A 71,839-nucleotide genomic window follows, 5' to 3' on the forward strand; every position below is an offset into this window, starting at 1 on the left:
TCATTTAGGCATGAAATGTCTTTTCCGGAGTATTGACTCTAGCGGTTTATTCCCCTGAGATCATCTCCCAACCTAGGAAGCCTTGTGGGGCTAAAGGCTTTTTTAAAAACAGTTTCTTTGCACAGTTTGTTAAATCTATTTGGGGGGCATTTTCATAAATTGCGTTTCCAAATTTGGATAGGTTTTAAACATTCTTTATTTGGGGTCAGATCTTGGGGGCCGGGGAACGAGGGTTTGAATGAGGAAACACAGTTATAGGACACAACCCGACTGAAATTTGCCTTAAAATATTTGATTCCCTGACATCAAATGCATTTCTTGTTTTTAAATCCCATTCACTTGTACTACTGTACTAGCATTGAGAGAGGAACTAAGGGTTTGCATTAAAAGCTGCTCCATATAAGGGCTGGGAAAAAAGAACAAAAACCGTAAGTATAGTGTTCAGAATCCTTTAATAATACCAAAATGAAAATATTAAGTCAAGATTTTTTTCATACAGATAAACGCATTTAATTTCTTTAAATGACCTTAACTTACGTGTGTTTGAGTGAAATGTTAACTCAACATTTTAAATAGCTTTTACATATATACCGACTTCCACAAAGTGCATCAGAAATTTAAAAAAAAAAAACTTCCTGAATTTCAGGAATTCACCAAAAAGGACAAAAGAGAGACAAAAATAAACCCCCTATGAGAATCAACGCTTACAAGAAAAATAAGAACACAATCTTTTTTGAACCCTATTTATACAGATGTTTATGGACTACAGAGGAACTGTCTCAGACTTCCACTTTAATGTCTCACCTTAAGCCTCTTTTAGGATGGTTTTTTTTTTTAAATAAAAAAAGCGTCACTGTAACTAGATTTCGTCAGGCAGGACCTTCTGTAGCTAGAGACTAGTAATCCACACCAAGGGCGGTTTTAGGTCCCGTTGGTTTCCACTGCTCAGTCTGTGCGGGCTTGGGTCTCGCTATTGCTCTGCATCAGGAAGCTGGGTCAGTGTCAGTGTCCTGCGGGGCTGAGGGGTTGGGCTGTGTCTCTGGGGCTTGGCCCTGGACCCTGCGCTTTAGTCCAGTCGCTCCTGCAGTCTGAGCGCAGTGTGGGGGGGCGGCTCCTTTGCCTCTCCCCGGCCTGGGCTTTGCAGGGGAAGAGGGCGGCTGTTCCGACCGGGCTCCCTACGAGTCGTTTGGCCCCGCGGTGGATTCCTTGCCGCCGCCTCCCCGGGCAGCGGTCACCCCCTCGTGCAGGATGAGGTCGGGGGACTCAGAGCGGGGGGTCTCCAGGTTGCTGGCGTCCGTGTCGCTGTCGCTGCCCTTTTTGCCCCCGCCGCCCCCGTTGTGCGTTTTAATGTGTTTGCTCAGGTGGTCGCTGCGCATGAAGCGCTTGTTGCACACGGGGCAGGCGAAGCGCTTCTCGCCCGTGTGAGTCCGCAGGTGCCGCTGCAGCTCGTCCGAGCGCGTGAAGCGCTTCCCGCAGAAGAGCCAGTTGCAGACGAAGGGCCGCTCGCCCGTGTGCCAGCGCAGATGCGCCTTCAGGTGCGAGGTCTTGCCGTAGACCTTGCCGCAGCCCGGGATGTGGCAGCTGTGCAGCCCCTTGCGCCGCAGGCTGGCCCCGGCCGGCCCCAGCCTCTCCGCCTCCTGGCAGTTGGGGCAGTCGCAGGTGGCCCGGCCCGAGTACCTGCGGGCGGAGCGGGCTGAGCCTCCCCCGGCTGCGGCGGCCGCGGCGCCCGTGATCATGGCGCTGGCTGCGGCCACCGCCGCGCTGGAGTCCGTGTAGGAGGGCAGCACGGGCTTGAAGCCCTCCTGGGTCAGCAGGTGCTGGCTGGTGGAGAGCAGATGCGAGGCGGCCGTGGAGCCCAGGCCCGTGGAGCTGAAGGCGGAGTGGGTGAGCGAGCTGAAGTCGGGGTTGTAGGTGCCCAGCTGGGAGTGCAGCGAGGCCTGGGGGGCGCCCGAGTGCAGCGAGCTCTGGAGCCCCCCGGCGGGGTTCTGCACCTCCAGCCAGGAGCCCGGGTTGGTGTGCACGTCCCACCACGAAGAGGCCGCCCCGTTGGCCACCTCCCCCGCGGCCAGGGTGGAGTGGAAGCCCGACTTGTACCACGATTCGTAGGGGTGCGCCATGCCCACCCGCGGGTACAGGCTCTCGGCCGCAGAGCTGTGCACTTTGGAGATGAAGGCCGACTGGCCGCCGGGCTCCTGCGGGGACACGCCCGCCGCCGCCGAGTTGGAGAAGAGGCCGCTGTAGTCGCTGCTGAAGGCCGAGGAGGTGGGCGAGGTGGAGGCCAGGCAGAAGGCACTGTTGGCTGTGCCCGTGCCGCTGGCCAGTCCGCTGGAGCCCCGGCTAGTGGCCACCGTGAAGCCCGAGAGACTGGAGCCCAGGTTACAGCTGGAGGTGGAGCGTTTCCAGGGGTGAAAGCCTCCCTTGGCGAAGGCGCTGGACTCGGGTAAAGTGGTCAGAGGGCTGGTGTTCCCGATCTTATTGCAGGTCGCAGCCAGCATGGCCAGGGGAGTTGTTCCAAATCTTGGCTCTTCCTAAGGGAGACACAAAGCAAGCCCGTGAGCCTCGGAGAGCCCAGGAGAGGCGCACACGCAAACACAGCAACGTGGCTAAATACTCTCTGCCCGAAAAGTAACACTGCAAAAGTAGCCTTTCGTTTTGGATGAAAACGCCACCCTGCCCAACTTGATACAATTTCTATCTTGTTTTCAGGGACCTATAGTGCTTGAATAAACGCTACAAACCGATTTAATTTAATGATACACTTCTCCATAGTCATAATGGGGACGACCGACAGTGATGTTCTAAAATGGCACAGACGTCATTTCTTAAGAGTTCTGTAGCGGCTTGAGACTTTATGGCAATGCTTTCCTCTTTCAACGTGCGACTGTAAAGGCAAAAATCCCCAGGGAAACGAAAAAACTATGTGCTCTAAAGGCACAAGGGTTAGAGCTTACAAAATGAGCCGGCAGAAACATAAACAATTATATTGCTACATGGCTTTGGTGCAAGCATCACGCACCAGGCTGGTTCGAGAAAATCCATTCCAATTAGGCATAACCCTCCGAGTTTATTAAAAAAAAAAAGTAATTTCTTGCACAACAAAATAAACTTGATACTAAAGTCGTCTTGCATGTGAACGGTACGATTGAAAATCAGCCCCCCACGCCCCCGATACATTAATCGAGTTTGTCCTTCAGTTGCAGCACATCGTCATTTATATAACGAGAACCTGCAGTACAACAGCAACAGTCTTTCAGGGTAACAAACCTGCCCCCGAGAAACCACAACGAAAAACGTGCCGTTTGTATAGAGATGTTTCTCTGACTTACCCCAAGTATAGACGTAGCCATAGCACGTCCCTTGGCTGGGTGATGGGATCGAATGGGGGGCTCTGCCTTGCGCTCAGCCCGGAGAGATTGCTCAGTTTCCTCCTAGCTCCCCGCTTTACTCCAGTTGCACTAAGTACACTCCTGGCTCTGGAGGGCTAAACTCAGCCTAAGTGTGGGGAGCGCCTGCTTTGAAGTACCGCTGGTTGGGTCTCTCACCCAATGAGGGCGCAGAAAGAGCAGGCAGGAGCTGCCCTACAGCCAATCAGACACTTGGAGGTGCAAGAACCAGGGCTCGGGGCGCGTGCCAGTCAAAGGCACAGGGATAAACTCCGTGCTTTGGACTAAAGAAATTATACTGTAATTAACTTAAAAAAACCTGGGTTTAAATATCCTTAAGGTTGTGACATAAACCAACAAAAGCCAGGAAATTCCAAGTTAGGGCTGACACTTCCTCCGTAACTAACGGGTTGTGGGAAAAGGGGGGAAAGCCACAAAGGGTAGGGGTTGGATGTCAGCATTCACTTTGAATTTTGTCAGCTTAACCATAGATTCAAATTATTCGACTGTATTATATGTTCTCCATAATTACTTAGCCAATCCAACATACTAGCTGGATCCAGGAAATATGTATTTCTGTTTCTTGTAAAAAGAGGGTTTATTTGCTCAACAGGCCCTTCCTTTCACTGTCATTCTAGAATCTGGCCCATCAGGTAAATTGGGCAGGTGAGGCACAGACAATGCACATCATACATGCCCAAAAGTGATTATACAAATTTCTATCCGAGAACAGTAACCACATTCCAATCTGTATTTTACTCCTCTATATTTTTGTCAAAGTACTAAGTGATTCGTCATGTTGACGCAACATATATTTGCTAGTTTCTTTGGGGAAAGAACATGAGGCTTTTTAGTTACATATCCCCCCCAAAAAACGAATATTAAACTGACACGTATCTTTTTTTATATTCAGATAACTGCCAAAACAAGCCCGATGAGCGATTTATTTTATTTTTTTGCTGGAGAGGAAGGGTTTTTATAATAACAATCCCTGGTTAAAGACTTTGAATGTCAAGTTTGCAACCTGGAGCACATTTTTTCAAGCTTTATAGAAAGGCATGAAAACTGAGCTGCTAATGGCAGCAACCGTGCTTTCTCCTAGCAGTGCTAGGGCGCCCCTGGAATAAGCCTCCCCAGCACTCGCCTGTGGCCTCTGCACTGTGCACACTCCACACGCCCAGTGAGCGACAGACTTTACCTGCTCTCTGCATATGCGAAAATGTAAGTCCAAACCTTGGCTCCTAAATGTATTGCAGGCTAGTCCCTTTGATTGTAATTATTAGAAGCTTCTTAAGTAATTGCATTGAACTCACCCGCACTGTGTAGCGAAAGATCAGTAGACGGACAACTTTTTAAATATTGCGATTGTATCTGTAGCGCTGAGATTATTACGGTGTCCTCTTTCTCTGTCTTCCCGGGTGCAGCTAGTTACAGTTCTGAACCAGAAATCTGAGTGCATTCAGGCAACCCTAGCTACTTGTTCTGGATTGCAGTAATATTCTCCTTTTCCTCAAATCCGCTTCAGTAATCCAGCATAAACCCCAGCACTAGATGCAAAAATACACATTGTTAAAGGACGAGGTGGAGAAAACGCTGGATTAAGGTTCTTTTTCGCTTGTCTTTATTTCATTTCTAAATGTTCCAACGAGACAAGATAGCACGTTGTTGTACATTGTAAGCATGATCCAGTCTGCAATAACTGTACCACAACGGGCAGGGATGTCAGTGCAGATTTTCTTTCATTGAAACATGTACGGCTATTTTCAAAGGGTGTTTGCCTTTTTGACGCTGTGAATATTTAAAATAGTGGAAGTCAGGGGAAATACTGCTCTGCCCCTAATACTTTGCACGTTGACTTACGCTGAACACAGAGAGCCAGCGAGTGAATTGCAATCCCTGTCTCCAAGAGGTCTGCCTGGAGCAGATCATAAACGGCAGTTTTACCCAGGGGGGCTGTAGCGCTCCTCGGATGGAGGCGATTGAAAAGCGATGGGGGGGCTGGGAGGGAGCCCTGGAGCACAGGAAAGACTGGGAGTCCGACAGGGGCACCCGGGAGCCATCGGCCAACAGGTGACTCTTTCCTACGGGAGGAGCCAGCGCTCCTGTTTGTTTCGAGGATCTGCCGTTGATTTACTAATAGTGGGGATTGTTCAGTGGCAGCGAGGCGTTTCTGACCAACCCCGGGGCAGCACAGGGAGGAGAACTGGCGAGGCTTCCCCCCCTCCTTAAGGAAAGCTGACAAAGTAATGAATAAAATAATCTGCAAAGGGATTATGTTCAAAACCCAGCCATTTAACCCAGAGGGTAAAGGCACCTGAATACCACTGGCCTTTTCACATTTTGTGTGTCCAAATCCAGTCACATTGTTTCCCTGTTTTTTATACACGCATGGGTTGGATGTTACATACAATTTTAATCAATTTGATAACAACAAAATTAACTGAAATCTACTAAAAAGGCACACTTAAGAAAATAGACGAATTGCAGTGAAATAGGAAACGCTCCTAAAATCTTTAGGGGGTCAAGAATTTTCTGACAGATTTTTTTATACGCCAAAAATCTAGTTTTTAAACAAAGATCAATGTGTTATGCTAAAGTGTTGAGCTGACTGTTAAAACATTTGGGGGGATAATGACAATGTAACAAAGGCCTGGTTTGGAGTGAATCACCACCCTTTTAAAAGTTAGAGCAATTTTCAGGAGAATAGCTTTCAGCAAACGCTTTACATTATTCAAAACGGCCAAATAATGCTCTATTATAGCGCCTGAATGCTGCCAGTCAGCCCATAAGTGCAATTTGTGCAAAGGCTCGGTGCCTTATCTCCACTTCTTTATAAAGAGGTGAATATAAAACAATTTCTTCCAAACCCAGACAGAGAGCACGAAAATTGCTTCCCTTTCTGCAATCAGGGCAATTTAACTGGAGTGCAATTAGCACTATTAAATGTCGATTCTGCATAAACAAATCTGACTAAGAAGCGAAAGTGGGGTGAGAACCTCATATAAACTGAAACTGATTTTTTTAAATTATGTATCCGGGTCCTTTACAATTGATCCGTGACGTTTTTATCTCGGAATATATTTACATCATAAATACACTATGGCTAAATCAACATAAATCTTTTTTAAGTCTCAGTGTGAGTACTAATAAAGAAGAATGGTCTAATTAAATGAAACAGTTCACTTCCTTTGAACAAATATTGTTTCCCACCTTCCCTTTAACATAGATCTTTTGATCTCTGCGACTACTAAAGTTGCTGTCTTCAGGAGGTAAAGCTGGGAAACAATTCGTTCATTAAAGCTGATTGGAAGGCTCATGGGTTCACATTCAAGAGCGTCAGATGAAATGGTTCTTCTGTTCAAACAGGGCTCTGGGAAAGAGCTGCCAAATATTTTCCAAATACATCGATTTAACAGCAGTTAAATGTGAGGTTGCTGGACAATTTCCCGGGAATCCTAGGACGGACACGGAATTTACACACTGATGTTAGGGGGGCGGGGAGGGAGGAAGGTGTAAACCTTTCCAAGTTCAGGAGAAGCAATCAGATTCTCCGCCAAACAAGAAACGTGTGGGGGGAAACCCGCAAAAATGCCCATCGCTTATACAAATAATTGCATCCTGACATTTTTAGCATCAGGGCTTCCATAGGAACATCTCTTTCAATTATGCTTTCCATTTACATGATACAGACTCCATTATTGATTATGAGAGCAGCGCCGAGGGGGACCAGGTGATAAAATAATAACTTTAGTTAAGAAAAGGCTTCCCCACTATTTCTATGCAAGAGTAGATATTAAAAAGGGGGGGGGGGTTATATAGAGAGAGCCCATGGTGCCTGTTGAGTCCCTGAATTATTTCTGCTGTAGAGTTTTTCATTCGTGGGCAAAGATGAAGTGCAGCTTTTGATTAGAAGAACATCTTTTGTAGTTCATAAAAAGGGAATGAGCACAGGGATCAAATAGATCATGGAAATTAAGTGAAAATTATGGAACTCTCCGACAGTTTGTACTTGAGCTTTCATTTTATATTTGTTACATAACTCACTCCCACTCCCACCCTTACCCAGATAAATAAAGACCCCAAGATGGAGCAATTGATGGACGAAGCTTTAATCTTTCCTCTATCTTTAAGGTGCCACTATTTAGAGGTAACGGGAGACAAACATACTCTGCAGTTGTGAAATCTGCAGGATACATTGAAAAAAATCCTTGTCTCTTAAGTGCTCTCCAAACATTTGCCTATAAAACTAATTTTCTTCCTCGAAATTTATTTGACCCATATATTTTACCCCCCCCCCCGTTCTGTTTATCTCAAACGAAGACACGTTAACAATTAAAGGGAAGACTGCAGTGTCAAAGGAAGGAAGGTGACTGTAGACTGTATGATGATTTTAATTACTACAATTATTGGAAGATTATTCAACAAGCTTCATAGATTTGTTTACTGCATCGATAGGAAAAGCCTCAGAAACATTTTATGAGGATTTTATCTTCTTGGTTCACATTCCTTACAATACTGTTATGGTATATAGATTAGACGTGACAAGATCAAACCGCAGCAGGTTTGAAACTCAGCCAATGCTAGCGTTCTTAGCGCTATCTGTATTGAAATTAATGGGTTTCTAAGTAAAGGGAATTGAATTAGCAAACGATTGGACCCATATTTACAGAGCATATAGCTACCTTTTGCATATAAGTCGGTTAAAGAAGAAGCTCTGATTACTTAAAATGCTACCAAATTTCCGAAGTTGAGAAAGATTGGCCATGTTTATTAGTTTTGCTTTCTAAATATACAAGCCTAAATACCAGCGGTATCATTACTTTCAGATTTCTTAACTTCCACTTCTTCCTTTAGTAGGGCTCATTAGATGTGAGGGCAAGCATTTGCACAGGTAGGTAGGTAAACGCGACATTAGACACGTTTGCTCAAATAGTGCATGTGAAAAGGGAAGATTTTTTTTTAATCTCTGATCTTTTCATGTACAGTTCTTCTGATATTGGACTAGTTTTTTATTAACATCTATGGCAAGGTATGACTCAGTATGCTGGGTTGTGACTAAGGAAACTAGCTGTAGCTATAGGTATATGGGAATGTAATAAGCAAGATGACTGGCATTACCAAGTGCTCTTCAGTCCACAAAGACCAATACATCCTACAGCAGGTTTTGCCCATTAATGAATTGCTGATTTCGATCAGGAAAAATACACTGACTCTCTCCCATCTCGATATTCCCCTTTTCTCCTTTTCCCCTTGTCCTGGTATTAGGACTACGAAAGACGGAGAGCCATTCATTGTGCTCCTATGTGTGCTATAATTATTGGATCTCAAGCTTAAGGTGAATTTCAGCTGAGATCATGAACCATTTCACGTTCAAATGCAAGCTTGCAGTACTTTCCTAGTGGCAATTAGGAGCCTATTACAAGCCATTAGATTGATCAATGTACCTTAAACAATGTGAATGATTTATATGGCGAAGAAAAAACCTTCTTACATCCATTGTACTGTTCCAGAGACCAACCTGGCCCCGTGAGTCCATCCATCATAGCTTTAAACAAGAAAAGCTATTTATTTAGAAAACTTACATGCAAAGAAACAGGCTCGGTTCGTTCGTCTTGAGAGGTATTCGAGCTTTGTCTGTTTTTCTCTTTATTGGTAAAGAGACGTAGGCTAGAAGAATTGGTGGGTGGGAGGAAGAGATTTGCTGGGTTCCAAACGGATTAATTCACCTTGTACCTGAAAGAAGGAAACAAAGAGATTCCTGACTGCTTCCTAAGCAATCCCCTCATCTGCTGTGTAGAGGCAATGCAACGAGAAAAGCACTGGGTTACATGTTTGTTTAACGAAGTGTTTGGGTAGCTTTGTAGCCTTTTAATTACAGCGGGGACACAGACCCATTAGCCATTGAAGTTCTAAAACGGTAAAGGAGCTGAGACCTAACCAGATGAAGGAAGGGCTATGCCACAGCGTTCCCTACAATGGCTAAATATTCCAACTAACCTAAAACGAAGAAATGACTAAATATCTGCGGCGATCAAAGCCAGCCCAGCCCCCTCCCCCCATAGGCCTGGGTCTGTTTGCAGTTGAACACAAGACACATTGAACTTCTCACGACAAGGAAATTCATTCCAGTTTCTGACAGCCTGCAAACCAGGGGGCTGAGGGAAAGGACTGACCCACTTCACACTTGCTAACACACTTTTGGTTAGGCTTTGCCTGCATTCAGGTCGAAACGACCAGAAGCTGGTTTACGGAACTAGTTTCTGAACTCAGTGCAAGGGGACATGTTTATATTTTAATCACACCGTGATTGGATGAGTTGTTTTCACAGTTCTCTGAATGAAGTGCTTTGAATTTAAAACACTGGGAAGAAGGAAAAAACCCACACAAACTAACTAAGCTCTTCTTTTAAATATCCCAAGTTATCCCCGCTGGGGACAACGTAACTGGTGGAAATATTTGTTAGAGTGTGCACAAGAATTGCAATTGCAATGTATGTACCCTTCGGCTGGACATTTAATCCAACATCTCACAGGAGTGACGATGTTAACTAGCACGAGATTCTAAGCATTAATTTGTCATGTGCCAGTTACCGTCTGGTCTGTTTTCTACATTCTAATCGCTAGCAATCCCTTCAGAGCTTGTCAAAAGTAACCCTTTATCACATCATTGGATGAGAAAGAGGAGGAGGTAAGCACAGTGCAACAGCATCGGTACAAAGAGACAGGGTGTCAAATCCCATCAAGAGATATGAGCCTTTTTTTTTTAAATCAGGGACTGCATACCATTAATTTAGAATCTGTTTTTCCAATTTGTTCATATGAGATTCAAGCCTATTTATTTACCAATCTAGTTATCAACTGGCTTCTCTTCTTGATTTAAGAAAAGATTAGTAAAATGCATCATCTACCATGTAAACCGAGCAGTAGAGGCAATAGGACGACGCGAACTGTCCTTCTCTATAGGAGATCCTATAATGAGAGAGGGAGTGTTTCTACTGAGTCTGACAAATACCAAACTCGGTTCTTCCCTTTCTTACAGAGCCTACACCATCAAGAGCGTAACACACAGAAGCCGCAGAGTGTCCTGCTTACCTTAAAGTTGTCCTTTCTTCTAGAGAAGACGAGAAAGAAGAATAAAGGACATGGAGGCCCTGTTCAAAGGCTTTCCACACACCGTCCATTTAGTCATTTAGCTTTAATTTTTTTTTCCCCCCTCGCTCTCTCTCTCTCCTTTTCCTCCAAAGCTTTGTACTGGACACCTCTCCCGGGAGGGTTACTGTGCCAACTTCTCCGGACAGGTCCTATCGTTCCCTTACTTTGTCTCTGTGCAAAAAGTACAGCGACTTAAAGTGCTTTGCTCAAGCCTAAACCCAGACTTGAATGCTCGCTTGCGAAAAAACAGCCTATGCCTTCATAAAGTGCTGCTTGAGGCAGTTATATTACATCTGGGTTGCATTGCCCTGTAATGATCAGTCTTCTTATTGTGATCAAGTGAACTTTTACTAATCTCCACATTTATTGTTTAGGTAAATAGATGCTGCTTTTAATCAATATGGAGGGCCACACCAATGCAACTCAAAGTAACTTAAGTCAACTGTAAAGAGTTCAATGTGTGTATAATTGCAGAGGACGTCAACTATTCACTTCAATCTAATTCAATGTCTCTGTACAGGGGGGAAGGGCGGGAAGGGGAGGGGTAGGGAGAGAGGAAAGGAAAAAAGAAAAAGCCACAGAGGCCAAGCAGCAGCCCAGCTGAACTTTCAGGTTGCTTAACAGATCGAAACAGCTAGGTGTGCGTAAGCGTCCGGGTGCAATACAACACTTTCTTCCCACACAAAAGATTGATTGCATCTTGCCCTGGCATTAAATGTGCTTTTATCAGAAGAAGCTGAAATAATGCATATGGTCATTTTAAAAGAAAGCAGGTTTCCTTTGCGAATACACCTATTATTTCAACAGTACTCAAGAACTGTTTCAATAGGGCAGGTTGTTGCTTACAGAAATACATTTGAATATACACTAAGGTTTTAAAAAAACATTTTAGTCTGAGTTATGCCTGAAGTTCTCATTAAATTTACCATTTGCAAAGGACAGATTAAATGAAAATGGCTTTTAGAAAAATAGAGCTGGAAATTATTTTGGTCTTTCTGACCTGGAAAAGGTGATAATTTACAGCTACACCAGATATTGAATATGTCTGGGCTTTTAGGCGTTCGCTAACAGTTTCAGTTCTCTACATAGCTGAACTCGGTCTGGGACCATCCAGGAAATCATCTTTTTTGTTTGATATGCTTAAGAAAGCAGTGAACTGAAGAATTTCCCACTGCAGCTGCAAACCTAGCTGAAACAGTATTGAGGGAGAATTGGTCCTTTTTGGACAGAACTGAGGCATGAATGCTGATTGTCAACTCTTTATAATATTTCCAAAGCAAATATAGTTAACTTCTTTCTGTTCTCTATCAGTGCAACCCTTCTTTCAGGTCATTTACATAAATGTCTCCCCACTGGCTATTTCAGACTTAAACAATCAATAGAACATTATGTAACATAAGACAGGTGGGGTCAGTGGGTTCCCCCTTAAAGGATCACTTTGAGTGGGATTTCTCAAACTTCTAAGTGATTTAGGAGCATGAGTCCTATGGACTTTTAGTGAGATGTGTTCTTAGGTGCTTTTGAGAAATTCCACCCTTTGCACTCAGTTTCCAAATTCAGAAGATGAAGTGGGTTTTCGCCCACGAAAGCTTATGCCCAAATAAATTTGTTAGTCTCTAAGATGCCACAAGTACTCCTAGTAATTTTTGTTTATACTGTAGTGTGTCAGCAGATCCTAACTGCGAGATGAGATTGAGTCAGGAAGTCAGATGGGAACTAGCTGGTTTTCACTTTTTGCAAAATGAAGTAAAATAGGCTTTTCAGACAAGGCTTGTGGAATGGACAGGAGGGGATGTCATGTCTATCATGCTCCTACTTTATTACTGAGAGTTGAATCCTGTCGTCCTTACCCAGGTAAAAGTCCCATCGAAGACAATGGGAGTTTTATTTGGATAAGGATGGCAAAATCTGGCATTTGTTGTTGTTACCCGGTGGATAACACGAAACAGCTACTCCTCCTGTATGGAACTATTTTTGTGAAATGTCTTGTCAAAAATGTCCTTTTTTTGTGGTTATGTGTAACTTGCTGTCTCCATCTGAACTAGCCTAAGAAGGAGTGCCAAATTTTACTCCGAGCTACATAATTGGGGTTGAGAATAACATTACTGATGCTGTAAACATCTGATGTTTCCTTCTGTAGAATGATATAACTTTAGGTCTTTAAATGACACTTTAGTTTCCACTGCTTTCAGTTCCCTGGAGCGTACTCTTATTTAGAGTGCTCAACACAATCTATACTTGAATTTTAGTCCTGTTTTAATGGGATTGACTAAAACGATTATAAATTCTAAGTGGGGAGAAGACACAAATGTTTGCTATCCCTAGGTGGCAACCTTTTTAAGTGTCTCTGCCCAAATATCTGTTTAGGGCCTACACTAAAATTTACAATCCGGTGATTAACTTTTGAAATGTGGGGAGGATCAAGAGTAGACATGAGCAATGTTTGGAAGGGTGAGAGGAGTTTAAATAGTCATCAATTACTAAATACTGTGACGATATGGAAAAGTATACAATCACATTTTGTTTAGTACTAATGCTCGATTGTGATAATTTGGGAACCATATTTATCACGCAACAGTTTGTTCTTCAGTTTACACAAAAGTAAAACCATTTCATTAACTAGATAAAACATTTGCAAATAAACTAGGATCTTCTGGGAAGTAATAAAACCTTCAAAATACTCAGTTTTCAGTGTGCCAAAAGTGCAGACTAGGAATACAACACACCTTATTTACTTTAACATGTGCTTACGTTGGCCAGTGGAATCCATGGGCCAATGTTTATTTGTATGTGTGAGAGTACCTAATCATATAAACCTAGATATTATTCCAAGATAGTATGTATAGGAACTTGTGAGGGGTAGGAGAAGGGTATGATACCAAGAGCTTTGAAGCTCTGTAAGTGAACCTCTCCAAATGAAAACTATTTGCAATTGAGCGCTCTTGCTCTCTCTCCCTCACTCACACGCACAGACACAAAGTATGATTAGATCAGGAGGGGGGAAATCCCTTTAAATTAGTTACTCTTCAAGAAAATCCAGTCAGATTAACAGTTTTGTAGTTCGATATGCGACTCCCCTTTTGTTACAATATTTTTCAAACCACAGTTGCCATAGCAACCAAATATATTTTTCTTTAATTTTTTTTTAATCTGTTTGAAAAAAAATTCTTGCCAGAATTCTTTCATAATAGCTTCCATTAACTGCAGTGACTTTTATTGGTGAGGCCAGCACTGCTGTCTCCTGCTATCACGTCATTCACAAATCTAGCAGATGTTTTGTTTGCTAAAGCCAATTTAAGCTTTATAAAACATGTATTTTTTCCACCTCCAAGGAGCAAATACCAATAAGGATGGGATTCTGCTAATTTGATAGCAGCTAAAGCACTTGATACCCACCATGGTAGCAGGCGGAAGCTAAAAATATCTAACAATCCCAGTCATTTCAACAAAATAAAATAATCCCAAAACAAAGGCCCAACAGTCAGACCCATGCTTTCCCATAAGAGTCTTATATACTGGAGTGCCAAAAAAAATGAGGGAGAGCCCTTTACTGAGAGGAGTAGCTAGTAATCTCAGGCTTTATCATTTAATATATTTCTGTTAAACTCTTGAAATAAATGTAGCTGTAAAAGAGAGCAATTTGGTACAACTGAACACCAAGTGTTGTAAAATGGAATGCACCTAGTATATTTAGTCACAGCAAAAAAACCCCCAAATAAATAAATAAAGAATAACATGTGCAGTGCGGCTGCCTGATAACATGTGGAAAATTTTCACAGGGTTTTAGGGTTCGGTCATTGACTTGAATAAGGAATAATCACCATGATAACTGCATTGTTACAGGCACACAAACTCTAGAGTGACAAATATTGTCAGTTTTTGTTTAAACTCCTAATAATTAATTTCATTATAATAATTAACTTGCCCTTCCACAGCAGTTCCCTTCTGAAAAAGCTCAAAGCACATTATATACACATCAGTTAATAAAGTCTCACAACAGCTCTCTGAAATATTATCTCCATTTTATAGATGGGGAAACTGAGGCACGGTGTAAATTACTTACTCCAGATTACACATAGGATCAATATCACATTAGATTTCACATTTACATTCTATGTGTACAAACTTGACCATTTCACCTTTTTAAAGTAGAAAACACAATTTATCCATTCATATTGCACATTTCAGGAGCTGCACTTTTCTTAAAGGTACACATTCAATAAACCTACTTATTGTATCTATTTACATTCAGAGGGTCCTCTTTGTACTAAAAAAACTATAAATTTTTTTAAATGTAATTTTGTTGCAAATGGCATGGCATCCAAAAAAAAGAGCTGCATGACTTTTAAGGTTCTAACCTCAAGTTTAAGAACCCCTGCCTTAGAACAAAATAAGGGTGTGTAAGCTGTGTGTGGTAGTCTTAAGATTTAGTGAATGGAAAACTAATAAAAGATAGCCATCTAGTGTGGGCATATTATTTTTCTTGGGGTGTGTGTGTCTTTTTAGCCAAATGCTAGTTTTTTAGGCCTTCTACATTATTGATTTAAGAATATATCGTTACATATCATATGGAACACTTTCTTTCCATCCATCACTTTTAGCAGCTGAGCATGCAATTCTTACTCATGTAAGTAATGCTTATTAACTCCAGTGGTGATACTACAGATTTACACAAGTATAACAGAGATAAAGATCTGCCCATTGATTTCAGTAGGACTACTCCCATAAGTAAAGGTCAGAGATCTAGCCCATTGGTTTGTTGGTGTGGTCATTAAGAACTTTAGTGAAAGGTCTGCCTTTAAACAGGGCCGGCTCCAGACCCCAGCGCGCCAAGCATGTGCTTGGGGTGGCATGCCACGGGGGGCACTCTGCCTGTCGCCGGGAGGGCGGCAGGCAGCTCCAGTGGACCTCCCGCAGGCATGCCTGCGGAGGGTCTGCTGGTTCCGCGGCTCCGGTGGAGCATCCGCAGGCATGCCTTCGGGAGGTCCACCGGAGCCACGGGACCAGCAGACCCTCCGCAGGCACATCTGCAGGAGGTCCACCAGAGCCGCGGGACCGGCAACCGGCAGAGCGCCCCCCGTGGCGTGCCGCTGTGCTTGGGGCGGCGAAATTCCTAGAGCCACCCCTGCTTTTAAAGCAGCATTTTATATTTTAGTTTCTGCTGTCTGGCAGAAATAATCACAACTGATATATTTAGATTAAAATTTCATGGGGGATAGCAATCTCTTCCTTTGCATGTTGGTTTTTATTATTGTGTAACTGAAGGGATAAAACTTTCTGTAATTGATTTTTCTCCCCATCCTTGCAAAGTGTTACAAACATATACACACATGTAAATATATGGCAGCTTTTCAGAATGCTGAGCTGTAGAGAAGCAACAGCCGATCCAGAATTGTAGTTTCTCTTTTTGGCTTAGGAACACTGATGTGAGGAGTCTGATCTAATACTCTTTGATCATTCAGGTCACTTTAAAATAAAAAGTGGAAGTGGCATTTCAAACTACTGCAATTTAGAATGACTGATAATATTAAGAATCTTTATCTTCACATCTGGCCCACTAGTTTTTATTTGCTGCATCTTTGTTACCCAGTTCAAGATCCTGTAATACCTGCAATGAGTTTGCTGTATTGAAAGAAAATGACAAGTAATATACGTTCCTTTGTAATACTGCATATTTTTGGAATGAGCATATGAAGAAATATGGGTGAGCTGTATTATATTTAGCTAACAATTTAAAATATTTTGTTCATATGCTTTAATAATATAGTCCTATTTTATTGTGTCATCAGAAGTTGCTCTAGGAGGTGTAAAAATCCATAAGAAACCTTTCAAATGTAGAACTATTGGCACTATTTGAATTTCTGTACATTTACTGTGATCTTTGATAATGATTATAGCAAATGTGGGTGAGGTAATATCTTTTATTGGACCAACTTCTGTTGGTGAGAGAGACAAACTTTCGAGCTTACACAGAGCTCTTCTTCAGCTCAAAAACTTGTCTCTGTCTCCAACAGTAGCTTGTCCAAAAAAATATATCACTTCACTCACCTTGTCTCTCTAATATCCTGGGACCAACATGGCTACAACAACACTGCATACATCAAATGGGACAGTTTAATTTACTGTAGGTATACAAAATTATTTCTTAAATCAATAATACACATGTTCCTTACAGCTTACTCATCTCAAAAGTTATGAGAAGTGTCTCAGTGTTGATCTTAACTACTTTAACATGACTTTTTATTAGGCTCATGATTTAAAATAATTACATAAAATGCTTCTTGCTAACTTTTTAAATAAAAACTGCTGCATTATGTTAATAGAGTTGAATGTTCATTGGCCAACTCTACAAAAGGGTTACTCTTTGAAATGTTCTCTAGAGCTTTAAGGCATTTGAGTGTCTTCAGGTTGTGGTTTTATAAGTTTTTGATGATGGAAAACTGTTTAATAAACAGTCTGAAAAATATTTAAAGTTTGATTAATAACATACAGTGCCATGTAATTTTACATAATATAAAATATGAAGTTTAACTTTAACATGTGGCCAAAAGGGTATGTATTCCACATGGTTGGAAAAATGGGAACAGGAGCACTCCCATTATCTGAGCAGGAGGAAAATAGTAGTTACATTAAGCCAATAAAATAATTTTTTTAGAGTATATTCAACTATTACCTCCGATTGGGCCAGAACATCTCCTCTGCATTTTTGGATGGAGGGGATGAAAATCCCATGCATTGCCACCCAGGAGGATATGGAATTCAGGAGTGCTGCTCCTTTGCCCCTCATTACATAGTTTGGTCACTTTTCAATAACTTTTAAGTTCTAGAAAAGAGGAAAGTGTAAGTTGCATTTTTGTGTTGGAATAACTCAGGAATCAAATTTGGATTTTACAAATAGCTTTTTCTATTACAGAAACAAAATTTAGGCTAATTATTACAGTTGATAAAAATGGGCCATTGTGAATTCACACTATGTTGTCATTAATAATGTTCAACTGCACTGTTCTTATTAACCAGATACAGCATAAGGGCTTGAAACAAAGGATGATATACTGCCTTTATACCATCTGCGCATGAATTTCTCATTGGCATCATTCTCATTTCTCATTGTGCATGTAGACAGGGAATAGTATATTGCCAAATACGTGTATAGTGAAGTGGTTTCACAGCATGTATATGTGGCAGTTTCCATGTTTAACTTTTGAACTGCTAATTTTACACAATCCTTCAAAAAATACAGAACTGCAGATCTACAGATCTACATATCCTCTCCGTTGGTGAAGACAGAGCTAAAAACAGTGGCACGGTCTTGGTTAAAATACAGAAGTTCCTTCTACAGTATGCTACTATCTGAAATATACATCCATATTTGGATCATTCTGCTTTCAGATCTAGAAATGCATCTTTGAGGTGAACCAAAATGTTTAACTGAGGATCTGTGAGATTCGATTATCCTCCCCAAATATGCTTGATTCCAAATTCAGGTGGAGCTCATACTTAAGCTCCAAAAGGGGGGATGGATGGATGGATGTTTAGTAAAAAAAAGTGCTTAGTAAGACATACTAATTATGTATATTCTTCTTAGCTTTACATCTATTTCTGGAGCAGTATTACCAACTCTTATAATTTCATCTCATGACTCATGATTTTTGGAGGATTGTTTCTTTTTTAATTTTCCCAGAATATCACAATTGCTGGCATCAAATTCACAAATTTTCCTGTATTAAAAATGGCCTCCATCTCATATTGCTTTAAATGGGATTGAAGCCAGAGAGAACCAAAGACTGATTAGGTGGAGCTGCTCAGTCTTCTATGCTGACTATCTACTAGCCACCTAGGTCTTCAAAGGTTCTGGATCCACATTGCTTATTGAAATAAATGTGACTGTTTATCTTTTTATACATTTTTATTAAACTGAAATAAAATATACATATCACCAAAGCTAAGCTATTAATAATAAACTAAACTTAAAAGGAAAGAAAACTACTATCACATCAGGTTAAAATCAAACAAATTAGTCTCAAAATTGGATTAGATTTAAATAATCAAATGAATACCAAAAATAATCAAGACTTTTCAATTATAAGAATAAGTCTAAAAAGGTCGCCTATAAATCCCAACTAAAAATGTTGTCAAAGTCTATCCAATTTAGGGCTTGAATGGTTAAGTATTTTAATACTGAAGCCAAACTATTGTCTAATATCTAAACCACAACCTCAGAGCCAATTATAAAGCTTCCTTGTTAGACTACAGTTCTTATGTGATGACTAACTCTTTCCTCTCCCCTTAACAGACATGTGGAAAATCATGGAGCAGGTCCTCAAGGAATCAATTCTGAAACACCTAGAGGAGAGGAAAGTGATCAGGAACAGTCAGCATGGATTCACCAAGGGCAAGTCATGCCTGACTAACCTAATTGCCTTCTATGACGAGATAACTGGCTCTATGGATGGGGGGAAAGCAGTGGACATGTTGTTCCTTGACTTTAGCAAAACTTTTGATACCGTCTCCCACAGTATTCTTGCCAGCAAGTTAAAGTAGTATAGACTTAATTAATGGACTATAAGATTGATAGAAAGCTGGCTAGCTTGTCGGGCTCAACGGGTAGTGATCAATGGCTCCATGTCCAATTGGCAGCCAGTATCAAGTAGAGTGCCTCAAGGGTCAGTCCTGGGGCCAGTTTTGTTCAATATCTTCATTAATGATCTGGTGGGTGGCGTGGACTGCACCCTCAGCAAGTTTGCAGATGACACTAAACTGGGAGGAGTGGTAGATACACTGGAGGGTAGAGATAGGACACAGAGGGACCTAGACAAATTAGAGGATTGGGCCAAAAGAAATCTGATGAGGTTCAAGTGCAGAGTCCTGCACTTAGGACGGAAGAATCCCATGCACTGCTACAGACTAGGGACCGAATGGCTAGGCAGCAGTTCTGCAGAAAAGGATCTAGGGGTTATAGTGGACAAGAAGCTGGATATGAGCCAACAGTGTGCCTTTGTTGCCAAGAAGGCTAATGGCATTTTGGGCTGTATAAGTAGGGGCATTGCCAGCAGATCAAGTGACGTGATCATTCCCCTCTTTTTGACATTGGTGAGGCCTCATCTGGAGTACTGTGTCCAGTTTTGGGCCCCACACTACAAGAAGGATGTGGAAAAATTGGAAAGAGTCCAGCGGAGGGCAAGAAAAATGATTAGGGAGCACATGACTTATGAGGAGAGGCTGAGGGAACTGGGATTGTTTAGTCTGCAGAAGAGAAGAATGAGGGGGGATTTGATAGCTGCTTTCAACTACCTGAAAGGGGGTTCCAAAGCGGATGGATCTAAACCATTCTCAGTGGTAGCAGATGACAGAACAAGGAGTAATGGTTTCAGGTTGTAGTGGGGGAGGTTTAGGTTGGATGTTAGGAAAAACTTTTTCCCTAGGAGGGTGGTGAAGCACTGGAATGGGTTACCTAGGGAGGTGGTGGAATCTCCTTCCTTAGAGATTTTTAAGGTCAGACTTGACAAAGCCCTGGCTGGGATGATTTAGTTGGGAATTGGTCCTTCTTTGAGCAGGGGGGTTGGACTAGATGACCTCCTGAGGTCCCTTCCAACCCTGATATTCTATGATTCTACGATAGAGTTTAATAGAGCACACTTGATAAGCAGAAGTTTGGCAACTTTTTTATTTACCAGAAATTATAGATGATAACCTCAAGTTTGCGAGAACTTTTAGACACAGTACTCATTTTAGTGACTATTTACATGACAATATTTAGGGCTGTTTAAATTAGGAGAACTTTACTTTTCAGCACCTTCCTAGTGAGGGTTCTGTTGGTATTCACAGACACATGCACTCAGACAAACTTCCACTTTCACACCCTAACCTTAAATAGGCAGGGACATCTCCCAGTTAAGAAAAACAAAAGGCTCAAATAGAAAAAGGAAAAATAAGATAATGATTATAAAAGAGGGAGGCATTTGCAAACTTTTCAGCTCCCATAGTTTTCTGAACTGTCCTGGAGTAGGAAATGAAACTTCAGTCAAGGAGCCAGACAGTGATGTTCTGCTAGCACAGTGCTTCTTGCTAGTGGGCCTCCTCTGGGTGCAGGGAGACTGGGCAAAGGCTGTGGTGGCCTCTTTGTTGATGTTGCGACTTCCTCTCCTCCAAGTAGCCAGTACTGGAGATTCTGGAAATTCAGTCTTCCCATGGGTAGCTTGCTGATCTGGAAGGCAAGGCTTTTCAGTCTTACTCTTGATTTATATGATTTGCAAACCTTGCTCACTCTGCCTTGCAGCACCTTCTTCTTCAGCCAAATCAGGTGTGAGGCTCATCTTGGAATTTAGTCCAGCCAGGTTCTAATTAGGTCATCCTGTGTGAATGTCAACTTGGAAAAGTCTTGCTGAAATCAGCAATGTAAAAATATTTGATGTTTGCATATCACTGACATCTGTGACTCTCCAAAATATCAGAAATCTGGATACATGGGGTAACTTTTGAGGGGGATGGCATGGTCTTATCTGGGGTGAAAAGGTCTTGAGCTGACATTGTGTCACCAGTTTAAGGAAAATTTGAATATAAAAAATCCTATAAAAGTAGCTGGTTGAGAAAGAACTCTAGGAACGACTAGTTACTCAACATTCATCCATCAGCAAAATTTAAAAATATGTTCAAAGTTATGATCAGTTTTATCATCTTCATTTTTTTTCTCTGCAACTAAGCATTTTTATTTATTTATTTATTTATTTATTTATTTACAATATTCTCTTTATTTTGGAAATGGGCTGTAAGTCAAACAGCTTATCTTCTGGAATCTTCATCTTGATTGAGAAAAGTTGGTTTAAATCTATCAAAATGAAACCCACTCAAAACATAAAATTTTGAAGTTTATACACAGTCTGCATTCCCATATAAGTTATTGCTTATGCACTGCCCTCACTCCAGATAGTCACAATTTCCCTGCAGTCTTTGCACATGGAAGTGAGGCTACCAGTAGTACAGATGGCCACCAACATTCATTTATTTCAGAGAGACTGAAATCACGCTGCCTTCAGGAAAGATGACTGCTGCTGTAATATTATGGGGCTGGTCAGGAAACCATGATGAGACAATGGAAAAGGAAGGAGTTTGAAAAGGTGCAGGAGGAGACATAATGTAGGAAAACATGGCAGTAGGAGACTGCGAGGGTGTAGAAGTATGTGGTATGCTGGAGAGAGATGACTCAAGGTTCAGAGAGAGATATTGAGAGGGTGCAAGGAATGGAAGCAGGAGATGACTTAGGGGGCTCCAAGGGAATCCATATGCAGAGGAATTAGGGTACAGGGAGGGAAACTGAGGGGATCCAGGAGAATGGGATTACATGAGACAGACATAAGGGCAGGTAAAAGTGGGTGCAAGATAATGTGAGGCACAGGGAGGGAGAGTGAGAGGAACAGAGGAATGTGTAGAGCAGGAGGAAGACTGCAGAGGTGCAAGGGGACACTGAGGGGTGGCTGAGTGGGAAAATGTGAGGGGTATGATATTGGACAAGAGAAATGTGGGGCAGTTGGGAGACAGACGACTATGGGAGTGCATGGAGAGAGAATGTGAATAGGGGAGGAGAATGGGCAAGAAAAGAATGGAGCTGGGAAAGGAAGAGACAGGATAGTGTCAAGGTGTTGGAGTAGGTGAGGGCAAGTGGATTCTCATTTTGAGTAGCCAGTAGGGAGGCTTGCATTTTCACATATAAATTTAAGGTTGAATTTTGAACCTGAAATGATCACATGCACTTGTGGCTAGCTTTCCCCAGAAGGCTCAAAAACTGGAAGGTAAATAATCCCCTCCCCTCCAAATTAAAAAAATCTGGTTATTAGTAAGAAAATCTCTTGTGTTTTTTTTTTTTTTAAAGGTCTGTCACAGGGTAGCTGGCCCTTTAAGGGAAAAGGAGACCTAGCCCACCTGTGACATTGTTCACTTGTCTCTTCAGGTGGAGAAAATGAAGATGGGTCATGTGATTCAATCAGTCCTAGGGCAAATAAGGGAGAGGCCCAGGGAAGCAGAGAGGAACTGTAGTAAAGGCCTGGATTAGGAAGTTCCTGCAAGAGATCCAGGGAAGCTAGGAGAACAACAGAGTGGGCCGTTGCTTGCTAGTGTTTCTGAGACACAGAAAAGACAACTCAGAGTTTTGGAACCTCTGCTGCGGGTAAGGACTCTAGGTAGGATGGCCTGAGAGTAGCTGCTTGAAGAGTAGGGATATATTCCATCCAGCAGCCTGTCCCAGCCCTTTTTAGCTGAAGAGCAGACTGAAACTGAAAAACTGCCCCAGGCCTGACGGAAGATGCCAAAGCTGAGTATGAACTTTTGTATTGTGTGATAATGGGCTTTATTTTTGGGACTTCGAGGATTGTTTTGAACTGTTGATATTATTAAATCAACCCCCCAAGCAGGGGTGTTAGTCATAAGAAAGCCTTTGTGGATTATTTTTGGGAAACTGAGGTGGGGCTGCTGCATTGTCACCCCTGGCCCCTAGGCTGTCCTCTGAGAGGTGGTGACCCTTTTGCAGGGTTTGACATGATGACTGAACTCTTGTGGATGGAATACTGGTGGAGTATAAATTAATCTGGTTTTAAGTGGAGAAACAGATTTAAAACTGCCTTTGAAACTTTTTTATAAACAAGATGAGCTCCATTGCATGTCTTATCTGAATATAATACTTGCAAGTACTCTTTCTCTTGCATAAGGAGAAAACAAAAAGTAATTGTAACTTTGCTTCTCTGAAGAGAATGTAATTGTTACAGCTGCTTAGTGCTGTGGTACTCCAAAGCTGTAAGGTTATGTCTACACTGCAGTAGTGAGCCTCTCAGCCAGGGTAGACTGATTCACACTAGCTTGAGGTGAGTCAGCGTGCCAAAAATAGCAGTATCAACACTGTGGCATCAGCTGAGGCTCGGGCTAGTCACCTGAGCTCAAACCAAGGGATAGGGATGGGCTTAAGACCCTGGCCTGCTACCTGAGCTGCAATGTCCACACTGCTATTTTTAGTATGCTGACTTGAGCTGACCTAACACAAGTCTGTCTACCCGGGTAGGGAGGCTTGCTCCCAGCTGCAGTGTAGACCTATCCTTGTAGGCAGCTCCAGGTCTTTGACCTACTAACTATGCTTCAATCATAAGGTACTTCAGGGGCCACAGAATATTCCAGCCTGTCCCTTGTTAAGAGCAGGATTAGAAGCTCCAAGGGAGCTCTTAATTACGCAAATATATAATAAAAAGTCTCCAACATTCCAGATCAGGAGCAGGCAGTGAATACATGATCGTCTAGGTGTTCTGAGTTTGCCCACTAATCTATTACCTAAAAATTGCAAATCTGAGGTGTGGTGGGTGTGTAAAAATGTTCTTTATAATTGTATGTCTCTGAAGATATTCTCTTGTAAATAATTTCTCCTTTTCTAAAGATACCACCAGAATTATCACTCCTGGAGAGTAGATTATCCAAAGGAAGCAGCAATTATTACATAAGAGGCTTGGAAAAACACAAGCCTATACCAATAAGGAACATGGCTGTATTTTTGTTCTGTTTTTTGTTTTTTTGGGGTTTTTTTTTTTGTTTTTGTTTTGAAATTTTGTTTGTATGTTTTAATCAGGGAAGGAAACAATGCCCTCCAGAAAACACAACACATCGGGCTTAGCCACTCGGTGACATGTAGCATGCATTCATCCCAGGGAAAAAGATTACTGACCAGCTCTGTAACTGTTGTTCTTCAAGATGTGTTGCACATGTCCATCCTATTTTAGATGTGTGCTTGCCCAGTGCACCAATGTTGGATACTTTTTCCTTTATCAGTACCACTCGGAATGGTATGTGCTCTCCACAGCCTTGTGCTGCTGCACAATCGTATTTCAGGCAGAGCTGGCCCCGACTCCTCTCAGTTCCTTCTTACTGGACTGAATCTGATATATAGGGAAAAGAAGGTGGGTCATGGAATGGATATGTGCAACACCTCTAGAAGAACAACCGTTACAGAACGGGTTAGTAACAATTTTTTTCTTCTTCTGAGTGACTGCATATGTCCTCTCCATTTCAGATGACTCACAAGCAGCTCAGTCCAGAGGTGAGATTTGTAGTCTCTCTGAATAACAACTGAAAGGACTACTTGACCAAAGTTGGCATTGTCTGGAATGCTGAAATATGGCATAATGAGTTGTAAGTGTGTGTACCAATGATCAAATTGCAGCCCTTCAAATGTCTGTTATATGCACTTGAGCTAAAAAAGCTGCAGCAGTTGCCTGAGTTCTTGCCAAGCATGCTACCTTGCTTGATGGGGTGACTTTGACAGTGTCACATAGTACATACATATGCAAGAGGAAATCCATGATGAGATCTTTGTTGAAACTGAAGGCCTTTCATCTTGTCTGCAACTATTTTGAACAGTTGGGGTGATGACCTAACAGTGTGGTTCTATCTACATAAAAAGCTAATACTCTTCTGACATCCAAGATATGGAGTCTCTCATCATCCTTAAGAAAATGAGGCTTAGGAAAGAAAGTTGCTAAGTCAATCTCTTGATTGATGTTGAAATCCAGTATTACTTAGTCACACATCTTGGATGTGGTTATAAGTAAACTTTGTCCTTTATAACAGACTGGGTAAGGAGGGTCAGCTACCAATGCTCACAATGACACCACATTTCTTGCAGAGGTAATAGATACCAAAAATATTACTTTGGATAATATCCAAAATATTGGATAGGTGAAGTGAGGAGTAGGTAGCCATCGGTTCAAAAGGTGGTTCTGTCAACATTGTTAATGCTAGATTCAAGTCCCTGGGAGGAATAGGATCTGCCGCCTGGGGATATAACTTGTCCAGACCCTTTAAGAACCTAATTGACACTGGATTTGAGAATACCTTTCTGCTGTGACCATAAGGAGAATTATTTCCACCTCAACAGGTAAGTGGGTCTAGTAAAAGGCTTTCTGCTATTCAAAAGGATGTTTTGTACATTCCCTGAACACTCTGCCTCCTGAGGTGTTAACTGTGGCGCACCCGAGTGGTAAGATGGAGAGCAAATGGGTTGGGATGCAGGAGTTGACTGTAGTCAAGGGAGATGAGCTCATGTTCTGGAGGTAGTATCAAAGGAGGCCTGATGAAGAGGCTCTATAGAGGAGAGAACCAATGGTGGCAAGGCCAAGCTGGTGCTATGTGGATCATGTGAACGTCATTCTGTGAGAGCTTGGCCAACACCATGGAAGATGGCAGATAGGCACACTAGATTTTTCCTGCTGTTTTGGACAGACCATGTCCATCAGAAAGACCCCTGACTGACCTGCCCTTGAACAGAAGATATGGTGTTTACTGTTGTGCCAAACAGTAGCAAACAAGTCTATGTGAAGGACCACTCCCAATCACCAGGTTAGAAAAATGAGTGTCTCGATATCTGGCCTGAGACCACTCATGATTTCTGCTGAAAGATCTGATCAAGTGATCTGTCAAGCTGTTATGGACCCCAGGAAGATGAGATGCTTTCAGGTTAATCATACTGGTGATACAAAACTCCCAAAGCTGTGTTGTCTCTTGACAGAGACTGTCCGATTTGGTCTCTCCCTGTCTGTCCATGTAGAATGTCACCACAGTGTTGTCTATGGAGACATGCAGAGTCTGTCCCTTGATGTGAGAGACACAAGCCTAACAGGTCAGATGAAGACCCCTCAACTCCCACTCCTTTATGTGGAGAGCTAAATCTTGCTGTGACCATAGACCATGAGTCCATTGTTTATCCCTAAGTGAGCTCCCAAACTTAGAGAAGATGTCTGTAACCAGTTAGTGTGGGTAGGGGAGGGGCAAAGGGAACTCCCGAACATGTGTTGGTTGGATCCATCCACCTGTTCAAGGAGGCTAGCACTCCTGTGGGCACCTGAATGAGCCTGTTTAATTGGAGACAAGCTGGGGAGTACACTGACTTCAACCAGCCCTGCAATTTTCAGAGATGAAGTTTGGCATGCCAAACCACATACATGCAGGAGGCCATTTGCCCCAGCAATCTGAGGCAGCTCCTTGAAGTTGTAATTGGATGGGCTTTTAGGTCTGTGGAAATGGGTAATGTTATCTGGACTGAGGTAGGAAAGCCCTGATGACTGTAGAATTCAAGATCGCCCCTATAAATTCTATCCTCTGAACTGGGGATAAGACTGACTTGTCCTCATTGATCAACAGGCCCAAAACACTGAAGAGAGACCGGATCTTTGCTAGATTGAGTTCTACCTGATTCTTGGACGGACCTCCAGAACCATTTGGATGCCAATGTTGTCAATGCCATCTACATTATTGTTGATTGCTGTGTAATGCACAATATATGTGAGGCCAAAGGTGCGTCAACAGGAGTGGACTCAAAGCACTGCTGGATTGCTGCAATGGTACATGCAACTAGAAACTAAGCCTATCATTACTGGGGCAGAAGCCACACACACGCAGGAAATCAGGGATGCTTTTTGCACCTACATAATGGGTTTGCAGGGTGACATGGATGAATGGGAATGCCATAATATAGACTTTTTACAGTTTTTATGAATTTTACATTTTATAAAAACTGTTGATTTACCTCAACACATAGCTTATGGATTATTGTGATGAGGTTTTTTGTATTGATTTTAATGAAGTCCGATTCTGCATCCTTGTTTGAAAATTCAACACTCTATTTTAAACTTGTAAGTAAATAAGTCATAATTTAAAAATCTTTTAGTCAGACCATCTGCTGTCAAGATGTAAAAGAAGATAAATAAAAACTGCATATTAAGAAACCAGATGGGGGGAAAAAGGACAAAATGGCCAAACTACATACATTGCCACCAGACTATTTTCAGTGTTGGTGTGTCCCCTGTGGCGGTGTTCTCCTGGGCCCTTCTAGTAGGTTTCACATGTGTGGGCTGCAGTTGAACAGGAGTGGAGGAATATACAGAGTACGTTTGACTGTATATGTTCATTGACTGTATATGTTCATTGCCTGTGCCAACTCCAGAATTGCCAGAAGGCTGCATAGGGAGTGGACTCAGAGCATGGAGCTGGTGCTGCAGCTGAAGATAGAGCTTGGTTGCCATGAGACTGAGCAATCTCTGAAACAATTCCTGCTGCTGCATGCTGTCTTCTTCCCTCAGTCTCTTTTCTTGCTCCAGGAACTGGGCTACCAAACTTGTCTCAGGCTGGTCAGCCTCTCTCTATTTTCCTTTCCTTCTTTCTTCTCCCTTTGATAAGAGAGCGGCTCATTGGCTTTGCCAAAAATGTCCAGTGTCACTTGATTCCTGACTCTCTCTTCCTCCTTGTATACTGGTGACAGTCTGCTCCCCCAGGATGCTAGTTTCTTTTTCCTGCCCAGCAGAGGTGGAAGGGCCTGCTAAGGAAAATAAGAGCATATTGTCTGCCCATGAGGCGGGGAAAATATATTTTTACCACTTGCATGGGCTACATCACTTCAAGATCAAAGGATAAGGCATTTTATCATTTTATTTTATTCATACAAAATCATTGCTGAAGCTCCAGCAAGCCAACACACATCACAGTAAGAGGCACGTATCAAAATCAATGAAAAGCATGTATAAATCCCCACGTTTGTTTGTTGGAGGTGGAGTGTTTCTACAAAGGATGCTGTTACTGTCTATCATTTTATAATCCTTTCAGGCAGGGCAAATTCTGGAGGACATCATTGTTCTGGAGCTCCCTGAGTTGAAGTGTGGAAAAAACAGTTACTAATCTGTTCTGTGACTTGTTTTTTGAGATGTGTTGCCTAGTGCACTAGCATCAGAGATTCTGCCCTTAGCAGTACTCATCAGACAGCACATGTGCCCTCTGATGCCTTGTGCTGCTGTGTGAAGGTATAAAGGGTGGGGCCACTTCTGGCTCCCTCCTCAGTTCCTTTTTACTGAACAGAGTCCAATATTGAGAGGAAGGTGGGTTGGTCATGTAATGGACATGTGCAACATATCTTGAAGAAAACAGTTTCAGAACAGGTTAGTACCTCCCCCCCCACACACACTTTATGTGCTTGCGAATGTCCATTTCATTGCAGGTGACACACAAACAGTTCAGGTATTCTCTGATCCCAGCTCTGGACTGAACAATGATTCAAGGAGTACACATCCAAACTCTGCTTGTGGACCCAGGGTGATCTGTAACTGCTCTGGCAGCATAGCCAGATTCATGACTGGCATCAGCACCAAGGTTATTTCAGCTACTTGATTTAGCAGATGCAGTCTCTTCTGCAGTGGTGCCTCTGACTTAGGGGTGTGCCATCCTCACTCAGCAGATTGTTATGCAGCATTGTGGGTTCTGTGCTTGCCACAGTTCTTAATACTCAATAAGATTCCTCATAGAAGAGGCAGGTGGTAGACAGGGAGCTCCCTGAGGTGCAGTTGGCTTCATGGTAGTTAGTCTTCAGCTGCTTGACTTGCTCCTGGCACTGATAGGTAGTTGGGTGGATCCTCTGGCACCAGCCTTGCCAAGATACTTTTGTACACATGGTCATTTCTGGTGTTCTTGCTGAAGTCAAATGTTTTGCTTTCCTCACACCACATTATTACCAGAATTCAGCTGTATTCCTCTGGCCAGCTAGTAGGGCCCTTGATATAGGACTTCTTGTTAGTGCTGGCTATAGCTAACGCATGGAAGTGTTAACTGTTTCCAGTTGAACAGTCAGTGTGGAATGAAGGATTAAACATCGAGCAGAGCTGTATTTGAATCAAGAGGTTGTATCCTGTTTCTGGGAATTGAGTGGGAAGATTGGGATGGAAGGGCCAGGATAGCATTGGTGGACTCTCCAGGCACGAGCATGGCTCTAGTTATATCCACACTGCAAAATGAGTGGGTTTAGACCTATGCCACAGACTTGAGTCCTGAGAGATTTCTGGTGTGAGTCAGAAGATTATTTTTTGTGTGTCTGTGTGTGTGTGGGGGGGGGGGGTCAGTAGCAGGGTTTGAGCTCAAACATGTGTCATGCAGTGTAGACCTACATATGTACTCTCCATATCATGAGCAAAAAACTGGTCACCTCTCATTCAGGTAAGTGGTGAAGATGTCTACTCCTCTTCTACCAGAGGAGATCTAATCCTTTAACCGCCTGTTAGGGATCCTGTGTGAGAGTGCAACAGGGCACACCGACCAATTAAAACAAGCTACAGGTCTAGCACTTGCCCATTCTCAGTGGAAATCTGGGTGTTGTCATTTCCAAACTGATGGAAGATATAGGTCTCACCAGGGGTGCTGGGAATGGAAGCCCTACATAGGTAACTCTTGCTTCAAAACAAGAGGAACCTGGAAGGAGCACATCCTGTGGTGGGGCTCTTCAGTCAAAGGACCTGTGAAAGAATCTAGGAGCTGGTTAGGAGGAAGGGTCTGAGAAGAGGTTTAAAGTAACAGCCAAATAGCTAGGTAAGTGCCTCTATGTGAGGGTCTTTTGACCAGCTGTTAAGAAATCCCAAGAAGGAAAGCCAAGGGGCTGTAATAGGGCCAAGGAAAATACCCTTGCAGGAAGAGTTCACAACTGAATCAAGTGCCCATTTTGTCATCTAGGGCCCAAGGCTGGAATCCTTTTAAGAGTGAGGACAGCAGCTCTACTTCAGATATAGGGGACCACTGGAGGATGCCTTTATTATAACCCAGAGGCAATAGAGGTTTGGCACCTGAGGCGGGGAGCTCAAATGATGCCCCCATGCCCCCTTGCTTGGGCCAAAACTTTGAAAGGTCTCAATTCTGCCTTCTTCTTATTCTTCTCCTCTCATGGTACTGCTCTGCTACCTACTCCAATAAAGGAGAACTAAAAAAATGCCTTGTTCAAAAATTGTAAGTAACACTTAACTTTCAAATGCCTGAACAGCAAATGTAACGTTTCTTGTCTGCATAATAAACACAGGCATTTTTATCTGTTTGAAAAATCAAAGTGGTGCTTTCCGTGCCTTCTTGCTTGCAAAGATTTGAACTACTTCCGGATGAAGGTCCACAGTCTGGGCCAACTCATACTCTATTGAGATGGTTGCAAGGCCGACCTACCTCTCTTGTGTCATTGTGGAGCGTAGATGTGTTTTTTATTAACTTCAGCTTGGAGAAGCTGCGTTCTCCACTGGCAACTGTTACAGGAAGTGTTAGAAGTATGCGTAGAGCAACTAAAGCATTTGGAAAGAGGGTGGTCATCTTATTAGTGCACATATATCCAGAACAGCCTTTGGAGTTGATCCTCCTGAAAAGTATGTTGAAAGGGCTTTCAGTTCATGAAACTCAAGGGACAGCATATAGTCTATTATAATTTTTTTTTTAAGTATCACGAATTTGAAATTATTGTTCTCAGCAATGAATAGCTATTGTCCAGTCAGATGCTTAAGAAATCTAGAATTTACATTTGGTTTCCATCATATCTCTGACAATGTAACTAATTTAACTTAATTAATTCTTCTATCACTTACAGTTTTCCCTTAATGTGTTAAGTTATTCTAAGCATTCAGTACACCTTTTTAAATCAGCTACAGAACCTCAAATAGAACAGTTCTGTTGTGATCTTAACTTTTTAAATAAGCATGTTGAAGTCCATACTTCCTGTATGTAAAATCCTAACATATTTCCATAAATTAGTAGCTATTTTTGTAAACATTACAAAGTGGTGATATATTTTTACCTCTTTGTTCAAAGACATTTTAGAACTAGAGCTTATTGTTCAACCTGAATAGCATTTTGGAACCAGTATCCTAAGACATAGATATTGTAAGATAAAGTGTGAATTAAGGCATGATAGAATAGTCACCAATGGATTACAAAATATATTTAAAAACAAAACCCATTTTTTACAAACATGTTACAGACTCTGCTGTGGCACTGTATGCTCTAAAAGCTGTGGATACATTTTAGAAAACACTGATGAAGCCATTACGGCTCCATCCATTTGTTCATAGTATATATCATTATTCAAGAAATTTAAGAACCATAATGATGGAAAATCACACAGAAAGAAAAGAAAAGAAACATGGACTTTGTCAGAAACAAGGGCTACATTTTTATTCAAGAGGTCCATAATGATGGAAAATCACAGTGAAAGGCAGAGACAAAACAGGGATCCCATAAAGAACATGACACACCACAGTAGTACAAGTAGGAGAACTGTCATAGCAAGTGCATAAAAATAAAGACAACAAAATTAACTAGAGAAGAACTGGACTAGGGAATGAAATACAAAACAGAAACAAATCACAGCAAATGCTGAAGATTAATTTCAAATAATCTACTGACAAGAAGCTAGGAGACAAGCTACATCAATATTAATGAAGCTGAAATAGAACTCCAAACCACAACCACAAAATGATACACAAAGTATTTTCTTTTAAATAGATTGTAGATTGGATCACAGGGCCATCAGAAAAATGAACAGAATTCATAAAAAAAAAAAATCATTGCATGGCTAGCAGTGTGATAAACAATTACAACATAAATCCTAAAGATAAACTATAGAAAGATCATGGTAAAAAAGCAACAACACTTTTTCAACAATTTATAGGTGGGTAGGGAATAAGAGAAGAATTTATTTTGACACCTAACACTATGCTGACAATTTAAAGGATCTTGCATAGCTTTAAGTCAGCTGGGATTCTCAAAACTGCCCAAGAGAGTTGGGCATCCAGCTTCTATTAACAAACTCCCTTAGGCAAGTTTGAAAATCTCACCCATTATTCTCTGCAGTCAGCCACAAATCCTCTGCAAGAATATATCCCACTTTATGGTTTCATTATACTTCAGGAAAGAACTTATTTATTGTTCCCAACATTGAAAGGAAAAAGGATAAATAGATATTCTATACAGATTGGCAATTAGAACTCTGAGCAGCCATGGAATTAAATATTCCTGCCAATATTATTTAAGCTACCCCACTCACATTAGGCAGCCATGACTATAGGCTATAGGGCTTTCAGGGATTCTTGACATGACAAATTTCTGCCCCATGAACTAGTCCTTCCCTTCTAGTTACATAGCATATAGTTAGAGATGAGTGGTGATTTCTGAAAAAGACTTGTACAAATGCATAATTTCTCAGATGATGATATCAAGAATCCTGTGAATTGTAACTAGCATATCAGACATTCTAAGAACTGCTTTGGCTAGAAAGCAGACCAAATGAGTACTTTACCTGATAAAGACAATTCTCATCAGAAAATTCCTTGTGACAAGCTTAGTTCTGGTGGTGTGGTGCTGCAATCCGTTTGCTGTTACATATGTAAAACAGATCATGTCATTTTATGGGTTTTGTATCTTTCACAGCAATGACCACAAAAGGGTTCCTTCCTAGAACAAGTTACCATTGTTTTATCCTTCCCACTTCAGAAGGCCATTATCTATTCCCTTTCAGCATCCATATACAACAGAATATTCAAAGACTAAGCATAATACATTGTTATAAGCAGCACAACAATCTTAGTATAACCACTGACTTTTAAACAAAAGTTTTACTTAAAACAATGGCATGATAGGTTGACAATGCCTTACACACACAAATGTAATTGGATTGCATGTGTCCCTAAGGGGAAAAAAGAGTGCTTGTGACAGCTATGTGTTTTTGCTTTTCTTTACAGAGGCCGCAGAGGGGAAGCTATAATTAAACCTTAAATTTAGGATAAGTCTTCACTTTACCCATATTTGGGCTCCTGGGTCTGGAAATCCAGATTAGCCAAGCCTGGGTATGTGCATCCAAGGACTAAGCCACTCTCAAGTCTTACCCTTGTAGTTGTGTCCACACTGTTACTGTACTAACCTGGGTTAGGCATTAAGATTTCTAGGGTGATATCACATGGTTCTTAGTGCTGCACTGCTCTATTAATTGTTTCCTAGGGTATTGTGGGTGAACTTCTGTCCTTCCCTGGCCCCTGTGAGCAAGTGTTCTTAGTGCACTGGATCAGTAAACTAAAACATTTCCAACTTGGCATGTATCAAATTGCTTGTGGGGATGTTTCAGCAAGGGATGGATCCAGCTCAGGATGATGACCTGTTCCAGCTGTTGACATTAATGAAATACTCATTTGCGGAACATCAGATGAATGCAGGGCATGAGACATGGTACAGGGCAATGTGGCAGCAGCTTGTCACCTTAAGAAGGCAGCAGTGTGCCTTGATGAGGAGATCATGCAAGTTGCCTGCAGACATGGTGGAGTGGAGACAACTGATGCTCGGCCTGATAGCTGTGGATTCCACCTATGTTGACTGGTGGTTCTGCAACAGGACCACAGGCACAGAGCGGTGGCAGTACGTCATCCTGCAGACCTGGGATGACCAGATGTGGGTACAGAACTTCCACATGAGTAAGGACAGCATTGAGGAGCTTCTCTGGTTTTTCAGCACCAGGAGATGCAGATGAGAGATGCCAGACCAGTCCAGAAGTGGGCTGCTATCTGGACAGTGGCTACCCTACACTAACTACAAGTCTGCGAGTAATCAATTTGGTATTGGTGAGTTACTGTTGGTACTGTAGTGATGGAGGTGTGCTGTGCTTTACTTATGGGTGGTGAAGGTTGCTAATATCCCCAAAATAATGGCTGGTTTTGAACAAATGTGATTCCCAAACTGTGCAGGGGCCACTGATGGTGCACATGCCCATTGTCTGCCCCTGCAGCTGGTATACATAAATATGTAAACTGGAATGGACACTACTCATTATGCAAGCTCTGGTTGACTAAAGAGGCAGGTTCATGAACACTAACATCGGAGGCCCTGGAAGGTTGTGTGATGCCAGGTTAATAATCTCTACTTTGCCAGTATGGTAATAATAGGAGATATACCAATCTCCTAGAACTGGAAGGGACCTTGAAAAGTCATCAAGTCCAGCCCCCTGCCTTCACTAGCAGGACCAATTTTTGCCCTGGATCCCTAAGTGGCCCCCTCAAGGATTGAGCTCACAATCCTGGGTTTAGCAGGCCAATGCTCAAACCACTGAGCTATCCCTCCCCCATGCTATAATACATGAGTAGTTGCATATTTAAATTCCCCCCCCTCTGCTTGGAATCCATCTTGGATCATACAAGTCCAGGGAGGAGGGCGAGAAGAAGGAGGGCCAGGGAAATGGCATTTTGTCTGCCTTCCTCTGAAGCAAAACCCACCCCACAGCACACAATATTCACACAAAAATAATGAGATTGGTCATAAACTGGCAAAGCTGTCCTACCTATGTTATAATATCCCCCCAATTGCCAAGCTATCTGGAGTGGCCCAAAAATGTGGGTGCTATCCCCAGGGCAGACTGTTAAAACCAGGGCACAAACCCCAAATTGGTTATGTGTTCTAAAATTAGATTTCATCAACCACATATTAAGTGTGAACTCCTCAAGCACTATAACAGACTTAAAATGGAGTCACAGACAGTCCCCTCAGGCACTCTAGTTTATCTTGCCACCCAGGCAAGGCTGCCTTTGTGAGAGATGGTCCCTCACATGAAAAATAACAATATTCAGTCACAAAGGACCAGTGACTCAGCCCAAGTCAATTTCACCTCAGATCACACATCAAAGACCATGCCTGTAGCCAATCCTGTCATAAACTAACTAAAGATTTATTAATTAAGAAAAGGAAACGAGTTATTTACAAGGTTAAAACAGGCAAACACACACTCAAATGAGTTAGTCTTAGATTCCAAAACATAACAGCAGCTGCTATAATGTGCAAGTTCTGTATGTCCATTAGGGCTATCCCAACCTATGCAGCTTGGGGATCCTTTGCTTATGGTTAGAAATATTACCCTCTGCAAGTTCCAAGCAGCAGAGTGATACATTTCCTTCTGGTCAGGAATTTTTATTCCCTTCTCCCAGAGTTAAAACTGTGGTGAGATGAGGGTTTGTGCACATCTCATAACACAAGAACTATGGGTCACCAAATGAAATTAATAGGCAGCAGGTTTAAAACAAACAAAAGGAAGTATTTTTTCATACAGTGCACAGTCAACCTGTGGAACACCTTGCCTGAGGATGTTGTGAAGGCCAAGTCTATAACAGGGTTCAAAAAAGAACTAGATAAGTTCATGGAGGATATTTCCATCAATGGCTATTAGCCAGGATGGACAGGGATGGTGTCCCTAGCCTCTGTTTGTCAGAAGCTGGGACTGGGGATTGATCATTTGGTGATTACCTGTTCTGTTCATTTTCTCTGGAGCACCTGGCATTGGCCTCTGTCGGCAGACAGGATACCAGGCTAGATGAACCTTTGGTCTGACCCAGGATGGCTGTTCTTATGTCCCCTCTTAATGGATACTGGGGAACGATCAATGAAGTCTTCTGTCCACTGATGTTCCACAATGGTTTCTCTGGTGTCTCTAGGCCTTCTTTTGTTGGGCAGGAGATGACACCTCTTATGGTAAACTAGTATTTCACACTTGATAATGCTTCTCTCCTGACTATGGGGGTTTCCAGTTTCATAGCAAACACTTTTATAGTTACAAAGCACACACTTATATCTGTACCTCATAATATAAAGGTAATATTTAAGTAAGATTAATGCATGCAGCAGCTCACCAGCTTTTCATAAAGTCCAAACACTAAATACATTCTTGTAAACAATATGTTTTAACAAAACCAACAAAGAGGTGAGCCAGGCTGGTTTTCAGCAATGCACTTGTGTTAACTCTGCAGTGAAGACCTACCCACAGCAATCACATCATCCAGCACAGAAAGGGAACCATTTTTTGAATGTGGAATATGGAAACTCTTTGCATCTCATAGCAATACTGCACCACAACTTAGATTAGGAAGTGAAAAATATTTTTCCAAATTAAATCACTGGGAAAATATTAGTTGTGAGTGCAGCTTTACTGCTCTGCTAACTTTTTCTCAGATGGAGAATTAGGAAGTAAGCTACAACGTAGCTGAGATGGCTCTGTTCTAAACAATTAGATGCAGCAAAATAGTTACATGATCCTCTCCTAAAAATGAGAACACTGCCGTGAAATTTAAAATAATATTGTCCAAGGGTTCAGCTGCAAGCTGAATGACTGGAATTTTCATGATACAGGGACTAAAACTTGTCTTGCGATTGATTCCTGTGAAAATATTAAACTAGAGGATTCCCTGAGCTATTGGGTTCTACACAAACTTTAGGCTTTTATGTGTTCAAATCTTTGTCTGTAAATTAGCCTTTCTACCTACATCACTGTCACCCCAAGGGTAGAATGGGTACCTAGAGCCCATTCTTCTAGGATTGCCGTGCTCATATCATATTCCTGAATGTTACTGAGTTGTACACCCACTTGATCACCCTAACAATGTAGTTGCACATCAGGCAGTGCCTCTGGGACATGATCGCTGCCTCAAACTCCCTAGACTTTTATACATCTTTTCTCAACAGTGGAATTTCTCCACCAAGATGCATACTATCTTCCCCACTAACTTCTTTCTTACCTACATAGCTATGATGCTCTTTGCTGCTCTAATGAGTAAGGCTACAGGAACATGTCACAGCTCCTTTGAGTGTACTACACTGACCTCTGATAGCATCCAGCCAGTTTTAGTCTCCATCATTATTGTAGAAGTGCTATCTTTAAAGTGACACAGCTGTTGTAATCTTGTAAGAACTCCAGCTGACATGGGTAAGGTTGCAGCCTGTTCCAGATCTTAAAGCACTCTTCTGTATTTAGTATTTTGTGAATAATGTCCCTTTTTCAGCTATTGTCCTTGAGTAACTTTCTTTTCCCCACATCCCAGAAATAGAGACTAATGATGTAAAAGTAATAGTCAATGGTATCATAACATGTTAAAGTGTATCAAAAATACTAAGGAAAAAAATTACTCAATGATGCCCTTCAAAGTGTGTTTTGTTTTTTCATTTTACAATCTTTTCTCAAATTACATACAGTGACAGCTGCAGCGGCACCGGAGCCAGCAAACAGGGGAGTTTGAGTGGGAGTTCTGTTGGAGGAGAAGGTATTTGTATCTGTAGAGGCTGGTAGGGGCAGTGTGCTGGGAGAGAAGCTGAGCCCTGAATAGGGGGCGGGGCTTCTCTGATTAGGGGTCCTATAAAGGTTGCCAGCCAGTCAGGCAGCGGCAGAGGAGCCAGCAAACAGAGCTGTAAACAAGGGACTTTGTGTGGAAGTTTGAGGGGAAGACTAGGAGAACCAGGCAGAGGAACAGACAGGCTAGTGAAGTGGGCAGTTCTGGTCTGCCATGTTTAAGAAGGATGAATTCAAACTGGAACAGGTACAGAGAAGGGCTACTAGGATGATCTGAGGAATGGAAAACTTGTCTTATGAAAGGAGACTCAAAGAGCTTGCCTTGTTTAGCCTAACCAAAAGAAGGCTAAGGGGAGATATGATTGCTCTCTACAAATATATCACAGGAATAAATACCAGAGAAGGAGAGGAATTATTTAAGCTCAGTACCAATGTGGACACAAGAACAAATGGATATAAACTGGCCATCAGGAAGTTTAGACTTGAAATTAGATGAAGGTTTCTAACCATCAGAGGAGTGAAGTTCTGGAACAGCCTTCCAAGGGGAGCAGTGGGGGCAAAAGACATATCTGTCTTCAAGACTAAGCTTGATAAGTTTATGGAGGGGGATGGTATGATGGGATAGCATAATTTTGGCAATTAATTGATCTTTGACTATTAGCAGTAAATATGCCCCATGGCCTGTGATGGGATGTTAGATGGGGTGGGATCTGAGTTACTACAGAGAATTCTTTCCTGGGTGTCTGGCTGGTGAGTCTTGCCCACGTGCTCAGGGTTTAGCTGATCGCCGTATTTGGGTCAGGAAGGAATTTTCCTCCAGGGCAGATTGGCAGAGGCCCTGGGGTTTTTTCGCCTTCCTCTGCAGCGTGGGGCACGGGTCACTTGCTGGAGGATTCTCTGCGCCTTGAAGTCTTTAAACTATGATTTGAGGCCATCAATCACTCAGAGATAGGTTAGGGGGTTGTTGCGGGAGTGAGTGGGTGAGATTCTGCTGCCTGCATTGTGCAGGAGATCAGACTAGACGATCACAGTGGCCCCTTCTGACCTTAAAATCTATGATTCTATTATTGTGTCAAAGAGTAGTTTTTACTTCATCGCTCATGGACTGTGTTTGAATCTTTTCCAACCCCACTGATTCAATTTATCAGAACCCTATCATAGTCCTTCTCTTCCCTAAAATATACTGGATCCTATGGGAGTGACTCTTCACTGCCAGGACCTGGTATAGTCATGTACACCTATACATAGTGATTGATAAGTGCTGCCAAACCATTTGTTTGCTAGCATTTGTAATAACTTCGCACAGTTGCTAATGACTACACCAGATGCATGACAGTGGAGTATCAGGCTCTATCTGTAAACACCTGTATGCTCAGCTTTTCTTTTGGTTTTGTTTTTTGAACAAATTGGAGAGTTTTAAGATGTCACTATAACTATACTAGTATTCTCTGAAGTAAGGCATTTTTCACTTGAAAAGAGTTGAATGTACAGTAGTCTCGGCCCACTTGAGTTTGGGAGCCTTGCTTTCCCCTAAAACCAATTCTGAGTGCAATTTATCAAAACAAAACCTGTGTTAATCATGCTTTGTAGAAGAAATAGGAAGGCAATATACAAAAGTAGTGCTCTTCCATCAAATTACAATGCCACTGACATTTGTATTGCCATGTAGCAGGTCACCCCCATTGAGTCGCTTTGAAAACAAAACAGGCACTAATCTTCCCAGTGTGGGTTTTCTTCCTGCCTACAACCTTGACTCTTCTTCGTGGCAAAGTCCAAACAAATTAAAGAATCTTATAACACAGCTCAAACAAGATATCCCCTCTGTAGACCTCTCTGTCGGGATTTCAGACTCTTTTCACCTAAGATCTGGCAATTACAGTCAGTGTCTAGTAATAGAGTTCAAACTCTGATTTAAAAAAAATTGCACCGCCACAGGGTTTCTTCCTCCCAGGTATTCACGCTGGGTTGCTGACTCTCCTCGGAGAGCTGGTGGGTACAAAAGTGTTGAACAGAGTACTGTAACAAAACCATCCCCTCCCTGGGGTTTCCTCCTTTCCAGCATTCCTATCGGGGTTCCTGAATTCTCCAGAAATCTGGAAATATAGCGCAGACACCATTTTCCCTGCCTCTATAAGACATCAGCTCCCACTTTTTCCACAGTGTCTGCATTCTAAGAGCAGGAAGTGGCTCCAGTTCCCAGCACTAAGTAGAATGGACAGTGGTTTTGTCTTTAAACCACCAGCTGATACTTTGAGACCACTTCCTTTCTCCTAACCACTGTTTCTTTTGTGCCCTGGTGATCCATTTGTAGGAACAACCCTGGAAAAGGTTAGAATGGCCCTTGAGCCCTCTGCCGCCTTAAAGGGTTAGTATATCCCACTGCCTGCCTCCCAAAACGTACATTATTTTCTTTGCTTTTTTATGTAAGTTGGTACTTGCTCCTATACTACCCTCTTGCTGGGCTAATGAAACAGTTTGGAAACTGGGCCTGTAGTTTTGTTATTTCTCAGATACTTCCCCTTCAGCTATTTTTTTTCTCTCTGGTAGACTTTCTTCTTTGCTATTCTCACCACAAAAATCACAATCACCTCTGTTTTAAATTTTGAATTGCAGTGAAGTTGCCAGTCAAATAATCTAGCAATAGGCACTACTATGTCAGCGGTCCAGATCTGATAGTCTCTATCCATCCTTTGCTTCTGGCCTTCCGGGGGCTGGGAGCACTGCAGAAGCTATGGAAAAGACACCTTATGTAACTGTAACAAATTTTGTGGCTAATTTAGGAGCAGCACTGCTGACTGCCGCTCCTACATTCTGCATTTCTTAGTAGGGAGGACAATGAGCACAACACAGAACCATGAGAGTGAGTGGAATAAATATAAAACACCAAGTATAAATTGTAATACAAAAAATAGGACTTAATTGAGGATGCATCCTGAAATGGAACTGGATGACTCCAGGGAATAAAAAAATATAATCACTTAGAAAAATTACTATTCTAGGGAGCAATTCAGCCAGGTGATGAGTGCTCTTAAACTCTGCTGAAGTCAATGAGTGTTGAAGGCGCTCACCACCTGTCTGAATTGTGCCCTGAATAGTACTTTTTAAAATGTCCATGTTTTCATTCCAAAGAGCCATCCAATTCCCTTCAGGTGGCCAGATACCCATACCAGCCAGGACTGAGGGCATGCAAAGGCATCATTGCCCCTCCAACCCTGTTGGCTGCACTTGGCACTGCTTAGTCACAGCAAGGGTCAGCATCTCTATATTTACTCTTTCAGTTCTATGAAACCTCTCATTTTTGCAGCTGATGGTGATTTTGGAGTAAATATATGTTCTAGGCAGCAAAAGGCAAAGAGTATGTTAGTGGTACAAACCATAAGGTGTTTGAAGTATTACCCTGCCTTAAAGATTGTTTTTAATTGAGTAGAGTTGCTGGAAGACTGTTTGACTTCTGCACGTGTTTTAGTTGTACAATAAGCTATACTTCTGCAGTACTTTTATGCTGCAGAGTGAAGTTGTCTTTGAGGTCACCTCTATCTAGATACTGTTTTTCTCCACTTTTACAACAAATTAGATATATTATTATGAATTAATTTAAAATACATTTGTCAGTGTATACTGCAGCTTTCATCAATATCAAAGAGCTGTACAGAAAAGTACTCAACACACTGTTTTAAAAAAAATCACTTGAAAACAGAAATATTTTAAAATTAACCTTAAAAATAGGAAGAGAATAATTGGTGTGAATGTTATATTGCAATGATAGACCCCAACCTTTCAAACTCTTAACTGTTTAACTTTTCTACTATAATTAGCCCCACTGAAATAGCAGCAGTGGCAAGGATCTCTCTCACTCTCTCAGTTCATCGATACTCCCAGCTATCAGGACTAGTGTTGTATGTATTGTAGGATCCCTATAAATGTTCTTCCCTGATTTAATGCAGCCTGTGGGAGGGATTTGGTTTATAAATAGACTATTCTAATTTTTGAATGCCTTTGCTACAACACACAGCTCCTGGCATAGAGAAGCATCCAGAAATAGGAAAATTTAAGTCAAAGAAAGAGAAAAAGGAGAGAGATGTGAGCACTTTCCAAACTGCCCTCCTTAAAGTAAGAAGAAAATTAAAAAAAGCAAAGGGAAAAACAAACCCTGCTATTGAAGAGTTGTCTGGAATAGAGAATTTGAGGTCCCCTGTCACACACGTATATGACTGATGAAGTACAAATATGAAGTTTATAACATAAATCAACAAAAAATAACTGAGTACAATGTGTCAACAGCAAGCATATACCAAAAAAACCTTAAAGATCAGCCAATGTTAAAACAGAAAACTAAACATGTTCATATAGTGGCCATAAAATGATGTACAGGTATGTATCACTTGGGTCAATTTTAACTAATGGAAACAGGTGTACTTGTGTTGAATAGTCTTCAAGTGTATAACTTATCCACTGAACAGGATACAAAAAATATTCTTAAAGAATTTGATGAGGTGTTCAAAAGCTGGGGATGTATTAATGCTATAAATCCCTGTGTTATGAAAAATACATGCACCACATAAAGGAGTGAATCTCAACCTTTTCCATACTACAGCCCCCTTTTCCATATTGGGACCATCCCAATAGCCCTCTCCCATTCATCCAGGCTGTGGAGGACCCTGACCCCAGATGGAGTTGGCAACCTCCAGGATGAGAACTTCTACGAAATCAAATAAATGTTTAACTTGACTAGATGGTAACATTAAATGTTACTGAGCTGAATTAGGGCACCAGCTGTCTGGTCATCAGTGTAAAATCAAACAAGTTAAGGATTTTTATAGATTGAAGAGGTTTGAATAAGGCTATCAAACACAAGTGCTAGCCCCGAGAGAAGTTGAGAAGGTCATACCTTGTCTTTAAAATGCAAGTGACAAAGGAGTCTGACTGAACCCAAGAAAGGTGGAGGCAAATGTAGAAATGGAAATGTACTGAAAAAAGATGTTCCTATAGAGAGATTCATGGACTTGTTAACATCTAAGCAATTCATCCCTAATTTGTTACAATGAAATATTCCCATCAGACTGTTGTTTGAGGACATTACAGAATACCACTAAGCAGACTGGCAAGAAAAAACTTTCTGGAATTAAAATATTGAAACATTGTTACTGAAATATGTTGATATTAACAAAGAGTTTCAGAGCTCAGTCAGGACAAGCTTTTAGGGGTTAGGGGGTTATGTCTCTGCAAGATGATCATCCAACAATATATGTTTCCAAAGCACTGATTAAAACACAATAATACTTTGCTCAGATTGAAAAAAAAATGCTAGCAATTGTTTTTTGTTGCAAATTATTTTATTAGTATGTTTAGGGCAGAAATGCTATAAGGTAGAAACAGACCATAAATCTTTGGAAACTATATTACAGAAACCATTGCAAAGTACCTCCTAGATTTAAGAAAATAATAATTAAATTGCAAAAATACTCATTAAATGAGAAATATAGACCCAGTAAGAAGCTTTTTATATTAGGTTCTCTTGAAAGCATGGCCATCGGTCAGTGGTTCCAAATCTTTTTACTAAGGTGAGCATTTTCTTTTTTTTGTGACCCAGCCTGCCACCTGCAGGGGTCAGGAAGGGATTTCCTTCTGAGAGGTGCTTTTTGTTGTTGTTGTTTTTTTTTTTAATCTCCTTCCTCAGAAGCATAAGGGATGGCCACAGCTAGAGATGGGACATAGGACAGAGAAGGCTAGGGCTCTGAGGGAGCACCAAGCTTTCTCTCTCAGGTGTTTGGCTGGCTGATTCTTGCACACATGCTTAGGGGCTAACTGATCACCGCATGTGGGGTTGGGAAGGAATTTTCCCCCATGTCAGACTGTCAGTGACCTTTGGGATTTTTCACCTTCCTCTGCAGCATGTGGATGAAGGTCACTTGGCAGAGTTAGCTGGGTCTATCGCCCTTAATCATTTCTCTTCCATTGTGGGGCCTCAGGCACTGGTGCACCCTGGTCCCGCCTATTCTTTGCATATGGCACATAACAGTCTAGTCCAGGGGTGGGCAAACTTTTTGGCTGAGGGCTGCATCGGGTTTCCAAAATTGTATGGAGGGCCGGTTAGCAGAGGCTGTTCTTCCCCAAACAGCCAGGTGTGGCCCGGCCCCCGCCCCCTATCTGCCCCCTCCTGCTTCTTTCCCCCTGATGGCCCCCCCAGGACTCCTGCCTCATCCAACCCCCGCCCCTGACTGTCTCCTCCCACCCCATCCAACTCCTCCTCTCATTCCTGACTGCCTCCCCTGGGACCCCTGCCCCATCCAACCACCCCTTCTTCCTGACTGCCCCCATAACCCCTGCCCCTGACTGCCCCCGCCGCCCCATCCAACCCTTCCCCTCATTCCTGACTGCCCTGTGGAGACCCCTGCCCCATCCAACCACCCCTTCCCCCTGTCCCCTGACCGCCTCCAGAACCCCTGCCCCTGACTGGACCCTACCACCCCACCCAACCCCCCGTCTCCTTCCTGACTGCCCCCTGGGGATCCCTGCCCTCTATTCCCTGCCCTTCGACCACCCCAACCCCTATCCACACCACTGCCCCCGACCACCACCTCGAACTCCCCTGCCTTCTATCCAACCCCCCCGCTCCCTGCCCCCTTACCGCACTGCCTGGAGAACCGGCAGGCAGCGCTACAGCCATGCCGCCCGGCTGAAGCCAGCCATGCCACCACACAGCACAGAGCACCAGGTCAGGCCAGGCTCTGCAGCTGCACTGCCCCAGGCTCTGCAGCAGCCCCGCTGCCCAGAGCATTGCGCTGGCGGCAGAGTAAGCTGAGGCCGTGGGGGAGAGGAAACAGCAGCAGAGGGTCTGGGGGCTAGCCTCCTGGGCCAGGAACTCAGGGGCCAGGCAGGAGGGTCCTGGGGTCTGGATGAGGCTCACAGGCTGTAGTTTGTCCACCTCTGGTCTAGTCTTCTGTCCAGTCTAGTCAATGTCAGTTGTTGGGTTTAGCATGCTGGTGTTAGTGGCATGAGAGACACAGGAGGTCAGACTAGATGATGTGGTGGTCCCGTCTGGCCTTAAATTCCATGACTTTGACATCCAGGGTCTCCCCTCCACACTGCACCTACAACCCATCTAGAACCACCCGACAATTCACCATTTGGGAAACACTGCTATAGAACAAGCAAAGTGCTTCTGGGAGCGTATGAAGTAGATATGACTCAGGTACTCTCTGTTTTCAAAACAAAATTTGACAAATTCAAATGAGAAATTAAAAATTACCCTACAATACTGGGAGCGAGTGATCATAGATTCTAGCCAATAGGAAAAAACACCTCCAGTCATAAAATCTCTTTGGGACTATATAGACAAAATTATTGCATATGATAGGATTGCCACAATAACACATAGCATGAGATCAGAAATGATAATGATAGTCCACAGTGCCCATAGGAGTGTTAACAAGTATAAGAATGGAGCTTGAGATTTCCTTTCCTGGACAGATATGAATGCTGCTTTCTCAATGCCTGGCCACAGCGGCAGCTTGGATGTTAGTAGGCTGGCTGAGGCTCAGTAAGAAGGCGGAAGATAAAAGGGAAGTGATGCTGGTTGATTAAAGGTAGCATCTAAAAAGTACAGCAAGGAAAGTGTCTGCCTGCATGACTAAAAGGGAGTGTACATCTTTTGTAGTTGAAGTTAATAATTTAGGGGGTGGTGAAGGATATGGGGCTGTACTGTCATAAAATTAATAAATATTTTATCTTGACCTGGTTATTGGAATGTTTACTGTATGAATATGTTGGGTTAATTTAATAGCAGGCTGTTGAAAACACAAGCAGGAAATGAAATAATAATCTGAGATAAGACACATCCTGGTAACCACTTGGAGGTGGGGGGATAAAGAGGAAAAGCCTGAGCTATTAACTGAAGAGCTTAACTTGCAGGCTCCAGCTAAGTTACACAGCTTATTTTGCGAGTGCCAGGAACCAACAGATCAAAATCACTATAAATAGTTGAAAAGGACTCTCCATCTGGAGGCTAGAGAGTTGCTGTTCAGGTGAACAGTCTGAGACCCACAACCCCAGAGGGGTAAGATAGGTCTGCCTAAAATTCCAGGTAAGATAGGTGTGTGTGGGGGGCAAACCTTTTGTTGTCTTTTAAATCTCCTTTCTCTTATGTTATGCTTTGTTCATACTGGTAAGATTAAACAATCCTTGAGTTTGAGAAGGCTGTCTGGTCACTTTTTTCCATTGTTTCTCAAACAGGGGGTCCCAATCCAAAAGGGGTGCAAGCCTATTGTAGGGGTGTCACAGTATTACCACCCTTACTTCTGTGCTGTCTACAGAGCTAGATGGCCAGAGAGCTATGGCTGCTGGCTGGGCCCCCAGCTTTAAAGACAGGGTCGTTGCCATCAGCAGCACAGAAGTAAGGGTGGTATGGTATGGGGGGGTCATCACTTTTTGCGTGGGAGTTGTCACAGCCTGAAATATTTTCAAATGGGGTCCCAGCAAAAGAAGTTTGAGAACCACTGAATTCACCGCTGGTCACAGGCTCTCAAAAGGGGAGATTGGACCTGCTTGGGTAGGCATGAATAAGGATACTGTAACCCAAGACCCAGTCTGAAAGGGATAATCACTAGATTTCACTCCAGGAGGGATAAAGGCAAAAAGCCTAACACCTGAAGGGGTGTACTCAGAGAAACCAGAGTGGGGTCAGAGGTGCAGCTAGCCCTGTAACCATGACAAGGGGTACTCTGGGTCTCAGATTATTCATGGAGAACAAGTTAGTGTGGGTTTTTCATTTGTGTTTAATGCAACAGTTGTGATAATTTCTCTGTGATCTTTGGAATTTCTTGGGCACCTATTATCTACATCAGTGGTTCTCAAACTTTTGTACTGGTGACCCCTTTCAAATAGCAAGCCTCTGAGTGCGCCCCCCCCTTATATATTAAAACACTTTTTAATATATTTAACACCATTATAAATGCTGGATGCAAAGCTAGGTTTGGGGTGGAGGCTGACAGCTCACACCCCCCCATGTAATAACCTCACGACCCCCTGAGAGGTCCCGATCCCCAAATTTGAGAACCCCTGATCTACATGATATTTAAGCATGATTGATATAGAGCTTAATACAGTTTTCCTTCTATTTGTGACCTCTAGGTAGGTTTATTGAAATGAAAGCTACATGAGGCTACCCTGAAGACACAACATGGTAGTCTGCTTCCTTAGTCCTTTTAGTCACAAGGAGCATATTACATCCATGCTCTAAGGACTGAACTCGTTCCATATTTACTTCCAGGCATAACTCAAAGTTCTGCTATTACTTGTTATATGGACATATAGTTTGGGTCCTAGATATATGTAAAACTGCCTCTGTCGCTAAACACTCTGGGCCTTCCTGTCGCAAAATGAAAACATGTTTCTTCATGTCCAACATTATATTCCTTTTATTTTGGTAGAGCTGGTGTATAAACCGGTTATAGTCTAACCTTGACTCCTCAGCAAAGAACATCTCTAGCGATTCTCAAACTCTGAGAATTTTATTTTATAGACTTAAAGTAGGACATGCTTTAAGAACAGTTTTTACTGCTCTCTGTCCTTCAATTTTCTTAGCAGGCAACACTTGATGGAGTCTATCTTTAATGGTACAGAAAAACTCAGAGCCTGCTACTGAGTATTTATTTTGAAAATCTTAGATTCTTGGTCTGGCATTTCTAATATTCTTTATCTATAATTTGTTTTTAATAGATTGTAAAAGTTCAGCTTTTTCTTCTGAACTCCTCTGAGAGCATCAGGTCAGACACAAACCCTCATATCAATACCTAACTTCACATTTCAGATATTTTGAAACCACACTTTTCAGGTTTCTCTGTCATTCACAATTTCCTGTTTTTGTCACCTTTTCCAGTACAAGATTTTCCCTGATCCAGCTCAGCCACTGATTGACGTTATAACTTGTGATACAATATCCCCAAACTCCATGATGGTACTACAGACTGGAGTCCTTCTGAGGCTGGAAGATGTTGCTTAAGTCATGACATTCAGAAGTATGCACAAAAGAAGGGCTGGGTCATATCTGTACATTTATGAAAGCCTTGTTTTGTCCCTTTTATAGCTTCCCCTTCCTGTATGCATGGAGGATAGCCAGGCTTTCGGTTTTCGACTGGAATGCCTGGTCGAAAAGCAACCATGACAGTTCCGGTCAGTACTGTTGACCGGGCTGCTAAAAGTCCGGTCGGCAGTGCAGCGGGGCTAAGGCAGGCTCCCTGCAGCTCCCAGAAGCGGTTGGCATGTCTAGCTCCAAGCAGCAGCGGTAGCCATGGGGGCTCCATGCACTGCCCCCGCCCTGAGCGCTAGCTCTGCAGCTCCCATTGGCTGGTAACCACAGCCAATAGGAGCTGCAGAGGTGGCATCTGTGGGCGCGGGCAGTGCGCAGAGCCCCATGGCCCCTCCGCCTAGGAGCTGGACATGCCAGTTGCTTCTGGGAGCCACCTGAGGTAAGTGCTGCCCAGCCGAAGCCTACACCCTGAACCCCCTCCTGCACCCCAATCCCTGCCCCTAGTCCTGAGCCCTGGAGCACCCATGGAGTTGGCGCCTATATATGGATTAGGTGCTTGGTCCTTTGTGGACCGTTTTAAAGTTTTTGGTGAAAAACTTGGGGAACTTCTTGCGTGTATATGATGTGTACTGTGAAATGTTTTATGGAATGTTTGAGTAATATGTCTGTGGGGAAGGTGTTCTGGTTTGGGATGAGAGTAGCCCAGTAGGTTCCTTGAAGGTCAAACACAATCTGCGTGTGAGAGAAGCAGGTTTTTTTGTGTGAAAAGGATAGGAGGTTAGCACTTGGAGACCCAGTAAGAGGGAGTCTCTCAGTGAGTCAGAGCAGAGTGGTTCAGTCGGGAAGAACGGGTGATAGCTGCCAGACTCCAGGGGACTAGTGGAGTCCGCTGGAAGGAAGAAGGTGGTTCCTGGGAGAACACTGAAGGCAGGAGAGAAGCAAGATGGGTTTGCTGGCTGGTGTCCCCAAGATGGAAAGCCAGAGCCAAGGGCTGGAGAAGGCTGAAGGCAGGAGGAGTAGCAGCAGAGTTTACCTGCTGACATCTCCAGGACTGGAGAGATGGACCCAGAGGAAGGGAAGTAAAGGATGCTCCCCTAGCAAGCAGGCTCCCAGCAGAATGGCTGTGAGGCTTCCTGCTGGGAGGAAATAGTTGGAAGGGCTAACGTGGCCTGGTACAAGGACAGGGAAGGACTGACAGAGTCCAAGCATGGTGAAAGATGCTGGTGTGTGATATGTAGTGCACCGTGGGATGAGATGTCGGGTGATCTTAAGGACTGTTTGCACTGGGATGAGAAATGATTATATATTTGGGACTGTTACTAAGGATTATTTGAACTATGCTCTAGTAATAAATCATGTGTACGGATTACAGGATAAGCCTTGCATGGAATTATTGGGTTACATAAGAGGGGAAACTGAGGCAGGTGTGCCTGTCATTGCCATGGCTTAATGGTGGAGGGTACTCTGGGAGGGGTTGCCCTTCTTATGGTCGTCATATTTACGTAACATCTTTTTCAGTATGGAACTAATATAACAACTTTTTTATTTAATATAGTTCAGGAGAGCTGGCAGTCTGGGTGACACTTATCACTAGTTAGCGCTCTTCAGTCTGTTTACATGCTAAACATAAACAGTGAGGACTGTTTCTAGGGACTGATGACAGAATTCCCTATTCCGGTAGCTGTGGCTGCAACCCCATAGCTGCCTACAATGTAACTTAGTGCCTCAGTACATAGCCCAATCCTCTACAAGCCCCCTCTGGGGTTATTTTCCTGGTGGGTCTATGACCTCTGAAGACACATCATGCCCCTGCCTTGGCCTAGCCTGATTTAGCATAGTCCAGCGGATAGGGCTCCACAATAGGAGTTAGGATTCTATTCTGTTCTGTTATAGAGTCATAGACTTTAAGGTCAGAAGGGACCACTGTGATCGTCTAGTCTGACCTCCTGCACAACGCAGGCAGCAGAATCTCACCCACTCCCGCAACAACCCCCTAAACTATCTCTGAGTGATTGATGGCCTCATATCATAGTTTAAAGACTTCAAGGCGCAGAGAATCCTCTAGCAAGTGACCCGTGCCCCACGCTGCAGAGGAAGGCGAAAAAACCCCAGGGCCTCTGCCAATCTGCCCTGGAGGAAAATTCCTTCCCGACCCCAGAGATGGCGATCAGTTAAACCCTGAGCATGTGGGCAAGACTCACCAGCCAGACACCCAGGAAAGAATTCTCTGTAGTAACTCAGATCCCACCCCATCTAACATCCCATCACAGGCCATGGGGCATATTTACTGCTAATAGTCAAAGATCAATTAATTGCCAAAATTAGGCTATCCCATCATACCATCCCCTCCATAAACGTATCAAGCTTAGTCTTGAAGACAGATATATCTTTTGCCTCCACTGCTCCCCTTGGAAAGCTATTCCAGAACTTCACTCCTCTAATGGTTAGAAACCTTCATCTAATTTCAAGTCTAAACTTCCTGATGGCCAGTTTATATCCATTTGTTCTTGTGTCCACATTGGTACTGATCTTAAATAATTCCTCTCCCTCCTTGGTATTTATTCCTGTGATATATTTATAGAGACCAATCATATCTCCCCTCAGCCTTCTTTTGGTTAGGCTAAACAAGCCAAGCTCTTTGAGTCTCCTTTCATAAGACAAGTTTTCCATTCCTCAGATCATCCTAGTAGCCCTTCTCTGTACCTGTTCCAGTTTGAATTCATCGTTCTTAAATATGGGAGACCTGAACTGCACACAGTATTCCAGATGAGGTCTCACCAGTGCCTTGTATAACGGTACTAGCACCTCCTTATCTCTACCGGAAATACCTCGGCTAATGCATTCCAAGACCGCATTCGCTTTTTTCACTGCCATATCACATTGGCGGCTCATAGTCATCCTGTGATCAACCAATACTCTGAGGTCCTTCTCCTCCTCTGTTACTTCTAACTGATCTGTCCCTAGCTTATAAAAAAATTATTGTTATTAATCCATAAATGCATGACCTTTCACTTTTCACTATTAGTTCTTGTACTCATTTCACTAGTCTGTGCCTCGATTTCCTCCTTTGTACTATGAGGATGAACATATTTTGCCTCTGTAAAGTGTTTTGGGATTTATGGATGTATACCTGCCTTATAGATTCTAAGCAACTATTATTTGCTGTGGAAAAACACCATGAAGCAATGCTCCATGAGCTCAAGGTTACTGAGTCACTGCTGGGGTGTGTCCCCTCTGCAGCCTATCCCCAGGTGCTTCTAGAGACCTGTGCAAGGAGGAAGCAGGATTTGCCCTGGCAGAGAGAAGAATGGGTGAAAAAGAATAACCTCACAGCTTTGGTTACCTGTAGTCAAAAGTTGTAGCCCTTTGCTCACACAGCACAGGAAGTGTTAACCCTGAGAGGATGCTTATCTTTTTAGGTGGGGTTGCCACTCTGTTTAGCCTCCTCAGCCCTGCTGTCCCTGGCTGCTTCTCCTGCTCTATCCCATTTCTCTGCTTCATTTCACCTCTGTCACTTTCCTATTCACTTTCCCTTACTGCCTGGTCCTGCTGCTGTCACTTGCACCTTCCTCAGAGCGTTCTTCCTCTGACCAACTGCCATGGAGCCTTTTGGACTCCAACATTCCAAACCTTCTGTGTTAAGAAAATAGCACCCAAAGTCTGTCTGATCAGAGAGCAGTCAATAAGATCAATTGCTCCAATGTACTTAAGCTTGAAGGGGGAACTGTCTTATTTGGATTGAATCTTTTGAGATTAACAGTAGCTTTTGCTGTCTGTTTAAATAGCAGTTGATAGTCCTTTTCCTATGGGCCACATTCTAATCTGTCAGTTTGCAGTTGTTCTGCATTGATACAGGCATAACAGATCAAAATCAGTTCCTATCACTCCTGTCTTTGCATGTTGGTACTGAGATGGATGTAAAATTACCTTTAGCAAAAAGTGAAAAAAAATATATATATATTTTCTCAGTGGCTGAAAAGAAACTTTCTACATTGATATTTATGTCTAAATTTGAAGCAAGGGAAAGCATTTGTATACGTCATGTTGCAGACCATTGGCTTTTCTATAACAAACTGAACTTAAAAAATAGTTCAGCTAAGGAATACAACTTTTTTTCTTTCCCCTAAGTGACGGAGACATGTGTATGTCATTGTTTTTAATGTAATCCTGAAACTGCTGTATGTTGTTTTCTGGATGCAACTTTGTTGATTTACAGTTGGTGAGTTTGTTATATTTTTGCATTCAGTAATTGCCGTTATACTGTATTGTAATGTACTTGCTCATGTAATTCACTTTCATGTCACCATCATTAGAGATACTCTGTGCTTGATTAGATTATTACTAAGGATGGTTTCAAGATCATTAATCAATTGTGTCATGACAAAGAAAGATGAACTGGATGTGACCCACCAGAAGTTTTTGTCAGCCCATATGATTCAACAAACTTTTTTCTTTTTGCTCCTGTTGGACTACTTACAATTCTTGATGCTTCCTCAAAAGTGACACTAGCACCCTTGAGAGCTTTAGCCTCCATTCCTATGTGTCAAGTTGCCTCTAACCAGCTCTGGGGTTTTGATATTTGTAGAAGTTTGCTATAGAGTGCAGATGAGCAAAGGCCTACATGTTCTACCTCATCTCTGTGTTTATGTGTGGGATGAGGAATATGCATCTGTGAGCTGCATTATATCTTCTTACATAAGTGGAGTCATTTGGAGACACACAGGGTACGTCTACCCTGCAATGAAAGCCCAAGCTCAGTTTCAGACTCAAGCACAACTCTCCCTTCAATCTACCCATAATTCTGTCTGATGTGTCTAGGCTCCACAGGATGGATGGTTCGAGCCCGACTCCCATAGAGACTCGCATCCAAATTTCATTGTTTTGCAGTATGGATGCAGATCAGATCCTGGCCCCCACACTTGGGTCCTTAGAGTGTGCCACACTATCCCACATGGATTGTGTCCTGTGTCCTTTCTAGGTCAAGACTGGTCAATTGATTCCCAGGAAATGGAAGCAACCCCCCCTAGTTCAAGTATAGCTGTTTGGTGTTCAACCCTTCCATTTTGTTCTGATCACTGAGCTGCAAGCAGAGCAAACCTTCTTCTGCATTTGTGATGGTCAACAATACGAAGAAGTCCTTTGCCAAGCACACTGCTAGCTGGTCACAGGAGCACAAACAGATTTTGGTTAATCTCTGATGCGAGGTTGATATTAGCAAAGTTCCAGGATGACCCTCTGTACTAGCAAACAAGCTTTCAGCATTGGGGATTCACCAGACTAGTGACCAGTGCAGGGAGGAGATTAAGAACCAAACCTCTGGAAACTCACCGTCATCATGCCCCTTTTATGAGTTAATTTGAGTGCTGGCTACTGCACTGAGCCACCAGTGCTTCACAACAGCCTGGTCAGCTAGGATGGAGACCTTCTTACCCCTGAATCCAATATAGGACTGGAAGAGAGCCAGGAAGAGCTGGATGCTGCTGCTGAAGTGACTCTTGTGCTCAAACCAGTCCGAGGAGGCTTTCCCACTGGAACAGCTGAAGCACATTCTGGGTCCCTACTTGGAGAAGCTTCATGATACGCCCTCCCAGCCCCGGAAGTGTGTTCCACCATGGAATCAGGAATAGAAACACAAGAGGCAGAAGCAGACCCTCAGCTTAGTACATTTTTGGCTCTACCCCACCCCAACAGGCCAAGTCAGTCTGCAATTTTTAAATCAAAAGCAATTGTAAATTTTAACTGACCATTGTTTCTGGACTCTTTTTTTTTTTCCAGGATTAACTCAATTGTGTCCAGGGGGCTTTTGGGAACAGAGACATTTCTCTCTGTAAAAATGAGTTTCAGTATATTCTCAGTATCATTTTTTGGGCTTGAGGTTCCACAAGGCACTTTTACCTGCTGATATGTTGAACCTATTTTTGAAGCACTGAAACAATAATGCACTGTTAGATACCTGCATTTAGGTCCTTAAACCTCTGCTGGTCCTTCCACATTGGCAGTGCAGGCCCATGGCTGCAGGTCCCTGGGATGCAGAACTGTCATGGATTGATGATATGTGATGATATGATAGCTGACATTCTAGAGAGGGCCAATAAACAGGTCCATTATCAGAGGGAGAAGGATTCATGGCAGGTGGAAAGACAGGCTGCAAAGTAAGAGGATAGAATTTCAGCGTGAGGGGAGAGGTTTGCAGCACAGTTACTAGAGCAGGAACGTCACCTGAGGGAAGAAGACAGATTCCAGCAGAAAGAACTGTTCAATAGGTTGCTTATGCTTATGGCTGCCAGGATATAGGCTCCTGTTGTACCCACATCAGGTTTTGAATCCCTTCCACAGTACCATGTTTGGACAATTCCATGGTTGAGTGGACAGTGCAGTTGAAACTTAGCAGCTGGGCACGGCAAATCTACACCATGTAGTTATCCACCCCGGGCAGTCTCCTCCCCACTTCATGCTTCCACTGTGGTGCAGACCCTTGCATCTGTAAATGCTTCCATTAAGAGATGCCAAGTATGTGCTAAACATGAAAGGAAGTGAAAACAGAATGAGGGAGTGGCAAGGGACATGCAACAGTAGGGCATTCATTTTTTGGAAATGGTTTCACTGTTTGCACTGTTCATGCACTGTGTTTTTGTTTAAAGGTTTTGGTGTTGGTTTCTTAGTAGTGTTGTAATTGCAGCTGGTCTGCCTGGCAATGATTTAATATTGTGGTTTTCTAATACATGTTCAAAAATAAATGTTTTTATTTTGTTAAGAAATGTTATTGCTGTCACTGCATCACATCATACTATTTTCTATACACATTATAAAAGGTAAACACATGATAAGGGACAACTGGAAAGTTGTATACAAACAGTATTTCTTAATGCATTTCTCTACATCAAGCCATACTATAAATCCTCAGTTGTTGCCACATACCCCCTCTCCATTTCATAAGAAGTCATGCCATGCACTCTATTTATGAATGGCAATCAATTGCCCTCAGCCCCAGTTCATAAACAGTCCTGTCATCAATAGGACCAATGCATGGCAATCAACTCTCCCATTCACAATACATAATGAAATGGGGGGGAGGGGGAATGATAGTACCTCGTTTACTGTAAACATTGCACAAACATTCATAAATGTACTATTATCCCTTTTTTCACGGGCCCATGCAAGTCTGTAATGTGAGAGAACAGAGCATCCCTGCTTGGTGTTGCCCAGGTACATTGTGCCCCATGGCTATCCCTAGAGGGGTGCAGGGCCTGGGACAACCCCCCGGCCCCACCCCCACTCCACCTCTTCCCTTAATCCCCGCCCTGCCTCTTCCCACCCCTGCTCCACCCCCACCCCCACCCCACCCCTTCACCCAAACCCCACCTCTCTTCGGTTTCCTTCCCTGATCGACGCCAGGAGCCGGTGGGGCGGGCTGGGGCCAAGTCGCTCACTGCTGCCGGCGCCAGGCCCCCTGCTAACCTCCCAGGCTGCCCTGGACTCTGCCTCCCGAAGTGAAGGGCCCCCAAAGTGCGGGGCCCGGGGTGGTTGCCCCAGTCCATTCTATGGACGTGATGGCTCTGTCCTGCCCCAGCTGTGATAGATGCGCTTTATAGTTGAGTGTATTGATTCAGCAATCCCTTACTGTCACAGTTTCATTCAGGAGCAAATGGCTCACCTTTGGCTTCACAAAGATTGTGTAGAGCACAGCAAGCCACAATAATTCGAACAGCTTTGATGACACTGGAATCCAAATGTTTCTGTAAATAGCGCCAGCCAGATTAAAGTCTGCCAAATGCACATTCAATCACCATTCTGAACATGCTGAGATGTAATTAAGCCTTTTTTTACCAGGCTGTCTGAGATCAGGATATAGTTTCATAAGCCAAGGCAAAAGGGGGTATATGGAGTCCCCCAGGATAACAATGGGGATGGTTACTCCATTTATGACAATAACATCCAGGGGGAAAAGTGTCCCAGCCTGTCCATTAATGTAGCCTTTCCAGTGCAGCCCATGTTGGCACATACAAGGGCCTGCATAATAATAGAGTGGTACCCATTGTGATTTACGTGCTCCTGCTTTTTGGGGAGGGTGAACTATGGCCACATAATTTTCATATATGGCCCCTATGCATTTCGGAAATCCCATTCTCTTAAAACTAGCAATTACTTCAGGGATCTTGTTTATGCCCACTACCTTTGGATAACTCACATGCCTGATTGCCTCAAAAACCTCTGCAACCACTTTACCCATGGTTGACTTTCCAACGTTGAATGGTTAGCAACAGTTTGGGATAGCCAGTTTCCACATGGTTATAGAAATCTGTTCCTGGACCAGAACCTCTGCCCTCATTTGTCTGTCCTGACACTGAAGGTTTGGGGCAAGCTGCTCAGCAGCTCCAGAAATGTAGCTTTCTTCATGTGAAAGTGCTGGACTCATTGCTGGTCATCCCTGGTGATGGAATCCCCCTAGTCTGTGCTTGTGGCCCTGCTCCAGAAATGCTGGTCCAGGACATCAGTGGCTACACCAAGAGTCACAAGCAGCGTCAGCCAGTTCAATTTTTTCATGTCCGTGTTGTCCCCCTTTTCCACCAGGCACCTTTGGTAGCTCAGAAAACACTGTCAGAATGTCCACCAGCTTTTTATGGATGCTCTATCTGTTAGAAGAAACAGAAGTGAAAGCATGCAAGCAAGAGAAGCTCTTGAAATGGTGACTCCTTCATGTGGCTGGCTCTTGTTGCTGGGAGCATGCAGATCTAAAAGACGTCTCAACAAAAAGAAGTGTTGGTGAGCTGTGACAATTTCCTGTAATGCATAGGGTGGCAGTCAGTTTTCTCACACTTCATCACAAACCAGAGCCGTCACAGCTGGGGAGAACACTAGGAAGCCTGGGATATGCTGGTTTGACTCAGATCTACATACTACAGTGTAGACATTGGAGTATTGGGCCTGAGTCTTGAAATTCTAAACTGAGGGTTCATGCACAGTATGTACATTCAAGCCCTGGGTGAGGGATCCATGGACTTGAGTGCCACTAACTCTATTCTTACACAGTAGTGTAAACATAACCTTAAGGTTTAGGCTGATCACAAGAAGCTGGGACAATCTGAGAGCAGAAATTGGCTTCAGTAGGAATTTTCTGTGGAGAGTGCTTGAGCAGTTGGGATCTGTAGAGAAATTTTTAAAAAGTGAGATTTTAAATTTAATTAAAACACAGAGCAAAATCCTTCATCACAAACGAGCTATGATAAAGTGCATGCCCTGTGATAAACACATAATGTAAAAGTGTGTTTTTCTCCTAATAAGTGAAACTCAGCAAGCATTATAAAATGGATTCTGAGCAGCATTATCACCATACAGCCTTCTCTCTGTAGTTTGGGTGATTGTCTGTAAGAAATGCTTAAACAGAAGCTGAGCAAAGGAGTTCTGAGTTGAAAAAAGACTATAAAACAACTCTACCAGGGCATCTGAACAGGAAGTCAAGTCCAGTGAAAGTGTGCATTGAACCACAGCCATGCCGGGTAGAAATGAGGAATTAAGAGTAAAAATATTTAATAATATTTATTTACATAGTACCCATAGTGCAGTGTTTTATAGCATATTTATAGTGTATTTCATCCCCAAGGGATCCTAAATCGTTTTACCAATTACATAGGAACAATACCATTCAACTGCATAGCACAGAAGTGTGGCAAGCAGCACTCTGCCAACGTTGGGTGACAGGGGTGGGCTGGGGAAGGAAAGGGATATTATACAAGGATTCAAGGCTATTTGTTTAAGAACAATGCCATGGGATCTGCAGAAGAGCCAGGACCTGGTTTCTACAGTCTTATCTGGCAACACCCCTCCCGCCCCCTTCTGCACCCCCTGCACTGCAGAGCCGCGGGGCCACCCTGGCACGAAAGCAGCAGCAAGAGTTTGTTGCTGCAGCTGCAGGTGAGGGGTGACAGCCAGGTTACCAAGCACTAATTTTGAACACAAAGAGCCCGAGGAGCCTGATCTCTGCGCCATTGTGCATTTGGAGAAATTTCCCCTTTGCTCGGTGATCGCTCCCTGGGGCCAGCCGCCGCCACCATACGGAGGTAGCTGCTTTCAGCCGGGATCGCTCGGCTGGAGGGCTGAGGGGCAGGGGCCGCGCCTGTCTCTGGCCACGCACAGGAGCAGGTGGGCGGGGCAGAGCCGCTCCCGCTGGATTTGTGACAGGCCCAGCGGGCTCCAGGGCGGGAAGCGGGGCTGAGAGCCGCACCGTGCGCGCACCACACACAGCCCGGGGGAGGGCGAGCCAGCGCGTGACCCCCTCCTCCTCAACCGCCGCTAGACCCTCCCTCCCTCACCGCCCGTGCGAGCACGAGGCTCCCCCTCCTTCTGCGTGACCTTTCCTCCCTGGGCGTCCCCGCCCAATGGGAGGCAGCGTGGGCCCCGCCTGTTCCGCCTGCTGCCGGGGTGCGAGCGTGCGTGGCTGTGGTGTTCGCGCTTCGTGGTTGAGGCCGGCGGGGACAGTGTAACCATAACCCCCCTCGTCTCCGCAAGGTGAACCCGCCCGCTCAACCCCCGCCCGGGGGGCATCTGCCGCGGGGGAGCTGGGTGCTGTCAGCGCCGCGCCGGTCCCTTTCCGGCCCGTCGGGAACGGGGGGCCGCGGAGCAGGCCTCGGGCAGCTCTGCACCCCTCTGTCAGCTGCCCCGGAGCGGGCAGGGGTTCAGCCGCCTCCCACGGGCCGGGCAAGGGGCAGCAGCGCGTCTCCGCAGGCAGGCCGGGCCTGTCCGGCTGGCGGCAGCCTGCCCGGGCAGAGGCAAGGGCGCGGCCCGGCTCTCGGGTGGGGCGCTTCGGCCGCGCCGTGCCTAGGCGCACGAGTCGGTGCCCAGCTGGCCGAGTGCCCGCCCGGCTGTGCCCGCCGCTGCGCCGTGCCCCTCACAGCCGCACGCGTCAGGCTTGGAAGCGGAGCAGGAGGCGGTAGCTGCCTCGGGCAGGCCGGCGTGTGTGTGTTACATTTCGCTCCCCTCTTGGGCTCCGAGCCGGTTATTTTTAGCTCAGCCTTTGCAGGGGATTTGCAGACGCTATCAGCCAAATCCACCTACTGAGCCACGCGAGGTCTCTGTGCTGCGTGAGGGGACCATGCGCTGCTCTGTGCCCGGCCGCCGGCTGCTGCTTCTGCCTGCGGTGCCCTGCTGTTATGGCTCCCAGAAAGGTACCTGTAATCTCTCTGGGAAGGGAAGCGTGCGTGTGGCGTCCGCAGGCTGCCTCTTGTAGGCTTTGAGGGACCAAAAAGGAACCGGGGGGTGGGGAACTGGGCTCCAAACATTACGCGTTTTCTATGTTGTCATTTCAGATGCCCCCCAAAAAGGGAGGTGATGATGGGGTTAAGCCACATCCAATCATTGGAAGATTTGGGACGTCTCTGAAAATTGGCATTGTTGGGCTGCCAAATGTTGGGTAGGTAACTGAGAGAAGAAGCTTTGCTTATCCATCTTCCAGACTGTAGATCGTTGTGTTTAGTATGCATCTTATCAGTTAAGTGTTGAATACATACAGGATGGAACAAAACTCTACGCTTTATTTTATTTATATATTTATTAGATGAAATGATCTGATTAGGCTCCATTGGTTGTTGAATTTGTTTGCATCAGATGGCCCCTGAATGCTACACAGTCATGATCTAGCTTGTCAATTTTATTATATTTGTTTGAACGGGAAGAAACAACAATAAGAGGGCTAAAATGCAATATAATCATATATGCTAATTTGCACAATGAAGCTTATCCTCTGGAAATAAAAAGCAGATAAATGAATAAAGTGTTTGAGAAATTGACTCCAATTCATTTGTGAAAGAGGTAGTGCCTTTTGCTAATTTAAAAAAAGATGTTTGAGGGTGTTGGCTTAAATCAGGACACTTTTGAAAGTAGCTCTCATTTGAAAACTGGTTATATTTTTTGTGGAAATGTATAAAATGAAGGATAAAATCTAACTTTTTTTTCTGTGTGGGGTGTGTGTGTGGTTTTTTGTTTGTTTGTTTAGTTTGAATTGCCTTTAAGTTGTAGAACAGTATATAGTATTTTCATGTTCTCAATAACCTTACATAAAGGGATGAAACAAATTATAGTGGAGAGAGAATATACTGAAAGAAAGAATCCTTTTTTGCCAGGGAAATAATGCTAGTAATCTGTTATTACCATTCCTAACTTTCATGCTTCTGTGGGCTGTGTGTACTACTAATAATAATGGGTAAGTTTAAGAGGGAAGACTGTAGACAGGGATGGGTTAAGAATGCCCCATAGTCATAAGCACTAAGAATAACTTTATATTTTCCTTCCTTGGTAAAGTTTGCTGAGATCTGTGAATGAAATGAGTTTACATAAAAGTTTAGTGCTACATTGTGTGAGGAAAAACTTGATAGGAAGTGTGATAATAGCTCTTTTCATCTGTAGTTCTCAACCCCCCCATCAGAGGTTAAGTGTAAGACTTCTCTTTAGTTGAAGATGTCAGAATAACTGGGAAATGCATGAAGTTTTTGGTAGCTTATTAATAGTCATTGGTGATTATGCTGCATTTGGAAAACTGACGCTAAGGTGAGGTTGCATAACAAGTAAATGGGCTGGTGCATGGGGCACAAATATTCAAATTTGCTGATCATTCGGTTTAGGCCTCTGTTACTCTGCAGTGGAATGTTGTGCTCCAATCTGACTTCATTTGTCTCACATCAAGTTGGTGAATATTCATCTGTATTCCACCATGCGCATCATAACCGGCACGATTTGACTCGCATGAGTGCTGTGGCTCCCCATGTTAAACATCACTCTTCTGCACATCCATCATGAGGATGCTACAGACAGAATGGTTGAGAACATCAGGGCAGACCTGAGCTTACCATTATACACAGACTGCTTTGACCACCCAACAATGTGCTTCTTGTTGAGACACCCATTATGGGCAACTTCCCCTGCCCAGATTTCTCTGTGACGTCAATGTGGTGTGAATAATGGTCTGCAGTGTCTTATAACTGACCTGACCATGCATTTACTCAGCTTTGATTTGCCATGCTGCTCATGGACCTTCTGAACCGTTTTTTAACAGGCCAGGGTCAGTGTGCAGCAAGCCATAATGCCTGGGTCCAATGAAGGATCCTACATGCTGCTGTTTCCAAAGATAGACAGTGTGTCTCATTACTGACGATTGCCCTCTGACCAGTATTAGTTGTCCCCTGGAATTATTTGAGCCCCAGGTTCAGTTGTTCCCTCCCTTAGACTAGAGGTGGGACCTCTGGATACGCACCCAGATCTCAATAGGTGACAAGATTTGTAGTTGTACTTTACTTTAAAAAAACAAAAACAAAAACTTTGATCCTCACATATTAAATTTGTACAGTACAAACAGGAATAAAACTTTTAGTTGTTAAATGATTGCAGTGTTTTCTTTTTCACTGGTTTTTTAAATACTTTATACAAATATGAAAATAAACTACAACAGACACTGTTAATTTTTTTTGGAATTGACAGTACATTCTGATAACTTACACAACTTAAATGGTACTCTTTTTAAGCAAAAGGATATGCTGCTTTCCTGTTAGCCCAGAAGTTCCTTTTAAAACTTTCGGAGGGGGGCAGCAGCAGCAAAAATACTGTTTGAGTTATTTATACAGGATACTACCACGATACTAATTTAACCATAAATGCCTTTATTCAATCTAAAGCCTAGATGGTATTTATAGAATTGATCTAAACATGCCTAATAAGCCTAAATAATAAACAGTTTACTATATTCAAATAGCAACAAAACATTTATAAGCATTTGATCAAGATATTTACAAACAGGTTAAACCTAGGGATGCTTAGCCGTATTGGTCATCTCCAGCTTGGTCAGGCAGATGTTACCATCCCTTGAAGAGTTAACTTTTTTTTTAATACTCTTTAACCAGCAACTTAGCTAATGCCAGATGAAGCCATTTTTTAAATAATATATAAAACAAACTTAGAACCAATTACTTATTGCACCCAGTATCCAATTAAGTGTGTTATTTCTATTACTTCAGCACAAACATTAAATATGAACACTGGTATTTCGAAGGGTCACTTCAACACAACAACTTTTTCTCATGATCTCACTCTTTTTGGTTATGTACTTTGGTCTTTATTGTTTATGCTAATATCCAACTCAATTTAAAGCCACTGTTTACCCACATCTTCTAATGTGGGCCTATATTTCTATACCCTGCTTGCGCTTTCCATTGCTTGCTTTCTCTGCTCACACCTGCTTGTTCACACCCTTTTGCAGAGCCTGGTGAAAGTTGTGTACCAGAAACAAGTGGTGTTAGATACACCAAGTAAACAAACTGGAGTTTTATAACACTAGTAGGTTCATAATTCTCAGATGAAAATGTAATTTTTAAGTGGATGGCATCTCTGAGACAAATGATTTTAGGTACGATGCATGTAACAACAAAGTTATCTGATGGTTATAGTGTCTCTTTAACTCATTCAGCTTTCTAAATTCTGGTTTTAATAATGGGATTTTTCATAGTTTTCTATTAGCCACCAAGAATCTGTCTGAAATTAAAAGGGCAATAATAGCAACACAGGAAAAAATAGAACAGTAGACTTATAACTCAGGGTCTGATCCAAAGAATATTGAAGGTAATGGGAACCTTTTTGTTCTCTATAATAGACTTATGTATTAAGCATTCAGAGAGGACTGAGGAGTCAGGTAAAGTTAAAAACAAATGGCAGACTGAGCGATATATAAGCAGTCTGTAACATGGTCTGAGTGAAAATCCTCTACTGTTGGTGGCTAGCTCCCATGGTCAGGAAAGTTTAAGATACTTCTGTCTCTTTTAACTAGAGGAATACAGTATCCATACTGAATTTTTCAAAATTGTTTAATATGTCCTTTTCAGACTTCTCTTTAGATTTTCCTCTCATCTCTTTTCTCTTGCCTATTTAAGTCTAAATGTTCTGCTCAGCACAAGTATTAAAGATGCTAGGATCTAAATAATGCCCAAGGTATTTAAAGAACAAGACTTTGTAGAAACGGGGAAAGAGTTTCAAGCTCATTTGTCAGTGTGGAACTACTTCAGTTGGATAAGAAAATAGTTGTTTCATGCCTGGCCATCTTATATTATTTTGCGTTGTAGGAAAAAATGTAGTTTTTGCCACGAGGAGAACAAAACATTTTTGTGTTCTGCTTTTGATTTACTGTACCTCTTTTGTTTTGATAATATTTAGTGAGAAATTTTTAAAGACACGAATGAGGGTTGGGTTTCCATTTTCCCCTTTGTACCTTTGAAAGTGTCTTGTACTAGAAGAGGGACAGCTGATGATGACGTTTAATGAATTTTTAACTCCTCTTGTGGTCTGTACTAGTTCACGGTGGTGTGATCTTTGTTTATAATAATTATTTTGTGGGATTGGGTCTTTGTATTTTGGATCTCAGAATAGAATGAGAGAAATTTTTATCTTGCTCTTTATCTTGCTCTAAATGAAACTGGATTAAGAGGGTCTTCATTTTGTTCTTAGGAAATCCACATTCTTCAATGTGTTAACAAAAAGTCAAGCAGCAGCAGAAAACTTCCCTTTCTGCACTATTGATCCAAATGAGAGTCGGGTACCTGTGCCAGATGATAGGTTCGACTTCCTATGCCAGTATCATAAACCTCCAAGGTAACTCTAAATCTTATTTTTTTCCAACTAACAAAAACTGTCCTAAATTATTGGAAAAGATTGTCAGTTCAGTGTTTACTTTTTTCTTTAATCACTTTCTTCTAAAGACTGCTTCAGTGTGTGTGATTTTTAGTTTAGAATTAAGACCTCTTAGAATGTGACAAGTAATTAGAATCTAACTCCTTCCATGTGACATCTGTGATAGAACAATTAGGAACATAGGAATTGCCATTTCTGATCAGACTATGCAGTCCAGTATCCTGTCTCCTCAGAGTGAACAATTATGATTTAAGCTGCCTGTTGAGGATCTTTATCAGTTAGAGCTGATTTATGCCATGATGGGTTTACATCTCTTATTTTTTATCCTATTTTAAAGTAAATGTATATGCTCAATTGTCTCTAAAAATATTCAAATCCTTTTTTAAAATTTTACTGAGCTCAGGGCCTTGATGATGTATTAGTGAGGTGCACAAGTTATTTTTTTGTAACTGGCCCACTATTTACATTTTTGTGGTTGTAAATTTGCTTTTGAATTTCATTAAATGTTGTCTTTTTTTTTTATATGAGGAGAAAAGTCTGCTCTTAGTTAACCTCTTTCTCCTATTTTATATGCCTCTATCATATTCTTTCATTTGTCTCCTATAAACAGTTGGAAGCTTTTATATGCATGTTTTTCTGTTTCTTTAATCAGTTTTAGTGCCTGTCTCTGGACTCTAATATGTTCAGCATCAGACTTGGCGTATACATACTTAAAAGCCAAAAATCTTAATTTTAAGATGACCCCTTTTTATTTGTTTTTGGACCTTAAACTGTATAAACACCTTTCTTTATCGCTTAGAAATTCTAGTTTTGAGGTTGCTGATGTAGCCAGGTCATAATCAATGTAAAATAATAAATGTGGTGTGTATCTGCATTTCTGTATATTTTGCACAGTTCCAGTTTGTTACAGCTCAATTTTAGTACCAAATCAGCAGCAGAACTAAAAGGGATAATGAAGTTATTGGCCAAATATTAATTTCTTAAAACTTGTAAACCTGTTGCTATCAGTAATTGATAGGTACATATTTCTAATACTTTTCAAATAGTTTTTCTAATAGTGGAAGATAGATTAGTATAGAGATCTTTGTTATAGATTCCTTCTAATAGGATCACTGATGGCATAAGTGGTGCTATGCAGGATACAGAGTAAAGTTTAAATGCTTGCAATCTAAGAAGACAAAGATACAAAATAGTTTATTGTAGAAACACCAGACATAGTGGTTGCAAGGCATAATGACTCAGTTTGTTTTTTAAATGTTGTTTTCTTGAATCCTACAACAAGACATAGTGGTGTGTTAACACTGATGGGCCTTACGGAAGAATGGTGTTTTTGAGGAGGAGGAGAAAGTAGGGGGTTTGAAATCCTCCTGGGGTCTGTGTTCTAAAGTGAAGGTGGTGACATGGGTGAAAAAATCAAAGGGATAATAATTTTTTCTTGGTCTTTTTGCAGTTTAAGCAGAAAAACTTCTGTTTAATTCAATTTCTGTTCTTTTTATAGAAGCAGTATTGACACTTTTAAAGTAGCCAGTTAGTACTCTTTCCCACGTCTTAAATATTACTGAATATTGTCATTTGGTAAACCTTTAGGCATATATAGTAAAAATTACATGAAAGTCACAGTTTGAACAGCACTCTGATTCATTTTTACAAGCTTGCTTGACTCTATAGAATACTCAAAGGATATGGGAATTAGACTGTTTCCCCTGCAGAATTGGGGCTGCAGAGCTGCTAGCCACTACTACAGGCCATTGGACTCTGTAGAGCCCAGCTCACAGCGAGCGGAGTGCCCAGCTTGGCGGGTATAGAGGCTCTGAATGCTCTGGCTGCTGGGCTTCAACCTCATTCTCAAGGGGATGGGAGAGGGCCTGGAAAACCCAGCTCTGGCAAAGGGTGAGAAAGGGCAGGGCCGCATCACACCATATTACCTGGCAGGATAGTAAAGAAGCTGGAGAGAGTAAAGGCTCTGGGGGTGCAGGTGTCTGGGCTGACAGCTGCCCTGTGGCTGGGCTCTGGGGGGAGGAGGGTGCAAGTGTCCCCACAGCTGGGATCTGGGGGAGAGGAGTTCAGGTGTCTGGGGGCCCCATCTAGCACCCCCCAACTGGAACTGGATTGTTGTAGGGGTTTCTTTCACTCTCTACCCCTGGGGGGAATATTTTGTTGTTGTGTGTATTGTTGACGAGTATTTTGAAAAAAATTACCCAAATAATTGAAACTGGAGTGATTATACAGTTTTGATAAATAAAATTTGCAGAATTTTAAAATGTGTGCAGAATTTTTAATTTTTTGGCAGAGAATTCCCCCAGGAGTAGGTATTGCTACCTTTACTTCTGCAGTGCCTTCAGAGCTGGGTGGCTGCAGAATGGCAGATGCTGGCTGGCCTCCCAGCTCTGAAAGCAGCCAGCAGCAATGTAGAAGTAAAGATGGCAATACCCTGCCATGACACCCTTGTTTCGGCATTGCTGCTGGCAGTAGTGCTACCTTTATAATTGGGCTCCCAGCTAGCAGCCGCAGAGCTTCCTGCGGTAGGGGGAGGTTCCTGGAGGTGGGTCTGACCCAGTCCCGGGAATGGCCCCTGCAGGGGAAGAGGAAGTCCTGTCCCTCACCAGCCTGGCCAGGACAAGTCGTAGGAGCCTCTGTTGTATGGTAGGGGCTCCTACGACTTGTCTCCAGGCCCAGTGCCCTGGCACTCGAGGGTTAAATGGACCTTGGGCTGGCTGTGTTTGGGGTTGACCAAAGAGCCCCCCTTCCCAATCACAACACCCTGGGTTGCCCACATTGCCCACCCATAAAGCTGGCTCTGCCCCCACCAAAAGTGGAGCCCCCATCCATACCATGCCACCCTCACTTCTGTGCTGCTGCTGACAGCGGTGCTGCCTTTAGAGCTGGGTGCCCAGTCAGCAGCCGCTGCTCTCCAGCCGCCTAGCTCTGAAGGCAGTGCTACAGCCAGTAACGGCGCAGAAGTAAGGGTGGCAATATTGCAACCTCTCCATGGCCCCCTTTTGGGTTGGGACCTCCACGGTTACACTGACATTTCAGATTTAAGTATCTGAAATCGTGAAATTTACGATTTTTAAAATCCTATGATGGTGAAATTGACCAAAATGGGACTTGAATTTATTAGGGCCCTACTTATTTTGCAATTTGCACTCTTTTAAATCTGCAGCCACAAACACTGGCACATTTCTTTACAACAGACATTTGTTTCTTCTCCTACAGCCTGAATACAGTAATATCTTCTCCAAACTTAACTATTTAAATGTAGTTCTGTATGCTATTTCTCTTGAAAGAAGGATACACAATGAATGTTTTGAGTTTGTCTCAACACTAGCATTTTACACTTTCGTTACTTAAATAAACTTAGTTCAGCACCATCAGACTTTGTTTACTCTCTCGCCTAAACAGTCCCGTGCATCTTATTAGACTGTAAATCATTACAAAACCACTTATTCTATACGTTCAGAGTTAAGTCTGTATCTTTTGTGAATTTGAGAGAAGATTGTAGGGTAGCGATTAATGAAGTGGTGGCTTCTTTTATTGTTTGTGTATAGTAAATGTATTTCAGTAATATTAAATGCAAGTTGTTTTTTTCTCTTGAAACTTTAAATAATATTGCAAACCAATAATTTGAAGTAGCTTTCAAATAAAAGTTACCAATAAGGAACTAAAGCAACTTATAACAAAAAAGACTGTCCTGAATCTCTTTATTTACTGGATTGTCAGATACACCTCTACCTTGATATAACATGAATTCGGATATAATGCGATAAAGCAGTGCTCTGGGCGGGGCTGCAGGCTCCGGTGGATCAAAGCAAGTTCAATATAACGTGGTTTCACCTATAACGCGGTTAGACTTTTTTTTGGCTCCCGAGGACAGCGTTATATCGAGGTATAGGTGTATTTGGGATGAGATTTGTTTTCCCATAGTGCTTGCTGCTAGCCTAAATCTGCTCATGTTAAAATAAACAATGGTAGTTTTACTATTAACTTCAATGAGAACAGAATTAGGCCATCTTTGAGCCCTTTTGAAAATCATACCTATGATCTCATATATACAACAATACTGTTTTGATGTAAAAACCAAGCATTTAACTCCACATAGGATATACACAATTTATCTGGATAAAGCACTGCCATTTTGGCAACCGTATAAAATAATCTGTCTTTTAGAGAAACTTTGGCTTGTAAATTTATGTGGATCTGGAAACGTATATATGATTACATAAAATCATCTTTCTTTGGCCTCATTTTGTTTATCTTGCACTTCAACTTGTTTTTGGGCCAATGTAAGTCAACTTGTGTGTGACACCTATAGTCTGGCATTTAAAAGTAAATAATGTGCCAGCAGTGAAAAAGAATTTAAAGACCACAATTTGGACTGTCTTTTTTGCCTGGCAGGAGAGAGCAAATTTTAGTTCCAGTAGTGTTTTTTGTTGCTTTGGTAACCTTGTATTTAATCTCTAAAAACCAGGTATCTACAGTAGATTCATCCTGATTCCCTTATGTCTCTTATTTTCTTATTAGCAAGGTGTCTTTTTTAATAAGATGGTGCAGACAATCTTGAACCTTTCATTTTTACTTCTTTGAGTCCTTGCTCATGTCCTTTCCACTTAGGTGTGTGTGCCCGCCACCTGGACTGGTGCTAGAAGTTTTTCCCTCAACAGTATCCGTAGGGGACTGGCTCTGGCACCCATTGGAGTGGCATGCACATGCTGCAATATATAGGGTGCTGCCAGTTCCCCCTACCCTCAGTTCCTTCTTGCCACAAGTGATGGTGCTGGAACTGTTGTTGCTCGTTTGTATGAACTAATTATTTCTTGTATTATAGTGTGTATGGTTTTCTGTTAGTGTTTATAAATCTTAGCTATAGTTAGAGACTTCGTAGGTCCCGAACAGGACTTTGCCTCAGGATGGGACATGTCCCCGTTCCCAGGCTTTAAGCCCTGTGATCACTGCAAGAGGCCCATACCCCTTAGTGATCCACATAACAGTAGTCTGTGTTGCTTGGGCGTAGGGCACATAAGTGAAAAGTGCAAAATTTGCAAGTCAATCAAGCCAAGGACTAAGAAGGAGCATGATATTCATTTAAGAGCTCTCCTTATGGAGTCTGCCCTCACCTCGGCACTGGAGCAACACTCCGACTCGGTCCTGGGTGATCACGAAAGGCAGGTGCAGTGCAGCCCCATTTGGTTCCCGGATCTTGGGCACAGGCAGAGAGGCTTGATGCGCAGCTTGGCGGCTACCGGGTGCAGACCTTTGGAGGCACGCGGTCCCCTGCAGGAGTACTGGTCCTGGCACCTGGTATTTGAGACTGCGATACTGCTCCAGTTACCCGTTGAGGGATCGACATTTACCATTCCTTGGACCCTCACCGATTCTCTAGAAGGGTGATTCTCAAACTTTTGTACTGGTGACCCCTTTCACATAGCAAGCCTTTGAGTGTGAACCCCCTTACAAATTAAAAACACTTTTTTATATATTTAACACCATTATAAATGCTGGAGGCAAAGCGGGGTTAAGGTGGAGGCTGACAGCTCGTGACCCCACTGGGCCGCCAATGGGTGTGGAGGACCCTACTGCACTGGCATCTTCATAGTCGTTTCCAGACCCTCCCTGGGTTCCTCCGGATGATGCTAAAGAGCACCAGGGACTACTGAATAGGGTCACTGCCAACCTGGGTCTTCAGGCGGAGGCGCTAGAGGGGTCCTCAGACTCTGTTCGATGTCCTCTGCTTCACAGCCCTGCCCATGGTGGCTCTTCCCCTTCATGGGGGGGTCTCTAAGATCACATATGCCCTGTGGCAAACTTCCTCCTCCCTGCCACCCATTTCCAAGAGGGCAGAGTGCAAGTACTTTGTGCCGTCCAAAGGCCACGAGTACCTGTACACCCACCCTGCTCCCAACTCCCTAGTGATAAAAATAGTTAACCACTGGGAGCGACAAGGTCAACCTGGGGCTACCCCTAAGAACAAAGATTCCAAGAGACTAGACTTGTTTGGGCATAAGGTTTATTCGTTCTCTAGTCTCAAGTTGAGGGTGGCCAACCATAAAGCCCTCCTGGGATGCTGTGATTTTTAAGATGTGGCAAGCCATGGCCAAGTTCAAGGGCTCTGTTCCTGGAGCTTCTAGGAAGGCATTCCGGACAGTTACGGAGGAGGGCACAACTGTGGCCAGGGCGACTCTCCAAGCAGCGTCTGATGCAGCGGACACTGCCTCGGCCGTCTCCAAGCACCGGACATCCTGGCTGCTCCTCTCTGGCTTGTCTACAGAGGCTCAGTGGTCATTGTGAGACCTTCCCTTTGATGGGCAAGACCTGTTTGCGGAACAGACTGACAATAAGCTCCATGGCCTAAAGGACTCCTGCACAACCCTTAAAACGCTAGGCCTGTGCGTTCCCATCCTTGCCCGCAACGTACAAACCATAGCAGCCTCAGGGCCAGGGGAGTCGCCCTCACCAGGAGCCTCCCGATAAGAAATCTAGATGCTACAAGGGGTGTCCTAGCCCACAGCCTTCACAGGCCTCTCAGTTGAGCTTGACCCACAATAAGCAGGCGGGCAAGTGCTTATTTTGAGGGTATGCCTGAGGGCGATCTACTGGACTGTTCCCAGGATCCTCCCTCCCTATTTTTGCCAGCTCTTTTCCTCCTTGCATGGGCACCTATAACATCGGACTGATAGGTCCTTCAGCACGGTGGCACGGGGTTACACCCTTCAGTTACTTTCTACTCCTCCTTCCCACCCCCATCCCTGTCTCTCTTCAGGGACCCTTCTCACGAGAGTTTCCTTGAACAGGAGGCATTGGGGTTACTGCAGCTAGGTGTGGTGGAGGTTGTTCCTCCCGAGTACCAGGAACAAGGGGTTCTGTTCCCGCTACTCTTTAAATCCCAAAGACCAAGGGTGGTCTGCGACGTATGCTGGACCTATGAGACTTGAACCACTTCCTAGTGAAGCTGAAGTTCCGCATGGTCTCCCTGGCCTCTATCATCCCTTCCCTGGATCCGAGAGACTTGTACGCCGCCCTCAATCTGAAATATGCGTACTTTCACATCGCCATCTTTGAGGGAACCAGACGCTTCCTCTGGTTTACAGTAGGTCCCAACCACTATCAGTTTGTGGTCCTCCTGTTTGGCCTAGCGACAGCACCGCGGGTATTTACCAAGTGTATGTTGGTGGTGGCTGCTTACCTCAGACGTCGAGGTGTCCAGATCTACCCATACCTCGACGACTGGCTAGTCAAGGGCAGCTCCAGGTCCAAAGGGATGTCGTGATGCTGTTAGCCACTTGCCATCGCCGTGGCCTGTTGATAAACGGCAAAAAATCCATATTAGTTCTGGTACAGAGGATAGAGTTAATCAGAGCGGTGCTCGACTCGACCTGTGCCAGGGCATTCCTGCCACTGGAGAGATTCAGGGCACTGACGGACCTCATTGCGGCAGTCTCTGCGTTTCCCCTGACCACGCCCAGGGTGTACCTGTGCCTCTAGATCACATGGCAGGGTGCACATAAGTGGTGCACCACACCAGGCTCCAGATGTGACCCCTGCAGTATTGGCTGGCGACAATCTACTCCTAGTCCAGGGACCACCTGGAAAAGATCATTACTATCCCCGTGATGATACTTACCTCACTGTGATGGTGTACCGACCCTGGGAAAGTCCTGGAAGGAGTTCCCTTTGTCAGCACCCTGCACTCAGGCGAGTTGGTTTTGGACACCTCTGACTTCGGCTGAGGCGACGCACCTCGGCACCCTCCAGGCCCAAGATAGTCGTCCCCAGAGGAAACGATGCTACACATAAACGTCAAAGAGCTCAGGGCAGCACGCAGAATGTGCACTGTCTGTCTTTCTCACCTGTCGGGCAGAGTGGTCAATACGGACAATACAGCCTCTATGTTCTACATTAACAAAGGGGAATGTGATCCTCGGCCCTCTATCAAGAGGCACTCCATCTCAGGGACTTCTGCATCAGCCACGGAATCCACCTAGAAGCATGTCACCTTCTGGGTGCCAAGAACACACCTAGCAGATCAGCTAAGCAGGGACTTCTCTCACCATGAGTGGGTGCTCCATCCGGAGGTAGTTGGCACGACCTTCCAGAGGTGGGGAACTCCCCGAGTGGATTTGTTCACCACCAGGCAGAACAGGTGGTGTCACAGGTTTTGCTCCAGATGGGGTCGGCAAGGACAAGGGCTCTCTCTCTGATGCCTTCCTCCTGCCCTGGGCAGGAAGCCTGATGTAATGGTTCCCTCCAGTTCTGCTCATCAGCAAGGTCCTAGCGAAAATTGAGAGAGACCAGGCTCAGGTTGTCATGATCGCCCCAGCATGGCCTCTCCAGCGTTGATTTGGGATGCTATCGAGCTTGTTAGTTTTCCCTCCATGGCCCCTGCCTACAGACCGGATCTGCTGTCACAGGATCATGGTCGACTCTTGCACTCCAACCTCACCTCCCTCCACCTCACGGCGTGGATGTTGTGTGGCTGAACCCTGAGGAACAGGCCTGTTCAGAAGGGGTCCAGAAGGTCCTCCTTGAGAGTAGAAAGCCCTCAACTAGACAGATTCATCTGGCAAAGTAGATGAGGTTCTCCAGTTGGGCAGTTGAACGGGGCATCTCCCCTTGGCGTTCTTCTATGCAGTCAATCTTAGACTACCTGCTTCATTTGAGGAACCAGGGCCTGGCATACTCCTCTATCAGGGTGCATCTGGCGGCCATTTCCGCCTTT

At 43.4% G+C, this 71,839-nt stretch overlaps 2 protein-coding genes and 1 long non-coding RNA gene across 9 annotated transcripts in view; 2 read left to right on the forward strand and 1 right to left on the reverse strand.

The window, feature by feature from the left end:
* Positions 1 to 435: 435 nt before the first annotated feature.
* On the reverse strand, positions 436 to 51,007 carry SP9 (Sp9 transcription factor). Of its 6 annotated transcripts, none has more exons than XM_039495898.1 (5): positions 50,807 to 51,007; positions 17,208 to 17,357; positions 8,966 to 9,116; positions 4,697 to 4,930; positions 436 to 2,528 (listed from the first exon to the last, which is right to left on the reverse strand). In XM_039495898.1, exon 5 carries the CDS (start codon positions 2,493 to 2,495, stop codon positions 1,176 to 1,178), a length of 1,320 nt encoding a protein of 439 aa, XP_039351832.1. In that variant the 5' UTR covers positions 2,496 to 2,528; positions 4,697 to 4,930; positions 8,966 to 9,116; positions 17,208 to 17,357; positions 50,807 to 51,007; the 3' UTR covers positions 436 to 1,175. The 6 variants fall into 6 exon arrangements, with proteins under 6 accessions (XP_039351832.1, XP_039351831.1, XP_039351829.1 ...); XM_039495897.1 differs by lacking the exon at positions 17,208 to 17,357 and adding an exon at positions 32,643 to 32,718; XM_039495895.1 differs by lacking the exon at positions 17,208 to 17,357.
* On the forward strand, positions 22,564 to 28,114 carry LOC120375168. Its single transcript, XR_005586479.1, has 3 exons — positions 22,564 to 22,694; positions 24,576 to 24,694; positions 26,702 to 28,114. It is a non-coding gene; the product is annotated as an uncharacterized LOC120375168 (long non-coding RNA).
* A 6,764-nt stretch (positions 51,008 to 57,771) lies between the features above and the next one.
* Positions 57,772 to 71,839, forward strand: part of OLA1 (Obg like ATPase 1) — a 172,719-nt gene continuing 158,651 nt past the window's right edge. The window contains exons 1-3 of one of the 2 annotated variants that reach the window (XM_039494385.1): positions 57,772 to 57,969; positions 58,767 to 58,870; positions 62,944 to 63,087. In XM_039494385.1, the coding sequence (XP_039350319.1) occupies positions 58,767 to 58,870; positions 62,944 to 63,087 (248 nt within the window). In that variant the 5' untranslated portion in view covers positions 57,772 to 57,969. Of the gene's footprint in view, positions 57,970 to 57,997; positions 58,626 to 58,766; positions 58,871 to 62,943; positions 63,088 to 71,839 lie in introns of those variants that run through there. The other variant, XM_039494384.1, reaches the window with a different exon arrangement.

The sequence above is a fragment of the Mauremys reevesii genome, linkage group 11, assembly GCF_016161935.1.
Source record: "Mauremys reevesii isolate NIE-2019 linkage group 11, ASM1616193v1, whole genome shotgun sequence".
Lineage (NCBI taxonomy): Eukaryota > Metazoa > Chordata > Testudines > Geoemydidae > Mauremys > Mauremys reevesii.

What these genes read in the sequence shown, in the direction of transcription:
- SP9 (XM_039495893.1), bottom strand. Translation starts at nt 3,347, where the DNA reads ATGGCTACGTCTATACTTGGG. An exon ending in TGGCTACGTCTATACTTGGG is followed by an intron (nt 2,529 to 3,326) that starts GTAAGTCAGAGA and finishes TGTCTCCCTTAG; the next exon opens with GAAGAGCCAAGATTTGGAAC.